Genomic DNA, 72,089 nt, shown 5'->3' with positions numbered 1-72,089 from the left:
CCCGCAGACCCTGACAACCAACTGCCAGGGTTGTCGGGAAGAGGCCCTTGTCCTCATCAACATGGGGACAAGGTGCTTTGGGGTGGGGGGGCCGTGCGACCTCCCCTTCCCCAAGGCACCCCCCATGTTGAGGGCACGCGGCCTGGTATGGCTCAGGAGGGGGGGGCGCTCACTCGTCCCCACCCCCTTTCCTGGCCGACCGGGTAGCGTGCTCGGATAAGGGTCTGATATGGACCTAGGGGGGACCCCCACGCCGATTTTTCGGCGTAGGGATTCCCCTTTAAGTCAATACCGGGTGACGGGGCCAGCGACGCATACCTCTGATCCCGGCTACCTGGAGACGCGCTCAAAATGAACGGACTTTCCTCCGCGTTTGTGGGCGAGTCCGTTCAGTTCAAGTACGGCGGATAGTCCGGCAGACTCAGTCCGTCGTATTAGTCCGCCGCAAAAGTACCGTGTGTGGGCAGGTAGCTCGTTTGGAAAGTCCGCCAGACTAAGTCCGCCGGATAGTCTGCTACGTGTGTACGTGGCATAAGTAGACTCCTTGATTGGAATAGGCATGTTGACTTCAAATTATGGGTTCGGATAGTGCAAGCACAAAGTTCTGTACCCCTCTGTAAAGCACCTTGGTGCTATGTCTCTCTGCCGAGGGAAGTGAAAAACCATCCCAATTGGCCAGACCGCAAAACTTTGTTCATCTTTGCTTATGCAAACTCCTCTCTCCTCCCCGAGTCATTATTCCCAATATTGAGTAATCCATTTTTTACCCTGGGATACCAGGATCCAACCTTTTGGGACTTGACTAGGTCTGGACATTCGCTAGCCTCTTACTACTTGATTGAGGGGCGCTGGGCGTCGATCTCGGCTCTCGCCAACCCAGCTGGTTGCTTTTGTTTGGGATTTTGGAAGGCTCTTCAACTCACTAATTTTCTCAGATCCCTCCCGCCCCTGAGTAACTTCAGTAGACCCCTCACAACTTTAGAGGAATACTACTCGGATTTGGGAGTGATGCCTCACACACTTTCAGCCAACTACAACCTACTGGTCACACCTCTAGGACCCCACTCCCTAAGCTGCCTGGGAGCAAGATTTTGGTAATTCATTCAGTCCACAACAAAGGCAACATATCCTCCGATTTGCGTACAAATCCTCCATCTGCACGAAGGTGCAAGAAACAAACTTTAAAATTTTAACCAGATGGTATGGAACACCAGTGAGGTTGCAAAAAATAAATGTCCTGCCACTTCTCATTGTTGCTGGAGATGCCAGCAAGAACAGAGCACCATTCTCCATGTTTTTTTTGGACTTTCCAAACTTAAACACTATTGGAAGGAGGTCAAACGCATTTCCCAAAAATTCTGTGCCTGATGCTGGACGATCCAGCCTTTTTCCTCCTCTAGTGCCCCTGGGAGAATCTGCAAAAAAATCAATCATTCGCTATCCCCTTGACACCGTCAAGGCATGCATTCCTCTTAAATGAAAATCCCCGCCATCGGGATGTGGCTTAAGAAAGTAGAGGAAATAAATGAGCTGGAAGTCCTCATCCTCTCGACATGCCACCAACAATATTTGGACGCTCTGGAACATGTTTGTCTTCTCTGATGAAGGTGGAACCCTCCTTGACTGTGACCCTGCCAACTAAATCTACCTTACTAGGACCCAGACTACACTTGGTATTTTAGAAATGCCAAACCTGAATCCCGTCTGCTGTCCATGCGACCCCCTTTTTATATTTCAACATTTATTTTTCATGGATCCATGGTTCTATGGCTCCATGTTACCTTTTTTTCAATAAAAAATTGAAAAAATGATTTGGGCTGGTTTTGTGGCCGCACCCTATTAGTACAATTTAGCGCTTTGGCTATGACTTGCCTTAACCATGCCTGGGCCCAAGGTTCTATCTTCCTTACATCTAGCCTGGCATATACAAGATACCTCGGGTAGTCAGTAGACATAATGTCATCCTAGGTTTACAACGATTTATCTTTTATAATGAATATCTGTTATGCTCTATTATATACCAAAACTGTTCATGTTGTTTTATGTGTCATTGAACCATGCCCTTTGACTAAAAAGATTTGAAAAAAAAAAACTTACTGAAACATATTTTACCTTTTAATGCAGAGAATACATTAAGGTGAAAAAATGTCTTGCCTTTAGAACCACTTTAACACTAGTACAACGTCTGTCATATTGCTTTGTCTTGCAGTGGGACTTTGCTGGGCAGCAATCCCATCACACCTGGAAAACTAGCCCTAAAAATGATTGTGTTCAAAGAGCTATCAGAACTAAGGATCTAAATATACACCGTTACACATTTTAATTTTCTTGAGTTGCTGGCTTGTTTGTTCTAATAACTTTTTTTTTTTTTATCTGTGCAAGAATGCATCCTGCAAGCTGCTAACTAATAACTGTATGGCTATATTTCTAGAATGTACTAAAAAAAAGGGATCAAGTGCAAGCAGAATATGAGGCTAAACAGGATGCTGCAGCCTTGAAAAGAGAAGAGAGAATTGGGGTGAGATTTTATATCTGATTTGTTTTTTCTTCTTTTTTTTTTTTTCTTTTTTTTTTATCTTTGAGATTTTAGTGACTGAATCTGAATAATCCATGATTGTATATTGAATTAGCAGCTGTATAACGGAGGTGAACTGGCTACATGACATTTCTGTAGTCAGTCGGGGCCATATTTTTGAAATCTGAATGGAGTGTAGTTATTTTGTAGTCTTGTACACACATGCTGTAGAGGTATGCCTCTTACAAAATACAACAAACAATATTATACAATGAGCTATTTAACACTGGTCAAGTTTTTTTTAATTTTTTTATTTTTTTTTATGCATATCAGCTATTTAGTGCTGTGTCACCACTAGAACGATTATTGCTCTCTACAGTATCTGCCCTGGTGATCAATATCACCGGGGAAGAAAGTGATGGCTAAATCCAAAATGTTTGAGTTGTCAATAGAACAGGAATAATCTTCCAAGGGAGACACTTGTAATGATACATGTCTCAATGGAGATTTTTCCCACCTTGGAGAGATCACCTTTCACATCCTATTGTGGCTACAGAAAGGAAGTGAAATCTCCCAAGTGGCACATGGTGGCAAAAATGGCAGGAACTTTAATTGTTACAAGCTTGTAAAGATGTACTTTAACCACTTGCCGCCCGCCCTATAGCAGAAACACGGCGGCAAAGTGGTTTCAAAATCCTGACCGGACGTCATATGACGTGATCAGGATTTTGAGTCGCTGCGCGCATCGCGGCGGTCGTTGTTGTGGGGTGTCAGTCTCACACCCTGCAACTACGATCTCGTTAAAGAGTCTTCGACAGAGACTCTTTACCATGTGATCAGCCATGTCCAATCAGAGTGTAAATAGGAAGAGCCAGTGATCAGCTTTTCCTCACTCGCATCTGTCAGATGCGAGTAGTGGAGAGCCGATCGGCTGCTCCTCTGATGGGGGGGTCTGTGCTGATCAATTATCAGCGCAGCCCCCCCCGAGGATGCCCACATTGGACCACCAGGGACGCCACCAGACCACCAGGAATGCCCAGCACCAGGGATGCCGGTCAGTGCCCACAATGGGCATCACTGTTTGGCATGCATTATTGTTTGACACTGGCATCCATCAGTTCAGTATAATACAGTGCCCATCCGTGCCGCCTATCAGTGCCCATCCGTGTTGCCCATCAGTGCCACATATCAGTGTCCATCAATGCCCCCTCATCAGTGCCACTTCATTGGTGCCACCTCATCGGTGCCTGTCAGTGCAGCCCCATCAGTGAAGGAGAAAACTTGCTTATTTACAAAGTTTTGAAACTGAAACAAAAAAAACTTTTTTTTTTTTTCAAAGTTTTCAGTCTTTTTTTTATTTGTTTAGCAAAAAATAAGAGGTGATCGAATGCCACCAAAAGAAAGCTCTATTTGTGGGAAAAAAATTATAAAAATTTCATTTGGGTACAGTGTAGCATGACTGCGCAATTGTCATTCAAAGTGCAACAGTGCTGAAAGCTCAAAATTGGTCTGGGCAGGAAGGTGTTTATGTGCCCGGTAATGAAGTGGTTAAAATGTACATTCTTGAACTGGGTTTAAGAAATGGAAAAATGGATGTTCTACTCTGCACTGCTGTTGTGAAAATTACATCTTCCTTCCATCGGTATATTAGAAGCTCCTGGTATATCCTATATCCAAATTTGGTTATCACCTTCCCCACTTTCAGATATCCATTTTAGACGTATGGAAATGAAGAGAAAAGGGTATATAGTGTAATGCTGCTAGTTTTATTCATAAAAATCCAAAATCATTACACTTGCATCAAAACTTTTAAATTTGTGGTGAAAAAATGCCGCCTTGTCGTGCAAACAACCGTCACTAGGTTTCCTCAGCCTGATGCGTTTCGCCCCTCCCACTGGGCGTCTTCAGAAGCTAGTGGCTCCTGTGACTGGTTGCCTTTTATGCATTAAGACCCGCCTACTACACCCGGTAACTCCTAATACTCTCACTAAGTGCGCAGTAATAATTATCAGCACCTGTTTCCGCCGGAACTGGATGCGCTGTTACCGCTATTTTAGTACTCCCACTACATGTGTGAGCAGTATGAGATCACTTCCTGTTTCCACCATGGTACTCATTTTGAGACATTACACCCACTGCTGTTACTTCCTTATATATGACCACTTCCTGTGTACACAGGAAATGTGAATACCATCATTCTAGTACTCAATGTTGTCCTTTAATTATGTACTGTATATGTTATCCTTAGTGTGGTATTTGCACAACAAACTACCTTCTCAATATATATGTCATCTGTTTTATCTACACATGTTGTCTAATCCAGTATGGGTGGTAATGTATGAAAAATGGGAATATGCAATGAATGAATACAATATCGTACTTTACATATTAATCTTCTTAATAATCCTTTTTTTTTCTAATGCCTACAAATTATTCTCAATAACAACAATTCTATTCTGATATAGATTAATAAGCATATACATATTAGTCAACATTCAAAAAATATATAATAAAAAAAATATAAGATTAAAAAAAACTGAAAATAAAATGAATTTTAATTAAAAATTGCTTATAAAACGATTGACATCTAAGTCCACGTTTAACCCTTTAGGTGTTAATGACTGTAATTGATATCCATTGGGTTTCATTTTGTGGGATAGCCTGTTTTAAACTGGTGTGGATTTATATAAGAGATTCATCATCTGTGATCCTTTTGAGGTGAGTGGCTGGGGCAGACTGCACATACGGATGGTGAAGCACTATTGAGGAATTCGTTATATGGGTCTGCACTTTGATTCCTGACACTTTGTATGAACTATTTTTGTGCACTAAAGACTGATTGCACCATGTACTTTATGGACTGTTGTCACAAGTTTTAATTTGCATTTAAAAAGTTTTTATTATGGAATATTATTGCACTATTATATTTGTACTATTATGATTGATTGAAGTGAACCAATAAACAAATAACTAATTCAAAAATGGCAAATAAATTGCTTAGTGCAAAATACTCCTCACTCAAGCAGTGAATATATAACCTTCACCATGAAAATACATGAATGTATTTTCACTGTGAAGGTTATATATTCACTGCTTGAGTGAGGAGTATTTTGCACATAGCACTTTTTGCCATTATTGAATCAGTTATTTGTTTATTGGTTCAGTTGATTTAATATATTAGCATAATTTATTCACTGAGAAAGTGCCACATTTATTTATTTTTATATATTTTTTAATAAATTGCCAAAGAGATCCCGAAGAATATTTACTTAAAAATAAATGCTAAAAACATTTTTGTATATAAAACTGTTCAAAAGTCAACTTCAAGTAAACAGCTGCATACCAAAACTTCAAAATTGGGTCTGGTCATGAAAGTTGTTTTTTATTTTTTTTTGCTGCTGAACATGAAATGGTAACTAAAGGGAAACTAAAAGAATTGCTAACTTAATTTTCTTAGAAAGTGCCAACTGAAGTGGAGAAGTGCCAGGACAAAGTAGAATGCTTCAATGCAGACTTGAAAGCGGACATGGATAGGTGGCAGAATAACAAGAGACAAGATTTTCGCCAGCTGCTCATGGGAATGGCTGACAAAAACATTCAATATTATGAAAAGGTAAAGAGAATAAATATTTTATAACTCGTGCATGCCATATTTTAATGTTGTGAGTTTTGTCTTTTGACTAGCGCCCTCATTTATAAATATCTATGTAACCCATTAAAGCCGTAGTAAACTGCAAAAAAAATTAAAAAATGGATACCCTGCAGGTTTATGCCATAATGTGGTAGTATGTACTGCATACTAGCACATTATGACATACTTCCCTTTCAAAGGAAGCCCTCCTCTGCTGCCAGGGCTTCCATCTTCACCTGGTATTCCTTCCTTGGCTGTTTTAAATGACATTTTATGGCATACTGTGTGTGCTGAATGCAGGGCATCACTGCGCATATGCAGGTGACATCATCGGCTATTGCTGATGTGAATTTCTCCTAAACAGAACACGTTTAGGAGGTACTCATTGTAAATACAGGTAAGTCTGATTGTAAGCTTAACTGTAGATGCAAGTAAAGGTAGAGACTTTACAACCACTAAATATCCTGGGCATGTTCTCTGTTTTGTTTTTTTCACTTTTACATTTATTATTAAAGAGAGCTTTGATTGCAAGGACACTGACAACAATAAAGTCACACGAATGACCTGAGGCTCTGCATGGTTTCTAAAATCTTATATCCATTTCCCATTCTGAAAAAAATATCTGATATCTGCTCAGTACTAGTTTTATTTGATAAACTATAATTGGATTGGGGAGAAACTTTTATCAGGTCAAGATGGTTGCATGATTCAATTTCTGCAACGGATCAATTTACATTCCCTCCTACTTGCTAAGTTTTTATTTAGTTGCTGTTATCCAACACTTTGGGGTGTGTCAGGTAGCATGTCCCCCACTTCACTTTGTGGTTCCACCTGCCAGACACTTTGTTACTACAAAGCACAGAGGTGACGCTGCGACCAGCGAGAGAAACCATAAACCCCAGTAGAGGACCAGGCAGCTGAAAAAGCATTCAACTTTCAAAAATATTCAACTTTTTAGCTTTTTTTACAAAGTTATTTACTCTCAAATTGTTACCAGTTGATGAGGAATAGCTGTTTTATAGTTACTGGTCTTACTGGGCAGCCGATTACCCATGAGTTATGTTTCTTGAAGGTTGGGACATTTCAGGCATACTGTAATGATATTTTTCAGATATGCAATGTGTAGGTGACTTGTGGAGACTGCCATCTGTTTAGATATAGATTAACTATGGTGAAAGATGTGGTTTATATTATGAGTGCAATCCTTTATGTATAAACCTTGTAAGAGGAAGGGGAGTGAGTTGCATAAATTTACATGCCAGCAGTAGATACTACTACGGAGGTTGTATTATAGCAAACCTGTTTGAGGCCCATATACGCAAGCCTTAATGCCTTTAGCTCACGGGAGAAAAGAAGACCTCTGACCTAGAGCTGTGTGATTAATCGTTAACCGCTTCCCTACCACAGTACGTCATATGATATCATTCTTTGCAGCCGGAGGCCCTGGCGCGACGTTATAACGTCAAGCCTGGGTTCCCGGAAGTAAACAAAGCCGCAATCGCGGCTGTCAGCATGAGATCTGTGAACTTTTTTTTTTTTTTTCTCGATCTCATGCTTTCAAGTCTGGAGGAGAGATGAAGGGTCTCATTGACACCGCATCTCTCCATATAGGGGACCTGTCACAATAGATTAGATGTTTACATTCCTTGTAATAGGAATAAAAGTGATCAAAAAAAATAAAAAATAAAAAAAAATTAAGTAGAATACATTTTTTTTTTTTTTTTAAATGCCCCTGTCCCCGGTAGTTCACACGCAGAAGTGAACACACATGCAAGTCCCGCCCACATATGTAAACGCCGCTCAAACTACACATGTGAGGTATCGTTGCGTGGGTTAGAATGTGTGCGACAATTCTAGCACCAGAACTCCTCTGCAACTCTAAACTGGTAGCCTGTAAAAAAAAATTGAAAGCGTCACATATGGTTATTTTTAAGTAGTGAAGTTTGGCACCATTCCATGTGTGTGCAGTTTTAAAGCGTGAGATGTTGGGTATCTAGTTACTCGGCGTAACATCTTTCACATTATACAAAAAAATTGGGCTAACTTTTCCCAAAAAAAGGGCGTTTGAAAAAATGATTGCGCAAATATCGTGCAAGATAAAAAGTCGCAATGACTGCCATTTTATTCCCTAGGGTGTCTGCTAAAACAAACTTGTATAATATTTAGGGGTTCTGAGTAATTTTCTAGAAAAAAAAATGATGATTTTTACATGCAAGAGAGAAGTGCCAGTATAGGCCCGGTATGGAAGTGGTTAAAGAATCGGAATCATGATTCTACCCCCCTTCCAATTTTTAAAACGGCATTTCCCGATTCTATGTAACAAGTGCAGAGTTCTCTGGTCACTTCTGACAGCTGGCAAAAATAAATAAATCCAGGCAGCCTGCCAAGTTTATCTCAACATCGGAGATAACTATAAAGAAAATAACATTTCCTTCTTAGATCAAAGGGATGAACTTCGTTCTGTAGATGAGGGCAGTTTAACCACTTATACCCCTTTCACATTGAAGGCGCTTTTCATGTTTTTAGCACTAAAAATAGCAACTGAAAAGGGCCTCTCAAGTCACCCCAGTGTGAAAGCCCAAGTGCTTTCACACTGGGGCAATGCGCTTGCAGGACGGTAAAAAAAAAAAAAGTCTTGCAAGAAGCGTTTTTGGGGTGGTGCGGGAGCAGTGTATACACCGCTCCTAAACCGCCCCAGCCATTGAAGTCAACGGGCAGAGCTCCCAAAGCAATTCGGCAGCGGCGTTTTTAGGGCACTTTTAACCCCTTATTTGGGGTTAAAAGCGCCCCGCTCCTGCCCGCACAGCACCGGTAAAGCGGCGCTTTACCGCTAACGTGGCCCTCTCCCAAGCGTGAAAGGGCTCTTAAAGACTAAACCTTTTTCTGACACTTGTTGCTTACAAGTTAAAATCAGTATTTTTTGCTAGAAAATTACTTAGAACCCCCAAATTTTATGTATATATTTTTTAGCAGAGACCCTAGAGAAAAAAATGGCGGTCGTTGCACTATTTTATATCGCACTATATTTGCGCAGCAGTCTTTTAAAGGCATTTTTTTGGGCGGGGGGATACACTTTAATGAATTTAATAAAATAAAAAAATGAAACCGTAAAGTTAGCCAATTTTTTTTTCGGTATAATGTGAAAGATGTTACACCACGAGAATTGTGCTTCTCATTTTAGCCAGAATCGTACAGCTCTACTCTGACCCCAAGAACACCATATGTATTACCTTTTCATTCCCAGCGGTCATTAATGCCTAGGCTAAATTTAGCAGCAACAGAATGTGTTGTTAAACTCCTATTTGTATACTGAAATCGTTTTTAAATATATTTTTAATAACATATAATGTATTTTATGGTATGCTTTTTTTAGTAAAAAAAAAAAAAATGCTGTGTTTTTAGTATAGGCTGATATATGCACAAATGATTATATATAATCGTGCATCTGATATAGACCGTAACACTATTAATAGATGGCATTATTGATGAACACCGTAGCCTGAAGGCTTTTCTTTATGTCAGTAAAGCCTGCAGCTTGCACGTGATCACTATGTCATATCTCACAGCCAGGACTGAGAGTGTGCAGCCACACAAAAATGTCAGCTGCCTTGCTGCCTAAGGGGAGGACGTTTATTGCCAATTCCTAAGCACTGTGCATTATGCTGGGGATCGGTAATCCAGATTGTGGGTGAAAATCCCTTAATGAATCCGTGCTATGCACCTTTATGAAGACTGGCATTTTAGAATTAAATTCTACTGTGAAGAACACTTTTTTACTCCCTTGGTGGCAAAGCCCATTTTTCCCATTTGCAACTCTCAGCCTCTTGTCCTCCACATGGCGCAGAACATGAAAATGGCTATGGAAGTTATGGTAAAAAATTAATTGGCTAAAAAAAAAAAACTACTTTCCAAAAATATTCACCATATTTTACAAGGATGTGAAAAAAATGGCAAACAATTAAGAGCCAGAAATTCTGTCCCTTACGCTTTTTTTTTTTTTTGTCTTTTCTATTAGTGCCTTACTGCATGGGAGTCCATTATACCGCTTTTGCAAGACAAACCAGAGCCTAAATGAAGACTGGCATTACGTTTTGAACCTGTTGCACAATTCTTCATACAGTGTGGCGTGTAGCTAACAGCCTGAAGGACCCTTCACTTGTGTTGTTACAAAGCAAATATACCAAACTTTAACTTTTCTTGACCCCCCCCCCCAAATTCCCCTTTTCTAAGTTTTATTATGTGTGTTTACTGCTCTTCTAGAAAATTCCTACATGAAAAGCTGCTTTCACTGAGCTAAGAGGCCTGGACACAATATGAAACTCACACCAACCACTTCAGCCTGGAGGAGCTTTTCACTTGTGTAACACTAAGCAGAAGAGGCTTTATCTATTACAACAGAGCCACTGAAGGCATTTAAAGTCCCACAGCAATGCAGCTTCCCATATTTTTTTTTTTTTCGTCAGAGTGTTTTCAGAAAAAATGTTTCTATGGTGATTACCTCTTTTTCTATATATCTTTCAGAGGACTGACATCACTGATTATTATTTTTTTGTATAGTCCTGTTGTACAGTTTCTTTTGCCTTCTTACCAAGAGTTCCTGATGTTCGCATGAACTGTGTTGGTGGCATGAAGTTACCCTTCAACGTGCTTTATTCTTTTTCCCCAAAAATTTAAAGCTGTAAAAACTGCAACATGTTGATATTTCATCCCATAGAGCCAAATTAGAGCGGGAGAGTTCTGTTTACACTGGGGCCTTATCTGAAGCAAATTAAAGGGAACAACTGGTCCAGAAGTTATTTTTTTTGTTAATGGTTTTGATTGTCCATGCAAAAAAAAGATACATTTAAAGTAAATATGTTTATGACTTTTTTAAATAATAAAACACACCTGAAAATGTGTTGTGCCTTTTATTGAAAGACCATATACCAGACACGCACCCTATGGACACAAGGGGGAATGGTAGCTGGTGATGAAGTGTTCAGGTGGATGGCCCATCCAAAATAAATCAAAGCAGTATTGGGCTTCACATGACTCCTTTTTATCACTTGTGTGTCCGTTAATATTAATGGATCAAATCAACTCAAACTGTTAGGCCACCAAAAATAATGATATCATTTTTCATAAACCGTTTTTTGGTAAAATGTTGATAGCGTTTATGGGTGGACTTCAGGAGTCCACTGGAGCACAAGACACTTAAAATGCTGACACAAAGCTTTGAGATCAGGTGATGCCATTTAAAATGCCGGTGGTATGTGAGGAGCAATCTTTCCCCCTCCAGTAATCCTATAGAAGATGACAATTTACTTCCTCCATTTGCTGACTCAGGTCAGTAAATTTCATAGCAAAATTGCATGAATGTGACAATCCCAATTTTAACTTGGGCACACACAGATAGTTGGCAAAGTCATTGGTATTTCTTTTCATTAATGTCACTTTTTTGTAACATTTTCGTTTTAGGATTTCAAGCTGGTGTTTTTTTTTTTTTTTTTTATGCCACCACAGATATGCTGTTCGTTATAACATTTATTTCTTTGACAGTAGAGATGTGAAAAAAAAAAAACACACACATAAAAGTGATCTTGCGGCAAATCTTATCTTATAGGCGGCTGGCTTTCTTATAAAAGTAATTTTCTTATAAAATCACTTTTACAAGAAACCCGGCCGCCTAACAAAAAGAAAAAAAAATACTGAGGTTTTGGCAGCTAGCTGCTGCCATAACCCGAGTGTTTAACATCAAAGTAATGCCATATATTTACAGTTAGGCGGTCATCAGGTGGCTAAGGTGCTAAAGTGCCATGTTTATATAATGTGAGTCTATACTGTAAAGTGCAAGTAGTCAATCAAATATAGTTTATAATATAAACTAAAAAATATATATTGCTGCGCTAAATATGAGTGCTATAAAACAATCCAAATTGGATTAATTATATCTCAGTGAATACACATGAATCAAATGAAAAGTCCATGTAACAAATCAAGTGCTAAAGTGAAACAAAATGATAGTCCCGTGTAATATAAATGTTTAAAAAGATACAAAAATACATATATTAGCCATAAAAGAATCCAAAAATAAGTGTTCAATCCTTTTTCTTTTGATTAAATCATGATGATACTCCCGGATCATAAACTGTTAAGGCTTGCAGATAACACAAGTATGGGTCTTTACCGAAACTGGTGGACTCCCAAGCGAGCGGAGTCAGTAGTGTGAGCAGAAATAACCCTCTGCGGGGATAAGCGACTCTTCCGCGGACACACGTTCCACCAATATCCTGTGAGATTAAGCCAGCAGCGCGCCCTCGTGTTCCGACGACATGAGTAGTCCCGAATTAAGCCAGAAACAACCGATCCAGCTCACTCGGTCACAGGCGGTACAGGGAAAAAAAACTCTCCGATGTGGAGCTGCGCTCGAAAGCTCTAAGGCCAATGAACCTGTGACGAAGACAAACACTTGGCCCACCCGGCCACGAGTGAAAGGGGGGGTAGACTAACTCCAATCGTGAATGTACCGTTTGAAAAAGGGGGCTATTTATTGTTAAAATAAGATAAGACCTGTGGTATTAACCACCATGGCCACAGTACAGAAAACTATTGCACAAAGATAATTAAAAAGACAGTTAAAATAAAAGCAAATATACACCCGTGTGTGGGGATTATATAAACGTGGTGGTATCAGCATAAACAGCTCGGCATGTTTCGTAATACCTTATGTCCTCCTGGGGCACAGGTGATATGCTGATCCATCACTTAAATATCATTAGGTCTGGACCAAGCCTCGACTTCATCTAGACGCCATTTTCTTGCCTGCCTAAAATTCATAAGGACCCGGTGCATCCGCCGGGCCGACCCATTATTAGTGGGATTGACTCATTAACATCACGGGCAGGGAAATATATTGATTGGTTTCTACAACCTCTAGTGAAACTCCTACCGGCCTATATCAAGGGCACTAGACATACAATTAACATTCTTAAAGATTGTGGATATAAGGAAGGCTTCTGGATGGTCACAGCTGATGTAACATCCCTGTATACTGTCATTCCACACGATTGGGGGTTAATATCGGTGAAGTATTTCTTGGATAAAAATTCTAGTCTAACAGACAAAAGGGATTCATCAAGGAGCTTCTGGAATATGCCACTAAGCATAATTTCTTTTGGCATGCTAATAAGTATTATCTCCAGAAGAGGGGTGTGGCTATGGGGGCTAAATTTGCCCCCAGTCTGGCCAACCTTTTTATGGGTAAATGGGAAGAGAACGTCATCTATTCAGATATGAGACCGGAGCTGGTTCTTTGGGCCAGATATATTGATGACGTCCTCCTATGGAATGGCTCCCAGGAATCCCTAGAGAGATTCATGACTGACCTCAATAGTAACGATAGAGGCATTGAGTTTCAATACGCTGCAAGTCAACATACCATCAATTTTCTAGACCTTACCATCTGGAATGAAGGAGATGTACTAGTGACGCCCACCTTCTTTAAAAATACAGATTGAAACGCATTTATCCTCTGGGACAGTTGCCATCATAACGCATGGCTTGTGTCGGTTCCTAAGAGCCAATTCATTCCGATGAGGCGCAACTGTCCCCGGGTGGAGGACTTTGATATACAGGCCGGAGTCCTTGTAGAGAGATTGGTTGCAAAGGGTTATGATGAGGTAACCTTAAGGGATAAATGCATGGAAGTACGTAAGATGGATTGTGATCTTCTACTTAAAGAAAAAAAGCAGGTTGACGGACAAGCTGATAAAGTCAACACCAATTTTCAATGTCCATTTATCACTAGATATTTCCAACAACATTTTTCTATCAAAAAAATAATTTAAAAACATTGGCACATGATCAAAAATGATCAAGTACTGGGATCTTCCCTGCGAAACCCCACTGAGTTTTTAGAGGGGTCCCCTTGATTAAAATAGGATAGCACCTAATGACTGCAACCCACCAACGATAAAACCTATGTTCTTTCAAAACTTAATAGGGTTTTACAAATGTAACAACTGTGTTGTGTGCTCTATTAATAATATAAAAGAAAGGAAAACTACTGAATTTTGTTTGTTAAATGGCAAAAGAATTTTTTCCTATAAAATCTTTTATAACTTGTTCGACAGCGGGGGTGGTGTATCTTTTAACCTGCCCCTGCGGGCTCCATTTCGTGGGTCGTGTCGTACTGTACACCCACTCCAAGTGAGACTGGGAGAACATTTGGGGAACATCAGAAGGGGGTTTAAAGGCCATCCTGTTTCAAAACACTATTTATAAACGCACAATCAAAACCCCAAGGGGATGTCCCTTATAGGAATAGATAAATTACAACTTCCTTGGAGAGGGGAGCAATCACGAAATTAGTTGGATATACAAAATAAAAAGTCTTAAACCTTTTGGACTTAATGTAGACATTGAAATAAATGCCTTCATAGACCATGCATGATGGTTGGCTTGATACGTAGAGTACTCATCAATGTATAGGATTGGGGAGTGAGGTAACAGTATCCCAGAACTCTGTACATTGTTAGGTTCAGAATAGTGAGTTGTTATATGATATTTGGGATTTTAGGTGCTACATGTCATTTGAGATTTCATATATTGATTGTTTTTTCTTAAAGAAATCTGTTTATATTGTAATGTTTATGTCAGATGCGTATAGGAATGAACCTGATCCCAGCGGGGGTTTTTAACCCCCCCCCCCCCCCCCCCCACATTTTTATACGTCATATTTTAATATTATTTAAATTTTTAGTTTGCCATTTATATTACTATACGAATAGGGTTACATAGATATGGGGTTTGGAGGAGTAGATTAAGAATCTGCTATTTTGATTGTGTCTTTGTAGTACCATCCATGTACCCTGGGTTAGTGCAGGGAGGATGGGTGGTGCATATTTATGTAACTAACGTGGTCCAAGCTGCCACCTTGGAACTGATATGATAAGGAGATCTGGTTCATTCCTGGTCTTCAAGAAAATGGTGTCCAGATGAAGTCGAGGCTTGGTCCAGACCTAATGATATTTAAGTGATGGATCAGCATATCACCTGTGCCACAGGAGGACATAAGGTATTACGAAACGTGTCGCGCTGTTTATGTTGATACCATGGGCGTCCGCAAAACTTTTTTCAAGGGAGGGCATAATTTTAGGGTCACCCATGCGCCGCCCCTTTTCGACAATGTCATTATCAGATTATCATGGTCAGAGACTGCAGACTTAGTACAATCCCTAGGATAGGTAATGGATAATGGCCAACAGGCCCTCTTATCAGACCCAGCGAAACAACACCAGTGATCCCTCCGGCTGGAAGATCGCTCACGCGCCACGGGGGCGACTCTAGTCAGTAGTGTAGCATGTATGTACCCTGGCAGTGACTCAGTCTTTCTCTCTCTGGTGGTGCTGGACAGCATGGCTCTCTCTGGTGGCATGGGGCAGTGTAGTTCTCTCTCTGGTGTTGCTGGGCAGCATGGCTCTCTCTCTCTGGCTTCTGCCCAGCACAATCCTTGTTCTTTTTCCTGTAGCACCCTCTCCCTCAGCTTTTTTCCCAGGCTACAGTCTCTCAATCTCTCGATCAAGCTGTATCCTCCTCCCTGTGGAAAATGGGGCCACCAATCTTTGGGACTACATGTCCTATTATTCTCTCCTCTCCTAGTCTCTTTTGATTGGCCCTCAGTTATGGCCAATAGGGAAGGAACAGAGCGGGCAGGAACAGTTTTGGCCAATAGGGAAGGAACAGAGCGGGCAGGAAGCTGGGCGAGGAACCTGGTGAGAGCCGTCGTCTCTTCTCCCTGACAGGAGAAAGGAGGGTGTAACCAGGGTAAACCTGATTGCACCGCTGCCGAGTTGGACTGAGCACGGAAAAGAGCCCGCAGTCACTGATAGGGGGGCTTGGCAGAACCTTGATGGTGTCACCCCACTGGCGGGTTGCACATGGGTGTGGGCTGCCCGCACCCCGATAGGGATGGAACTGTGTTGAATTTAAGATCTCATCCCTGATTCCAAGGGGGGGCACTTGACCCCCCTTGCCCCTACCTGCGGACGCCCATGGCTGATACCACCACGTTTAAATAATCCCCACGCACAGGTGTATATTTGCTTTTATTTTAACCGTTAAATTATCTTTGTGCAATCATTTTCTGTACTATGGCCATGGTGGTTAATACCACAGGTCTTATCTTATTTTAATAATAAATAGCCCCTTTTTTCAAACGGTACAATCACGATTGGAGTTTGTCTGTCTCTCCCCCCCCCCCCCCTTCACTCGTGGCCGGGCGGCCCGAGTGTTTGTCTTTGTCACAGGTTCATTGGCTGGAGAGCTTTCGAGCGCAGCTCCATATCAGAGAGTTTTTCTGGAGGAGACACTGAAATCTGGCAGGGATTGGCTGGTTGGCCTGTCCATCTTCCCTGTACTGCCTGTGACCGAGTGAGCTGGATCGGTTGTTTCCAGAAATCATCGGCTTAATTCGGGACTACTCGTGTCGTCGGAACACGAGGACGCTCTGCTAGCTTAATCTCACAGGATATCGGTGGAACGTGTGTCCACGGAAGAGTTGCTTATCCCCGCAGAGGGTTATTTCTGCTCACGCTACTGACTCCGCTCGCTTGGGAGTCCACCAGTTTCGGTAAGGACCCATACTTGTGTTATCGGCAAGCCTTAACGGTTTAAGATACAGGAGTATCATCATGATTTAACCAAAAGAAAAGGATTGAACGCTTATTTTTGGATTCTTTTACAGCTAATATATGTATTTTTTAATCTCTTTTTGAACATTTATACAAATGGGACTATCATTTTGTTTCACTTTAGCACTTGATTTGTTATATGGACTTTTCATATGATTCATGTGTATTCACTTTGAGTTATAATTAATCTAATTTAAATTGTTTTATAGCACTCATATATTTAGCGCCGAAGTATATATATTTTTTATTTTTTTTTACTTTCCATAGTGATATTTGATGGTGTTTTGTTGCAGCTTTTTCTTTCTTTTATTTAAAATTTCCCTAGCGTGGTATTTTTTTTATTTATATTGTTTATAATATAAATTGTGATTATTCCACAGGTATTCATTCTAGATGGCACACCAATGCACCTTTTAGAAAATACCTACCCCACAGTGCACTAAAGCGCACCACCACACGTTTGTTGCCACGAATAAAAAAATAGAGCAGCACTTTGCATTGCGCTTGATGTGTTACAGTAATGTCTGTGTTTTACCACACATTACTGCAATACAGTGCCCATGTTCTAAAAAAAGGGGGGAAAAAAGCCATATCTAACTACATCCAGGTAACCCAATGGGTTTAATTTTGTCTATATAGTACAGTGCCGTGCAAAAGAATTCACCGCCCTTGGCATTTTTCGTGTTTTGTTGCCTCACAACCTGGAATTAACATGGATTGTTTGAGGATTTGCATCATTTAATTTACAGAACATGCCCACAACTTTTTGAAGATTTTTTTTTTTTATTCTTATTATTATTGTGAAGCAAACAACAAATAGGACAAAATAACAGAAAAGGTCAATGTGTATAACTATTCAACCCCCTAAAGTCAATACTTTGTAGAGCCACCTTTTGCGGCTATCACAGCTCCAAGTCGCTTTGGATAAGTCTATATGAGTGTGCCACATCTTACCACTGGGATTTTTGCCATTTACTCCTTGCAAAACTGTGCCAGCTGCTTCAGATTGGATGGTTTGCTCTTGTGAACAGCGATCTTTAAGTCTGACCACAGATTTTCTATTGGATTGAGGTTTGGGCTTTGACTAGGCATTTCCAACACATATACATGTTTCCCCTTAAACCACTCAAGTGTTGCTTTAGCAATGTGTTTGGAGTCATTGTCCTGCTGGAAGGTGAAACACTTAGCCTTAAATCACACACAGAGTGGTATAGATTTTGCTCAATAATATCCCTGTATTTGTAACCATCCATCTTTCCCTCAACTCTGACCAGTCTCGACTGCTGAAAAACATGGTGTTCTTTGGCTGAGGTGATGTGGTGGGTTTGCGCCAGACATAACGTTTTCTTTGATGACCAAAAAGTTCAGTTTTAGTCTCATCAGACCAGAGCACCTTCCTACATACATTTTGGGAGTCTCCCACATGCCTTTTCGCGAAAATAAAAACGTGCCATTTTGTTTTTTGCTGAAAGTAATGGCTTTCTTATGGCCACTCTGCCATAAAGCCCAACTCTATGGGGCATACAGCTTATTGTCGTCCTATGTACAGATACTCCAGTCTCTGCTGTGGAACTCTGCAGCTCTTCCAGGGTTACCTTAGGGCTCTGTGTTGCCTCTCTGATTAATGCCCTCCTTGCCCAGTCCACGAGTTTTGGTGCGTGGCCATCTCTTGGCAGGTATGCTGTTGTGCCATGCTCTTTCCATTTGGTTATGATAGATTTGATGGTACTCCTAGGGATCCTCAAAGATTTGGATATTTTTAAAAACCTAACCCAAACTTGTACTTCTCAACAACATTGTCCCTTGTTTGGAGAGTTCATTGGTCTTCATGGCAGTGTTTGGTTAGGGGTGCCTCTTGATTAGGTGTTGCAGCCTCTGGGGCCTTTCAAAAAGGTGCGTATATGTAATGACAGATCATGTGACACTTAGATTGCACACAGGTGGACATCATTTCACTAATCGTAACTTTTGAAGGTAGTTGGTTGCAGAGCTTTTTATGGGCTTCATAACAAAGGGGGTGAAGACATATGCACATGCCAATTTATCATTTTTTTATTTCTGAAAAAGTTTTATGTATATATTTTTCTAATTTAACTTCACCAACTTAGACTATTGTGTTGTGTTCCGTCGCATATGATTCAGATAAAATAAAAAAATTAAATTGAACTAAAGGCTGTAATGTAACAAAATATGTAAAAGCCAAGGGGGTGAATACTTTTGCAAGGCACTGTACATGTATGCACCATTTAAATGCCATGTTTTTATATTTGTATAGGCTAATGGGCAAAGTATTTATTTGTGCCAAATAATGCTTAAATGTAGGATCTGAGTTTTAGGAATACGATGTCCTGCAGCTTATAATTGCTCACTTGTGGCAATGGGGGTATTGACAAAATTACAACATTGTGGAGGTTTCTATTGTACCGGGTTGCAATGCTTGCTTAAACAAAATGAATGACAGTAAGAGCATAAAGTGCCTTTTATTGATGTTTTTTTCCCCTGAACATGGAGCACTTCACTGGGAGAATTTATAATCTTTACTCACTTGAGAGTCAAAGATTGCATGAAGAGCTTTTTGTCTACACTTAGTTCAACCTTTTAGACTATTGCCAAATCAACTTGCGTCACATGCTCAGAATGAGACAGCTAAAAAGGTGAAAGAAAGTGGGCCGGTAACAATAAACTTTAAGAGTTTAAACTCAATAAGATTTAAAAGTTTAATAAAGGTTTATTATGAACTTTTTTTTTTGCAATTTTCAGTAATTCAGGTGTGCCAGCTGTTTTTGCATGTTGCCCTATGTAGAGCTCAAACAACTAATCGATTAATCGACAAGCAATCGATTATGCAATTAATCGATTACTATTTTCATAATTGATTAATCAGCCAGTAACATAATGGGGTTAGAAAGAAAAACTAAAAAGATCCCTTTATAGTACAAAAAGAGCAAATAATCGCTACTGTAAATATTAACCCCATTATGTTACTAAATGTCTTAGACCTGGTTCACATCTATATGTTTATTGGTGCTTTTTTCAGAAACGCACTACAGTTCATTTACAAATTTTCCCATCACTGTGTTTGAAAATTAACGTCAATTTGCGCCACTTTTTTTTTTTAATGTCATTAACCGATTAATCAAAACGATAATCAGCCAACTAATCGATTATGAAAATAATCGTTAGTTGCAGCCCTAGCCCTATGTAACACAGAGGGGTAGCAAACTAATGTTATACTCTATATACTAGCATCAGATTTAAATTTTTATACTGCACGTGGCTGGACTCCCCCGTGCAGCTGTGTAATTGAACAATAGATCATTATTGCTGCTGCAGGGAAATTCTGAGCCTCCATGATGACTAGAAGTGCCATGATGCTACTACACTTCCAATGTAAACGAAGCACTATTCAGAAAACTTTCAATACTTCTAGAAACTTTGGTTTCTAGAAGCCAGAAATGCTAAACATCCTCTTTTCCCCCTGACCCTGTTCAGGAATCGGAGACAAACCCTCCTTTTCTTGAAGATAATGTGGAGAAAAGCATTGAGGACCCTGATTTTCAAGCAGAAACCGCAAAGGATTTTACTTCCTTTGCCTTTTTTGAATTGCAAGCTACAGCTTTGCTCAAAATGCTTTTTACTGTGGACACATTAGTCTTTACCTAGCAGCACCTGACTCTCCAGAGCCAAAACAAGCCCTATGGGCACTAAGAAGCTGACCAGGTCACAAACATGCAGACTGATTGTGAATTTTATGAAGAATATGTATTCACGTCTTTCAGGATTTCTGATAAAATGTGTCCTATGAAAAACATTTTTAAGAAGAAATGGGATGTTCTGATAATAGATCCTGCCATTTTAGTTCTCAATAAGCACCTTAAAAGTTCCTATTAGGGATAATGCCTCTTTTAAGGATCCTGTTGTGCGTCCACTCTGAGTGGGGGGGGCGACATCTGTTGGCGTTTGCCTGTATGGGCCCATGAGCTCCCAGAGCGATTGGTCCATTCTGTCAAAATAAAGTCATTTAAAGCCTAACGGCAGGTTTTACTAAAGTTAAATTGTTTGGACCACGCTAGTCCAAACAATCAATTTCGTTCACTAAACATGCAGCAGCTACATATATTATAAAGTGCTGTGTTCTGACAGAAGGACAGGGACTTCTGGTTTCATTTGTGGACTAAAATTAAGTGGGGCTTAATGGCTGAACACTGTTCAGCCATTGAAGCAAAGCTTTTTATTTTTTGAATGAATACATAGCTTCCTCTGTTTGGCTGAGGGGGTATTGTGACATCATCCACCGGCCTCTCCACCTCAGCCAATCAGAGGAACTCGATCCTAAAATACAGAGTTCCTACGAATGGCTGAGCCGCACTTAGCCCGACCATCCATTTTGTTCTGGAAGCAGGACAGAAAGTCCCTGTCCTGCTGCTGGAAGTTGGAACAGAGTGCTAAGGCTACATACATTTCATATAGCTCTGACAGCCACTGTCAAAACACCCCAGACTTACTGGTCCAAGCGTCTGCAGTCCCTCCTGCTTCCCAGTTGCTGCATTTAACGGACGCTCTTATTCCCACTTTACTTACAGCAGCAAAATCCAACTTCTGCAAGATTTACCATTGCGCGTTGAAGGCTTACTTTGCATGCAAAGACAGATGGATGAACACTAGGGAATACTCTTTCAGGTGTCTTGACATTTCTTCAGTCTGGTTTTGACCTCGAGGAACAGGTTTCTGCTTTTACATAGTCCGGTTGAAAGAAGACACAAGTCCATCCAGTTCAACCACAAACTTTTATCCATTTTCTTGCAGAAACCTATTGCCTCACAATCTCTAATCAACACTTTTGGTCAGGGAGTTGCTCAATTTGATCTCCTATGTGGATTTCAATCTTGTGCTCTCTGTTCTTCAAAGACAACCCTTTGAGCCTATTAGTGACATTCCCTTGGAAGACCTCACCTTCCTAGTAACAATTATGTCCAGTTTAGGCTTGTATCAGAGTTAGCAGCTCTTTATTGTTAAGAGTGTTTTTTTTTTTTTGCACAGGGACAAGATGGTCTTGAGACCAAAACCTTCAATTTTAACTAAAGTGGTTTCTTCTTCCCATCTGTGTTGCCTCAAAACATGACAAGAAAATGGCCCTACACTACCTGACATGGTTGGGGTCTACCTAGCAGACTAATGCTGGCCATACACATGTAGATTTTCATTTTAGGAATGCTCATTCGATTTTTCTAATCTTTAGTGGGGTCAAATTTGATGTTAGTTTTCAACTACAGTCAGGAGGACATTCAAAGAATGTGGTTTTTGTTTGGGAATTACACTTTATAGTCAAATTAAATGCAAATGATTTTTTATTTATTTTTTTCCAATCATTTTTATTAGGGATGCACCGAATGGGTTTTTTGGTGCCGAAACCGATACCGAAAATGAAAAATACACTAGGCCGAAAACCGAAACCGATACCGAAACAGCACCGATACCGAAAATGACTGTTTTAAAAAAATATTTTTATACAGGAGGTGGTCAGAGACTGGGGACATGGTTCAGGAGGTGGTCAGAGACTGGGGACATGGTTCAGGAGGTGTCCAGAGACTGGAGACATGGTTCAGGAGGTGGCCAGAGACTGGCGACATGGTTTAGGAGGTGGCCAGAGACTGGCGACATGGTTCAGGAGGTGGTCAGAGACTGGAGACATGGTTCAGGAGGTGGTCAGAGACTGGGGACATGGTTCAGGAGGTGGCCAGAGACTGGAGACATGGTTCAGGAGGTGGTCAGAGACTGGGGACATGGTTCAGGAGGTGGTCAGAGACTGGGGACATGGTTCAGGAGGTGGTCAGAGACTGGGGACATGGTTCAGGAGGTGGCCAGAGACTGGAGACATGGTTCAGGAGGTAGTCAGAGACTGGAGACATGGTTCAGGAGGTGGTCAGAGACTGGGGACATGGTTCAGGAGGTGGCCAGAGACTGGAGACATGGTTCAGGAGGTGGTCAGAGACTGGGGACATGGTTCAGGAGGTGGTCAGAGACTGGGGACATGGTTCAGGAGGTGGTCAGAGACTGGGGACATGGTTCAGGAGGTGGCCAGAGACTGGCGACATGGTTCAGGAGGTGGCCAGAGACTGGCGACATTGTTCAGGAGGTGGTCAGAGACTGGAGACATGGTTCAGGAGGTGGTCAGAGACTGGGGACATGGTTCAGGAGGTGGTCAGAGACTGGGGACATGGTTCAGGAGGTGGCCAGAGACTGGCGACATGGTTCAGGAGGTGGCCAGAGACTGGCGACATGGTTCAGGAGGTGGCCAGAGACTGGCGACATGGTTCAGGAGGTGGCCAGAGACTGGCGACATGGTTCAGGAGGTGGCCAGAGACTGGTGACATGGTTCAGGAGGTGGCCAGAGACTGGAGACATGGTTCAGGAGGTGGCCGTGCAGCCAGTAGTGTTTGTGTCCCCTCGTGCAGCCAGTAGTGTTTGTGTCCCCTCGTGCAGCCAGTAGGGTTTGTGTCCCCTCGTGCAGCCAGTAGTGTTTGTGTCCCCTCGTGCAGCCAGTGTTTGTGTCCCCCCTCGTGCAGCCAGTGTTTGTGTCCCCCTCGTGCAGCCAGTGTTTGTGTCCCCCTCGTGCAGCCAGTGTTTGTGTCCCCTGTGTAGTCAGTGATGCAGAAAGAGAGGAAAGCCGCCTCTGCCGTCTGGATCAATAGAGCGCCGGGAACATCACAGCTTTAATTTTAATAGCTGTGTGTTCCCCCGTCGCGCGCCGCCGCATATAGCCCCTCCCCCTTGTCCGGGGAACTGTGATAGACAGATCCCCCGTCCAATCTGGACGGGTGATCTGTCTATCAGTTCCCCGAACGAGGGGGAGGGGCTGTAGGCGACGGCGCACGACGGGGGAACACACAGCTATTAAAATTAAAGCTGTGATGTTCCCGGCGCTCTATTGATCCAGACGGCGGAGGCGGCTTTCCTGCGATATACACCTCCCGTGATGGGCGGCACCAGGGGCGGGGGCGGAGCTCCGCCCCGCCCAGGCCACGCCCCATTTTCGGCTCAATTATCGGCCGTTTTTTCCTTTCGGCAAATTGCCGAAAGGGCCATTTTCGGCCGATATGTTTCGGCGGCCGAAATTTCGGTGCATCCCTAATTTTTATTAAGGTTACAACCATACACTACAATAAAGAAAAATACTGGTACATGATAGCATTAGTGACATACACCATTGATCGCAGGGGAACTGGTATAATGTATGTTTGGGCTGTGACTATATTTCCTAATAACAAAGAATACATCCTTCTAGGGCACTAAGAGGCTTGCCTCAATTGGATGAGTCTGTCACCGTCAGGTAGGTTATTCAGGGGTCCCATGCTTTTTTCAAATCGAGGAAGCTTATACTGCAGAATGGCAGAGAGGTGTTTGTTTAACATTAGCCAGGACAGTTTGTTCTTTAAGAGGTCAAAATATAGCACAGGGGATTTGCAATATCTTGCGACTGTTATTCTAGCTGCTATAAAAATGAAAGTTATTGGGCACTGGATGGGTCTCAGGGCTCCCACCAACAGGGTGTCCGGGAAATGTGTGTTGCAGGGACTTAGTCAAATTAGTCCCCATGAGGGAATAGATAAAATTGTAGGAATTGATAAAATTGTAGGTGTAGATCCAGAATCTACAAACTTTTGGGCACATCTTCCATACATGATACATCATTCTTTCTTGCCCACACCCCCGAAAACACAGGAGGGAGGTTTCCGGCATCCATTGGGCAATGCTAGCAGGTCATTAGTACTTTGTAGTTGGCCACTATTAGTGATTTTGCAGCTCTTGTGCCAGTCTATGCCACTCCACAGGGTCTAAGACCCCTCCTGTTTTCATGTTTCCATATAAGGAAATTTGTCATTTGTGGAGGTCAGAATGCTGTAAACCTTTGATATGTACCCCATACTGATATCAACAGACTTCTGAAGTCTCCCGCATTTGACGGCGGGCTCACGGACACCCACGAATGCGGCACAATCTCCCGGCTGTCAGCCGCAGCAGCCGAGCCGTCCCCTCCTCCCAGCCAAGGGAGGCAGTGCCATTGCTTTGGGGATCGATTATGCCAAGGTAGGTGCAGCACGGGATTTCCTATGTTTCCCAGACTGTTACTCTGCCCTCCTCTTGCAGCTTCCCCAATCACTGAGCTCCCCGCCCTCTGCCAGTCCACCTTAGAGAGAGTTAGGAAGCCGGGACAGCCAATGGGAGGGGTGAGTCCAGGAACGAGTGAGAGTCTGGAGATGGTGCGTGTGAGAATGGCATTCATTATTGTTATACACTGCAATGTCTTCTCTGGCAGCACTCCATTCCTGGCTGGCTCTCTATGTACTTCCACACAAAGCCTGGTGACCGTGCAGGCAGCCCCTTAGTGGTGTACACACATGGTGGGAGCTATAGAGGAGTGCTGGTACCTGGGAGGAAGGTGAAATCATTTGGTGGGAAATCTGGACTGGTCAAATATTCTCCCAGGTAACCTTGTCTGGGGGCAGGGGGACACTGTTCAAAAGGGGGAGTTTAAATTTCATGTGATTTCCCCATTTCTCTGTATGTGTCCAGATCACACTGACCCTTCTCAATGTCTGTTGGCAGGTTGGCTGAGCCCATTTATTGTTTCAGCTGCCCAGATGTAAAGGGGAACTCTTCAGACTATGATGATGGGAGTGGGGGGGGGGGGCGGTTGTGCAAAACGTCGCCTGGCGTCACCTCCCTGAAATGAGTTTTTGCAGGTTGGGATGTCTGTATCAATGTGTTTGCATAGATATTCTTTTGGGAATTAAATCTATGTGCTGCGCTACAAATCCTTTGCCAATAATAGGACTACACAGCCTTATTATGTGTGTGCAAAAAAAAGTCATGAGACCCTGTGACGTAGGGCAAGGGCAACAGGACAGTACGATGCCTAGAACTTTTTGTGAAGAGAGAGACCCTTTGCGGCTAGTGCGGTATCACGGATATATAGTGGTGCACTGGTAGCACCTGAAAAATGTGAGTACCTTTCTTCTTACTTTTAATAAAGACAGATTGTTTTAAAAGTATAAGCACTATTGGCGTTTTTCCTTTTTTAGATATGCAATTTGAAATGACTAATTTGGTGCAAGGCAGCATCAAAGGGAGGAGGACTAAGGAGACGCAGATTACGTCAATCTAGCCCGGAAGAAGCTAAAAGCTTTGACCAAACTAAAATGTAAGGTCACACCCAGCAAGATGAGAGCATATCCATAAGGGAGGGAGCACGAGTATGGTGATATATTACTAAGATCAAAGGGGCATTACACGCAGAATAAGGATTTGTGGTGGATGGCATTATACCATTGAAAATCTTCACTGGATTGAATATAAGGACTGCACTACTTATATGTTATACACTTACAGCAGGTATATGCAATTAGGGGACCTCCAGCTGTTGCAGAACTACAAGTCCCATGAGGCATAGCAAGACCCTGACAGCCACAAGCATGACACCCAGGGGCATAATGGGACTTGTAGTTTGGCAATAACATAGCACAAGTGAAATTTTAAAATGGCAATCATCCATTCATTGAATGTACAAAGTATTCTCATACAAATACTCTCGTCTTAAAACCTACTAGTGTATGGCCAGCATACGTCCCTCTCTGTTCTGCCTGTAGGTCCCTGTAGAGAACATCCTACTTCCAAATCCACAATTGCCAGATGGATTAGACAACCTATTTTCAGCTCCTACGCCCTTAACTCCTTGGAGCCAGTGCCTGCCAGCCCTTTAAGGGGTTTATAATATCTGGAGGCAGGGCTTATGGTCATGTGATCACCGTTATGGGCCAGTAAATATGCTGGAAGTGTGCAAGGCATGCTCTCTCGACACAGCTGTATTTGCACAATTGCCTGCAAATATGCAGCCACTCAGTGCGGAGAGGCTGCATGTTTGCGTGCTTTCTGCCCCAAGAGGTTAAGGCTAGGGCCTCTCCATCACAGCTCATTCCACTAGGGCTGTTGGTATTGCTGGCTTCAACATCAAGCAACTGTATTCCAGATTTGGAAGGCCTCCACCTTGTCCTTTGTGCACATGTTCTCCAACTTCTCCCAGGTGAATGTTCAGGCTTTAGCTGATATGCACTTAGGTTGCCTCAAGATGTTATATGAGTGTTAACCCTTGTGCTTTTTTGTTTTTCTGTTGGCATTTCTATTTTGCCATGTTGCCCACACATCAATTTATCACTAATAGTAAAGGGACTGTGACCTTTTTAGCCTTAATATAGAACAATTTTTTGGTGGCAGAAATGATTTGACATTTTGGAAAATCTCGGTCAGCAATTATAAAAATGTTTGTGTTCATTATCACTGAAACAAAGAAGCAGCGCTCTATGGGTCTAGCATAAAGATTTGCAAACATATAGCCAAGTGAAAAATTTATTTATTTGATGCACTCTTGAGACAATAACTGTCAATGATTAAAAATTTGTAGGGAATTACAGAGGCAATCATAAAAACAAATAGTCATTGTAAATATAATGTGAAAAAAATAAGCACAGTACCACTATAATGGAAAGGGATTAACATCAACGGAATCACTTAAGCTATCAGTCAGTGGTCAAAACGAAAGGGATCTCTACGATGAACAACCTAGATGGGGAGTCCAAAATCACAGCTATCAGCACGGTACCTGGACGTGGGTGTCAAACCTGCTGTGCCGCGGGAGGTGTGTTATAATATCCACCGCTGGGGAATAGAGCCAGAGAAGCCGTCCACACTGGCTGGGGCCAGGCGCCCAGGAGGACGTGGATTTCGCACCGGAAGAGTAAGTGACCAATATGTCTCTTGTCAGGGTGGACCTCAAACTCTAGGTTGCCGTGACGACCGCGGCTTACATGTTTTGCGCGCCTGTGCCTTATCAAAATCCTTATTCATTTTACATATAAGAGGTGTAGCAGCTCATGTTTCCTACCCTCTGACTAATTAGTACACAGTTTTTCTACTATAGTCTGGCAATACACATACGTGTACCTACAGCTTGTAAAGCAAAACTTAAAGAAGAGTTCCAGGCGCCTTCAGCTACAAATACTGTAGTTGCTCACTTTTATTAGTTCACATACCTGTCCAGGAATCCAGCGGTGTCCTCAACCAAGATAACTTTTCAATCAGCTATCATGTGCTGCCGCCAGCATCTCCATTGCAGCTACTTTCACACCGGGACCACCTGAGGTTTAGCGCTAAACACATTGCTTGTTCTAGCGGCGCTTTAGCGTTGTTTAAGTGGCAGTTTTCACAAAGATGCTGCTTGCGGGACTTTTTCTAATGTCTTGCAAGAGCACTGCCCCAGTTTGGAAGCACTCAGGCTTTCAAATTCTGGCAGCATGGGAAGAAATTTTCAGCCGCTTTACAGGTGCTATTTCTAGCGCTAAAACGCCTAAAAGCTGTCTCAGTGTGAAAGGAGTCTAAGTGATACTGGCAGTGAAGCCTTGCAGCTTCACAGATGGTTCCCTACTGTACAAACACAAAGTGTGCTGCCCTTTTTGAACGGGCCGGCTGTGGAGGAAGGAGGGGGCCAAACTAAGCCGGAAGTTGGAGTGGGTACTTGTCAAAACCAGGTACCCGCTCCCCCCAAAAAAGGTGCCAAATGTGGCAGCGGAGGGGGGTATGCGAGGCAGATAAGCGGAACCTCACCTTCTGGGTGGAGCTCCACTTTAAAGAAGATCTTCAGCCTCAAGCACAACATGCCTCCTCTCCACCCATCCTTCCTTCCCTGTTCATGCAGAGTGCACTTTTTTCTTATTATGTGTTTTGTTTTTTTCCCCAGGAGAAAATTTCGGGCCTGCCTCCACATTATTGCCCTACCTCTCCACCTCGTCCAGTCAGAAAATGATTCGCATTCATTAGAGAAATGATAGGCATTCTCTGAATGGCGTCTTTGCCGAGTGGACAATGGGATCCTAAAGACAGCGAGGATCACTGCATTACTGGTGGCTACCACAGTGATTCTGCACTTCCACAGGGACTGTCCAAGCATGGAATATGTATACTTGTATTGGTCCAAGCTGGACTAATGTAACTATGCAAAAATAAATAAATATTTATAATTCAGCGTTAAAAAATACTTAAAAAGTACCACCCATATCACTGAAGCACAAAAATCAATCCTTCTGAGGAATAGTCCTTTATTTTGCATTTCACATTTCCAGCCCAAATTACATAAGTCTACTAAAGTGCCTGGTAGTCTTACTAGGTCAAAGACCTAGTGGAATTCGAATCAGACCTGGAGGTGAAGAATTCCCTTTTCACTAATAATGATTACTCTACTAGTCACAGTATATGTTTACATTATCGGGTCCTGGTAAGAGGAATACCAGAGCTCAGCTTTCTTCAGGAACTTGACTTGAATTCCCTGTGATTCTGGTAGTCCTTTGATCCGTATCTGAACACCTACTGCAGGCTGCAATTCTAAAAAAAAAAGAGAAAAATTATATTTAATATATAACTAACAAATACATCCACGATTCCCTACAAAGTCAAAATGTAGACTATGTTGTTTAAGATCCAAAATGTAGTACTCTGACATGAAAATTCAATAAAATACAGGCCCAGATGTGTGGAAGGGCCCCTTGACCTCCAGCACTACTGTAGAAACAAAAGTGAGGATTGGGATCTTGTTCTTCCTAGATGTTCATCTTTGTAGTGGTAACACAATTCAAGACTGAATGTAGCCTGGGGAATAACATGCAAGCATATTAATCGGTGATTGTGACTTTCACCAAACATTCACTTGTCATTTGTTGCCCTGTATGTACAGCCTATAGTAGGCATGTGGCACTGCACAAATTAAAGTAAGACCTCTGTCTGTAGTCTAAGAACTGACAATTTCTGTGAACAATTGACATATCCTATAATCCCTGGGTCTCTCAGTTTAGTGCTCATCAAGTGACAACAAATTAAATAGATCTGAAAAAAGACACAAGCAGGCTGAGCAAATAACAGAGCTCACTATGCAGGTTTTTTTTCATTTACATTTTTTTAACAGAGCTCCCATATTTGTGATGCAACATAAAATAAATTGTGAGGCATGGATAGTGACCTGGAACAAAAAGAAAAAAAAAATCCCTTTAGGTAATAGGGACAAGCTAGGTGAATGATAACAAGGACATAGGAGGATTGATCAGCCATGACACTAAAAAACTGCAGCCTCAACATGTGAGGCGATCATTACAAGGTACAGCAAGTTGCACAGGGATTGGAACTACTCTAATATCTAGTTAAAAACTACAAAAAACATTTGAAAGTATACCATACCTCTTGTGACGGGAGTTACTTTGGGCAGGGGGCTTGTGGAACCCAGCTTACTTTGGAGAGCACTGGATGACCAAGAACCCCAGTCTGATCTGTACTAGTCAGACACGCTGTACAACCACACTGGAATATTTTGTGCGTGTATGTATATATATATATATATATATATATATATATATATATATATATATATATATATAGTCTCATACTGTTGTGGACTGTTTTCTGGGTCGTTTGGGGTGTGGCTGTATTCGATTGTTGTTTGTGTCTGCCTTGTGAGAAATGTATTATGGGATGGATATTTGTGTTCCTAGCATGTAAACCGGGGGCAAAGCAGAGAGAGGAGGGAAGAATTCCTCCAACAGCCCTCCCTGACTATAAAATGTTCAAATGTTTGAATACCTGTGTGTTCCTTATTGCTGATTGGACGGTTTACCCCGCCCTGAATCCAAGGGAGGGGACATTGTCCCTGAGTGGATATCTGTTGTTACATGTGTTTCAATAAACAGTTCATGTCCCAGCTTTGTAACTGAGCTAGTTTCGTCTGGTTCTTGGTTACAATATTCAAAATCTGATATATGAAGGTCCAGATTGGAGGAAGCAGTGTACTGACAGAAACACTCAAGCTCAGTGCAACGGGGATCCACACCTCCAAAACAAATGAACCTAGAAGATTCCCTGCAGTGAATGCTTGGTGATAATCAAATTGACTTTTTTTTAGAAATATGCCCCATGAGATCTGCACTTTGCATTTTTACACTGCTTACTGTGGTATTTGTAATGGAAATTTGTAGGTTCTGTATATAATTGTATTCTATTTTATATGTATTGCACAATGCCCTAACTGTGCACGGCACTAATAATGTTTTCAGTACATGTTTTGCATTCTTTTGAGTCCTGATTATAATTAGCCTACCTATGTAACGCCCCTTGTTACCATAAACATACAATTGTAATATTATTGTGATACCTACGTAATCATGTGTATAAAAACCTTCAAATGCGTCATAATAAAGGAGAACGGTTATTTGGAAAGATGCTGAGCGTATCATTTGTGTCTGTTCCCTACTGCAGTAGTTATTATTCATTTGGAACCACTAATTAATATGAGGATAGGAGTTGCCTATATATAAAATATCCATTTCATATTCATACAGCGGTAATAAACACAAAAACAAAAATATATTGCAACGTAGTAGCTCTTAGATGTGGTGGCCAAATCGTTTTTTTTTTACATTTTTCTACCTGGTGATCTGACCAGTAAGTCTGTTATATTCAACTTCCTCTAACAGAACAAGCTGTCCAGCAGAAATTGCAGTTAGAGGGTTGAGACAAACCACTGACAGGGCTTCTTACAATGGTCAGATTGTATATAATAGCTGTAATGTATTACATTTTTGTTTATGGGTTTAACGCCATTTTAACATTGAAGATTTCAGTTCACATCTTACATTTAGTTTCCCACAATCACCACCTTACTTGCCTGAATAATTTTGCACATGATTCACAAAAAAATATTAAGATTTTTGACAGCAATGCTTACTTCTCCATGTAAGTACTACCTGAGTTAATCCGTGGATATGGATTGCAGTAGCCCCTGCACAAAGAAATAAAATGCATTCCCTTTTTAAGAATTCTTATTGTGCATTGTATTTGCACGTCGTCATCTTATTACATAGTCAGGAAAGTGGATTAAGGACACTGGTTCACCCAGTTCAACGTGTGTGTGTGTTTGTGTCTGTGTCTACCATTTTCAATATCCCTGTACATTGATTTTGCTCAGAAACACATCTAAAAGGTTTTTTTTCCCCACACCAACTGTGGAAGGGAGTTCCACAACCTTACTGCTCTAACATGCAGTTTAAGATTGAACCGCTTCTCATCCAACTCCATTGTGTGGCCACGTGTCTTCTTGAGAGACCTTGGATTACAATTTTTTTTCTCCCAATGATACAATCACTATTTAAAAACTTTGATATTCTGATTGTTTACTCTGTCAGGACCTGGACTTGAACCTGGGACCTCGGCTATGAGTCTTCTCACTGAGCTATCTGAGATGCTGGACAGTGCCTTTTCAGATCGTTTGGACAACCCTGCCTTGATTTCTGCTAAACCTTGAACTCTTTGCTCCTCCCACAAACTTCCTGATATAAGCCATATCTCTGCACTATCGCCAGCCAGTATCCCGCTCCTGTCTTCCCTGCTGTTGTCCACATTTGCTACCGCTTGCTATCGTGACTTGTTCCACGATTATGCTTCTGCCTGATCCCAACCTGCAACTACTTGTTACCGACCTTTTGGCTTGTTTACTGACCACGCTTCTGTTTGATCCTTACCTGCTTCTCCTCTACTGGACCCTGGCTTGCTCACCTCCTGGTGAGGCGATCCTGAGGACTGCGACCTGGTACTAACACACAGCAAAATCCATCTCCACCATCAGGAGCTCTGGTGAACACCCGTTAGAGCTTAGGCTCTGCACTGTAGGTAAGCCTATGTCATCTGCCAGGGTGACTACCTGTGTACTTATCCTGCTGGTCAGTGGTAGTCCTGCAACTGCTATAGCAACTGGTCTTTGAGCCTAACCCCTGATCGTGACCTACCCTTTTAAATAACTCTTCTGAAAAAGTTAAATTTTTGTAGTTATTTCTCATAATGGAGGTCCTCCAGCACCCTTACTAGCTTTTTTTCCCCCTTCTCTGAACTTTTTCCATTTTAAGAACGTATTTCCTGAAAATACCCTTTTTAATGTATGAGAATAGTCTGCTGGCCTTACTTTCTGCAGCCTGGCTTTGCATGCCTTTGCCAAGTCTGATCTACCAGCAACCCTAGATCCTTTTCCATCCCTGATTCCCCCAGAGAGTTCACCCCTAGCAAATAAATTGCATTCATATTGTTAGCTTCCAAGTGCATTACTTTACATTTTTCAATATTAAACCTCAACTGCCATATAGTTGCCCACACCTCTATTTTCCCTAGGTCTTATTACTATATTGGTTTGTGATGTTATTGCCCTGCTTAGTTTTGTTTTATCAACAAACACTGAGATTAAGCTATATATTCCAACCTCCATATTGTTTATGAACAAGTTAAACAGAATTTGTTCCAGAACAGAGCCCTGGGGTACCCCACTCTCGACAATTAAAAGAATATGCCACTAATCACTACCTTATGGACATGCTTCTGCAACCAGTTTTCTATCCAGGTACATAAAATATCTCCAATACCAAAATAATTTAACTTGTAAATTAAGCATTTGTGGGGGTTCTGTGCCAAATGCCTTGGTAAAATCTCATAATGCTGTATCCACAGATCTTCCTCTATCCAAATTACAGATCACTTCCTCATAAAATGTTATAAGGTTGGTCTGGCAAGAATCCAGGTTGGTTACTACTAATGATACTATTTTCATCAGCAAATTCTTGGATATGGTCCCTTATCATTCCTTCTAATAGTTTACATATCATTCATGTTAGGCTGACTGGTCTGTAGTTTCCGGGTATATATTTTGGTCCTTTATCGATATTGGTACCTCATTTGCTTTTTACCAATTTGCTGGTACCATTCAGTCTGTAAAATTAAGAGTAATGGTCTGACTATGACATGGCTACATTTTTTTTTAGAAATCTTAGGTTTTTCTAGTCTATATTTAACATGGGTTTCTGTCAGCCAGAAAGGATACATTCAATATATTGTCATTATCATTACTGTCTTATTTAGTATACCCCTTCTTTTTGTTGTTGTGAAAGGTCCTTCCAAAATGTGTGGTCAAGAATCCACCAGATGTCTGCAACAAGTTGTACCTGCAATTATAGTCGCCCATTTTGCCTCCACCATTTGCTACTTCTTACAATTGCTGCTCAACACTTTAAACGTTAAAACTTTAAACATTTTTAAAATGGTTCTCAAAAATATCTAAATGTCTCACCCAATTGGAATAATGCTGAGAAATCCCAGGGTGCCAAATACAATAAAACAGAATCCACTGTACCAATCTAGTGTAGCTTGATAAAGTTTGTTGAATCCAGCTGAAGTGCTCACCGCCACAATTTCTATTGTGAGCTGAAGTGTCACAAACACTTTGCCTAAAATAAATGTCAAAACAAGTTCCAGTTATCAATTTTTTATTTGAATGTCAAAATGAAGTCAGTTTTATACAGTGAAGATTCTGAAAATAGCATGGGGTAAATTTGTACAAATACTACATTTTATTATTAATAAAGAATGTGGTGACAGTAAACAATATCCTTATTCTCAAAAAAAAAAAAAAATTTACATTTACATCCACTACATCCAATTTACATTTACATCCAATGGCCCAGTAATCTGTAGTTAAAACAATTCTTACTGTGTTTTTACGCCTTCATGTAATGTCCTCTGTGAGCCACCAAGCCTCTCCTTTTTCCCCTCACTTCTATTTGTTTGGAATGAGCAGAGTATTTTAGCTGCAGTCATGTGCACTGTTCTATGTGTACTACAAATTACATAGTTCATAGACCATCTCAGGAACAAGCAAGAGAGAGTGGCTATTTTGCAATATACATTGTGAACATGGAGAGCAAATGTAGCCACCCTCTAACCAAAATCTGGATTAGAGCAGTAGAGCTGATGAGGCTGGGAGCAATAGAAGGTACTTTGAGTTAAAAGTGAATTTAAAGCTTTCCATTTTTTTTTTAACATGTCTTACCTGCTCTGTGCAATGGTTTTGGCACAGGGCAGCCCCTTATCTGCCTTGCTTAGAGTCCACCTCTGGCACTCCTCGTTATACCTCCCCACCAAGTACCCCATAGCAAGCCACTTCCTATGTAGGCAGTTGTGCATGCTCGATGCCAAACAGGGCTGTTTGTGTCTATTTGTCTATTCAGACACGCAGACTGTTTCGGCCATGCCTACCATTCTCTGCTCACAGGGGTTTTTACTGACAACAGCAGGAGTCAATGGCCAAGCCTGTGAGACAGGGGAGAAGAGCTGCTGTAGACCTGCACAGCGATGGATTGAGATCGGGCTCAGGGGGAGCAGGGAGGGAAACTACTGTTAAAAGTTTTTTTTACTTTCATGCCAAAAATGGAGAATTTTTTTTTACCTTTACCATTTTAAGAATTCATACTTGAATAGATTTTATTTTTATTTTTTTTAAACACCAGATGTTAGTGTGACTAAGAAACCCTGAGGGAGTGATTAACAGAGTGGTGCTAGCATAATGCATAGAACATACATGCATGCACCTAATTAACAAAAGCGGCGCAAGGCCCATTGTTAATTATGAGTGATCAGTTCTCCCTTCTAATTGCAGAAACAGCACAGAGAACAGAAGAGCTGGAGCTTGCATGCTCTGATCTTGCTTCCCATACCCCCCACCACCACTCAGAGCGGGAGGGAGGAGCATGGTTATTAACTTTGCAGGCTCTGCTCCAGTAGTGTGTTCACTGCGTGGGGCAGAGAGGAATGAGAGTTGTTTTCCTGACAGCTCACATCCCATATATGGCAGTTCTGAGCTAGGGGGGATCTGCTGCAGTTTTCTATATAGCAAACTGCCACATTTCCTCTGTTAATTAGAAATAGCAACTAGCACAATCATGAAACAGATCATTCTGCTTAATTAATATGGCATACGCCACTCCTATTATATTGCCACAGGAAGTATAGTTAAAAGGGTTGTAAAGGTTAGTTTTTTTCACCTTAATGCATCCTATGAAAAAACACCTGTCCGTGACTGGCCCCCCAGCCCCCCCCCCCCCCCCCCCCCCGTTTTACTTACCTGAACCCTCAAACTTGTCCCATGGGACACTCTGTCTCTGCAGGAGGTTCTCGGCTCTTGATTGGAAAGATTGATAGCAGCTCAACTATTGGCTTCTGCTGCTGTCAATCAAATCCAATGACTCGTGGGGTGCGGCCAAGTCCTGTATTCGGCCTCTATGGACGCCAAATGCTAGACTCGGGAGCGCGCCCCTAAGGTAGCCTCCCGGGAGAGCGCTTCTCCCAGGGGATTATCTGATACAGGGAGGAGCTGCCGAGGGACCCCCGAAGACCAGATTCTGGGCCACTCTGTGCAAAATGAGCTGCACAGTAGAGGTAAGTATGACATGTTTGTTATTTAAAAAAAAATGAACCTTTAGTGTCACTTTAATGCCCTGAACTGTGCCATATATCCATTTTAGGGCTTTGCTATATGCCATTATGTGAAACTAACACAGCTCTGCTCTGTCGTGACTGATCATGGGCTTTGAAAAGCATGCAGTGCTACATTCTGTAATTATTGTGAGTCCTTAGGATAAATACAGCATGGGAATCCTGTTTTTTTTTTTAAAGGCCATTATCAGTCACAGGAAAGATTAGGCAATTTCTGATTGTAGCTTTATTTCATTCTTACCCATCTGTAATGGTTAGCCTTATAGCAGACCTTCCCATTACTACATACCATAATTCTAACCCTCACTCCTACCTGTTACACATTTGCAAGTTTCTTTTTTGAGAGGAGGAATCAAGTACCTTTTTCAGGTACTCACTCACACTTCCTCCCATTTCCTCATCAAGATGAGGATTTTGAAGCCCTCTGTCTACCTTCCCCGCCTGCAGCGTACTGGGATATATGTCAGACATCCCAGGAGGTTTCAGGACAATTTCTCCCAGTTGGCGGATCTCGCACATGTGCAGCGGGGACAGGAGGTGGCTGTTAGTCATCAGGAAGTGACCCTCTGCTTTAGGTCACACTTCCGTTAGTCAGTGGATCTCACACATGTGCAGCAGGGACAGGAGCTGGCTGTTAGTCATCAGGAAGTGACCGTCTGCTTCAGGTCACACTTACCTTAGTCAGTGGATCTCACACATGCGCAGTGAGAAGCCGCTTGTGGATCATTAGAAAGTGCTAGTCAGCTCCCAAATCTGACTTACAGCACTCTGCATCCTATTACTTAACATTTTCTGTTTGCATTTCAAATTAAATATTACATCTCACCATATGATGATCCTTGAATGTGTTTAGATATCACTGATCTGATGGTTGGTGTAGGTATTTGTGAGAACATCATTACACTTCGAGCTTAAAAAAACAAAATATATGATTATTCACAGATGCAGGATGAAAAGTTTATATTAAAATATATGTTAGTGCCCCTATGTATCTGTAGGGACAACCTGCAGGCAGCAGGTGAAATGTGTAGTCACAGCTTTTTGGTAAAGGCAACATTCAAATGTAGTGAAGGCCACACTGCGTGCATAAACAGCGTAGCGGCAGGCTGAAATATTCAATCTAGTCTACTTAGCTATCAGCATTCCTGGGAAATTTGTAAAACAGTGGGCCTGAGTATGAGGGTGGATATGGGTGCACAGCCAATAGTGGCACCTGAAGCTTGCCTAGCCAAAACATATGGAATGGTTGTTGCTTTTTCCAAACTGGTTCCAATGGTTGTGGCACACCATAGTGGTGCACTATTGTCCTGCAGTAAAATAGGAGTTTTAAGTGGAGAAAGAAGAAATACCCCTGCTTCAGTGGTGTGACTGGGAGGAAAAAATTTGGCTGCATTGGCGTCAGTGGGAAAAAAAACATCACTGCGTTGATGTGAGTGGGAGGAAAAAAATGCAAATGTGAAACTGGTGTCAATCTGAGGAGAGCTACTTTAGTGTATCTGTCAGTGGGATGAAGGAGGGGCTGGCAGGCTGATTGAAGCTCTCTGGGGTGCACTGAACCAAGGGACCCTGGGTGGCTCTAGGGGAAGGAGTATGGCTGAAAGACACTGAAGGAAGTAGGGTGGCTATGAGGCTCTAATGGGCTCTAATGGGCTTTAAGGGGAAGAGGGGAGTTCTGGGGCTGAATTGCTCCCCCTACGCTCTGTGTGCCCACAGTTCAGAGCACACGGGGCAGCTTCTCCTTCTCATTTCTGGTTATGCGATATGTCACATGACAGGAGAAGATAGTAAGAAAGGCAGTCCGCCCTCACCTGCCCATACTGGGAAGAAAGTCTGATCTTAGCAGATGCCCGTTCTCACTGCTGTCTTCAACCCATAGTAGGCTGTCACTGGAGGGAGAAGAGAGCAAAAAATTCTCTCCTGCAGACAGTAACCTTATTTGCTGTTTGCTGCTGGGGCAATGAGAGGGAATGGAAGAACAGGACGGAAGGGCGTAGGAAAGAAAAAAAAGGAAGGAAATAAGGAAAGGATAAGAAAAGCAAAGGAAGGAAGGAACAAAGGAAGAAAAATGAACCAGGGAAAACTGTTTATATAGGCATATTTATCCTTTAAGTGGAATGTTTTAAAGTACTTCATTTAGCAAATATTTGAATATTACTGACTATATCAAGAATGCATTCTACTTACCAATATAGTACATAAAGGTCCAGCGCACAAAGACCAATATTAGAAGTCCAGAGCTGAATGAGATTATTCCAATGACAATCATTGCCAGGTCTCCCATACATTGGCTCAAAATAAAAACTCCTAGAAAGCTGGTGATGTATGTCATGTAAGCTGCAGCATTACCATAGCCAACATCAACAGGACCCCAACTCAGTGGTGCTTTCAGTACAAAAACATTGATCACATCATCAGCAGCAGTGAAAGAAATATTAAAGAGGACTGCACTAGTAAACATAGTTATAAATATAAGTTTGGATGGAGACACATCTAAAGATTCCTCCACTGACTGCCCCTGTATCGTAGTATTATCAGTGTCGTCGATCAACGATGCTCTGCTCTCAGAGCAATGATCTTCCTCAGGTGTCCGCAGAATAAACATACTATATAGAAAACATAAGGCATAGCAGCCAGTGCTGCAACACACAAGGATAGTCCCTTCACGGTTTGCAATATTTAAATGAACAAATATGTGTCCAGAAACCAAACTTCCCACAAATCCAGCCAAGCCATACACCATTTCAATGATGATGAGTCGATGAGAACGTCTCCTCTCCGAAGAACATAGGGAGGCCCAGGCCATAACCCCAGCCCAGTAGGTTGTGAACCAGCCAGTTAAACCATTTAGAGCAGCAGAGCCAAACATGACTTCTATTGGCCATTCCCAAAGAATGATGAACAGCAAAAACATCCTTGATAGAAGATAGCCTAGCAATGGTACACATATAGTCACTTTCCTGCTGGTTTTGTCTCCAATTTTGGCCAACATATAAGCAGACAGTAAAGGAGTTAGTCCCATAATAACATTGTAAATGATGTAAAAGTTTGAGATGGCTTTCTGCAGCACATCATCAATACTAGAGTTGGTAGAAACCGGTTGATTGTTGATGGTCTTGTTATAGTGATTTCTTACAACCATAAGAAGAGCAGTGTCATAAAAAGAGCTGCCAATCTGTGTTCCAGCAACCACAGGCTCAATCCAAGTCCTTGCTGTGTCCATTGTACCGGTAAAAAATTGTATATAGCAAATAATCACTATGAAGTATTCTTGTGTGTCAGTATGAAGGTTGCCACTGAGCCTATTGAGCTGTAAAGAATATTTGTGTTATTTATGACATTTTTTAAATTATCATTGAAACGAAAAGATATTTTCCAAAAAGTCATAATGGAGAATTCAGTAACGCTATAATAACCATTTTCTGGCAGTATTTTCCCCAAGAATTACCTGCACCATATTTAATCAAGCATTTGTGCAAGTTTTGCTAAATTTAGGCAGTTTTAAATACTGCACCTCTAGGAACATATCACTATGGCAGCAACATATTTCTGAAGTGGAAAGCAAGTCAAACCCAAGCTTAAATCTACTCCAAACCAGATTCAAAGCCTATTCTAATTACTCTGTAAAGGAAAGACACCTATACTTAACTTATTCTGAAGTTACTCCGGTCAATGAGGGGGGATAACGACAACCAACAAAGGATGTCCCATAGTAAGCTTTTGAGTGATGACATCGTCCAGGGCAGGCTCTACAACAGTTGTTGATATCTCCTCTACACTGAAGCCAGCGATAGAGATATCATGGCCTGACTAAAGCAACTTCAGAATAGGCAAGTATACGGAGTCTACAGTCTGCGTATGACAAAGTTTGAAACACAAAATCATAAATTATAATATAATAAATAACTAGCTGGTCTAAAACCGATTTTGAGGTAAAGGGACACTTTTTGGTTGCCATGGACAATATCAAGTTTCCAGGCAGAAAGAACAGTCTATATAATATAAAAGTGCATGCAGGGCATTGGACAAAGCACTAGGGACAAAAGGGAGGTGAAATGATTTGATACCGTAATGTAATCTGTAAGATGACAGTTTACTGTATGTGTTATGTTTTTTGCACTTTTTGAATTTGCAGCCGGGCTTCGCCCCCATGCGTCGCAACGCTCGCAGGGAACGGAGCCTAGCATACAGAGGCATCAGGCGGAGGACACAGCCTGCAGACACAGCGGGGGGGGGGGGGGGGGGACATCGCAGGATGCTGGGGGCAACATAAGTAAGTAACCTGGACCAGGATCCTGAGATGCAATCCTGAGTGTGGCTCGGGGTTACCACTAATGGTATTGAAATTTAACCCCGAGCCACACTCGGGAATACTGCCAGGGAGGTTAAAGAATTACCACCAGTTCTCAGATTAGGAAACTGGCGGTAATTAGGACCAACTCTGAACTGGAATGCGACATATCTACTCCGGGAAGCTGCTGTGTTTAACAGCTACCAACACAATATTGAATGCCTGGCCTCATTCAGATGTCGTCCAAGAGAATCCCCGGTGGAAAGATCAATGTAAACAAAAGATTTGGGGATACAGGTGATGTTATTACCAAAATATGGCAAAGACCACTGGGTAGGCCGAGCCTGAGGGGGAACTGAGAGACTAGTTCCCCATCATGTCCACTTTTCATTTGACTGACAGCACACATAGTATGCAGATTAAAAAGCTGCTATTGCATTAATAGAGGTAAGGGATCTGTCCACTGCTTTTTTGCTGTGAAACATAAGTAAAATCGACCTGATGGGGAACTAGTCCCTGAGGTCCCCAACAGGTTCGGCCCACCCCTAGTACAAAACTCCTCAGTCATGCACTTTTCAGTATCATGGGCGCAGTGGCCTATGAAGGAGGAAAGAGTATACACATATGAGTGTGCAGCCAGAGAAATAAAAGTCCACAAACATCAAGTAAAAACATAATTTACTGTATGTGCAAATCTTCTAAAAAACAGTAAAGTCCAGGAACAAGTGAAAATATTCAACTATCCACAGAATGTATGAAGAGATGACCAATACACTTGTGCCCTTCACCACAAGTAAGGTCGGCTTCTTATCAAATATGAAAAATCCCCACCACAGAGAACAGCCAGGCATGTGATTAACAGACCTCCAGACATTCATCAATAGCAATAAGACACCAACTTAACGTTTCAGTGATTTCAAGGATCAGCATGTCAGATCAGGCTGCATCCGCACTCATGGAGGCAAACCAAGGCCACACATAGTGTAAAACCGCCAAACAATTTATTTAAGACAATAGACAGGTACTTAGAGGTGAGGCTGGGTTCAAGTAGGGGTCCAGTGGGTGCCTATTATCCACTTCAGGGATGAACCAGGCCTGAATTTTTTCCTGAATTTGGACTGAAACGGAGCCAAAGATGCACAGGACCCCCGTGAATCTCGCTCCACAGCCATCTCAGAGCAGTGTGAATCGGCTCCAATGAGAGCCGGTCACAATCACCTGTTATGTGAATTGGATACGGTGAAACCCCCATCCAATTCGCACTAGTGTGAATTACAAAATACAGTATACAGAAAATACAGCACGTCACAACATGTACTGATGCCTCGCCACCGGCAACATAGTGAGCGTGCTGACGTCACATGCTATGTCCCTCCCAACCTGTTTTGCCGTCAAACAGTGCCATCAGGAACTGAGGTAACATGCTGGTCCTTGAAGTCACTGAAAATGGAAGTTGAATGTCTGGAGGTTTGTTAATCACATGCCTGGCTGATCTCTGTTGTGGGGATCTTTCATATTTGGTAAGAGGCCAACCTTATTTGTGGTGAAAGACACGAGTCTCTTGGTCATCTCTTCATACATTCACAGAGTCCCCGGATAGGTGAATATTTTCACTTGTTCCTGGACTTTACCTTTTTTTTTTTTTCAAAGATTTGCACATCACTGATGTTTTCACTTGATATTTGTGGCCTTTTATTTGTGTGTGTGTAGAGTCTGACATCCAATATTTAGATGTTTAATGGGTGCTGCTCTTTATAAACTTTTTCACACTAAGCGCAAAATAGTATTTTTGTAATGAGGAATGAGTGTCTAGTATGGACACTTTGACTCCAGTATGGGCACCGACAGATTCATCTACTTGTCACCGACAGAAATACGAGTCAGGCACAAGCGCTGATACTTTTGGCGCTATGCCCCAACAGAATTCTAAAGGATGTCTACGAAAATGTTCATGAATTCCCCTGACCTCAGTGCAGGTAACAGATTCATGTACGGTACCTCCTTTCCAAGGGTAAAAACGCTGCTTCTCCATAGATACAGTCAGTCACTGTGTAAGCCTTGTCACCCTGGGATAGTAAGTATGTGGCAGTAGAACCAAATTAGTTACGCCTGCAAAAAAATAAAATAAAACAAATGCAGTCACCACATCGCAGGACTAGAAGCACTTTCCTAATGCCGCGTACACACGAGAGGGATTAAGTCTGACAGACTTCCAACGGAGTTCTGCCGGAGTTCCGACGGAGTTCCGACAGAGTTCTGGCGGACTTTTCGACCGAGCGGACTTGGCCACACACAATCACACTAAACTCCGACGGAGTCGAACGTGATGACGTACGACTGGATTCGACTAAGGAAGTTCATAGCCAGTAGCCAATAGCTGCCCTAGCGTCGGTTTTAGTCCGTCGGAGTAGCACACACACGAGCTAATTTTTCGAAGGGACCGGGTCCGGCGGAGTTCCGTGGGGAAAATTTGAAGCATGCTTCATTTCTAAAGTCCGTCAGACTTTAGCGAAGCTAAAGTCCGTTGCAGCCCACACACGATCGAATAGTCTGACGGACTCAGTCCCTCGGACTTTGGATGTTGAAAAGTCCGCTCGTGTGTACGGGGCTTAACAGGCACTTTCACCTCCTTCCTGCTCAGGCCAAATTTTAGCCTTCAGTGCAGTCGCATTTTGAATGACAATTGCATCACTGTACCCATCTGAAATTGTTTATATTTTTTTAGAGACAGATAGAGCCTTCTTTTGGTGGTTTAATCACCACTGGGCTTCGTATTTTTTGCTAAACAAATGAAAAACGAATGAAAGTTTTGAAAAACAAAACAAAAAACTTTCTTTGTTTCTGTTTTAATTTTGCAAATAGGCCATTTTTCTTCATCACTGATGTGTGCTGCTTAGGCTGCACTGATGGGCACTGATGAGGTGGCAATGATGGGCACTGATGATCAGCGCACTGATGATCAGTGTCCTGATTATCAGTGTAAGACATTGACAGTGAGGAGGAAAGGAAATGCTGATAGCTGGCATTTGTTTACATGTGATGACTGTGATTAGATGTGGGGGCAGTGGGGTTCTGAGAGGACATCAATAGACACCCGGCCAGAACTGGATGACCGCGCTGTAGCCATCATTTGGCTATAGCATGGTCATAAAGGGGTTAATGTGCATGCTTTACAATGTAGCTATAAGAATGCAGAATTAGAACAACCTGTACAGGAGATGTTAGGAAATATTACTCTAAACTTAGATTATTTCAGAAAAAATGTTTTATTTGGATAGACCAGAGAAGGGTTAGAGACGTCTACAATCACAATAAGTATAGTGGGAAATCTCTCTAAGGGCTCAAGACAACAGGCGTTCTTGCAAAGAAAACACTGTGTTTTAACTGCTTTTCTTGCATATATATGTTTTTATATATTTTCATTATTACCGGACCCGTCAATTCTGTCCACTTTAATGCTATATAGTAAACACTTCATTAGCATTTCCCTACCTATACATATTGATATGATGTTATGTACGCCCCCGTAGTGACCATGTTTGTTCCCCTTTTTGCTTCTCTCGTGCTGCTTGAGCCTGGCCTCATAATGGTTCTTTAGCTGTGACACCTTACCTTGTTTGTTAGATTCTTTTGTTGTATATTAATTTGTACTATTTTGTTCACTTTTTGCTAGCCACAATATTCCATTCTCCTGAAGAAGCGTGTATACACGCGCAACATGTTGAGCCTACATGAATTTTGAACAACAATACTTTACCGTCTGTCTGTCTTTCAGTCATACTCTCGGACTCATGTTATTATGGAATGACGCTTACATCTTCCAAGCTTTCCGGTAGTTGTATGGATCTGTACAGCAGCGGTTGCACTGAGTATATGTGTCTATAGATCTATTGTGGTTTTTATGAAATTGTATATTTTTTATATGTTTCCTCAATAAAAAAATTTGTATTCATTTTTGTGTTACTGTGCCTAAAAAGTAAAAAATTATTTTCCCCTAACTATACAATTGCCTGCAATTAAACTTCACCTCAATAGGACATGCTGCATCCAAAGAAGTCCAAAGCAGGTCAAACACAACCTCTGAATCACAATGGGGGTTATTTACGAAGGTAAATCCACTTTGCACTGAAAGTGCACTTGGAAGTAAAGTCGCTGTAAATCCGAGGGGGACATGCAAGGAAAATAAAAAACAGCATTTTAGCTTGCACATGATTGGATGATAAAATCAGCAGAGCTTCCCCTCAATTCAGATCTACCCTTCAGATTTACAGCGACTGCACTTCCAAGTGCAGTGCAAAGTAGATTTGCCTTTTCGTAAATAAACCCCAATGTGTACTACTGCTGACATTTGACAAGTGTTCCAAATGCACATCAGACACTTGAAAACATTGCCTGTCAGTATGAGCCCTGACAGGAGCAAAAAACAAAGTATATTTTTAGCAGAACAGGAAAGGTTTAAAAGTCTTACAATATTTTTTATTGCTTTCTGCAATTTCTTGTACCTGTGACAATTGCTACTGCATTTTTTAATACAGGTTTACAAGGATGAGTATTGTGGGGAAAATCTCCCCAATAGGGTCATAGATTTAGGAAAAAACTTGCAAAAAGAACAGAAAAAATAAATTGCCTGGAGTTAGGCTTATACGCTTTATTATAAAATAGTAGGGTTATAATGTGTCTGAGAAAGTAACCTAAAAAAGGTCCTGAAAGTTTGCATCTTTAATATGTTTACATTTTAAAATGTAGCCAATAAAAATGATCAAGGGGACAGAACAACATTGTGGAATTGGCTGAGAATTTTCAACTTGGCTGATCAAAAACTGGGTAAACCATATAAGGGCTGAGCCTCTTTTTCAGATTTGTTGTTTAGAAGTTAAAAACATTTTTTGCTAGAAAATGACTTAGAACCCCCAAACATTATACATTTTTTTTCTAACACCCTAGAGAATAAAATGGCGGTCGTTGCAATATTTTCTGTCACACGGTATTTGCGCAGCTGTCTCACTAGTGCACTTTTTTTTTAGGAAAGGGGGTGGGGATGAGCGAGCGCCCCCCTCCCTCCTGAACCGTACCAGGCTGCATACCCTCAACATGGGGGGGGGCACCTTGTACCCATGTTGACGAGGACAAGGGCCTCTTCCCGACAACCCTGGCCGTTGGGGGGGGGGGGCTCTTCCCCAGACCCCGACAACCAAGTCAGAAGAGACCCCCACAGCTGCCTAATAAATTAAAAACCAGTCTAGTGTGTTTTTTTTACATTTTTTCCCCCCAGGTGAATGGGTAGGGGTACCCCATACTCATTCACATAGGGCGGGGGCCCCCTTATCAAAGGGGGCTCCCGGATTCCGAGCAGACCCCGACAACCAATAGCCAGAGTTGTCAGGAAGAGGCCCTTGTCCTCATCAACATGGGGACAAGGTGCTTTGGGGTGGGGGGGCACAGTGCGCCCCCCTGCCCCAAAGCACCCACCCCCCATGTTGAGGGCATGCGGCCTGGTACGGTTCAGGAGGGAGGGGGGGCACTCGCTCGTCCCCACCCTGTTCCTGACCAGCCAGGCTGCATGCTCGGATAAGGGTCTGGTATGGATTTTGGGGGGACCCTCACGCAGTTTTTATGGTGTAGGGGGTTCCCCTTAAAATCCATATCAGACTGAAGGGCCTGGTATGCCCTTGGAGGGGGAACCCATGCCAGTTTTTTATTTAAAATTTGCCGTGGAGTTCCCCCTTAAGATCATCAGAGCACAAGTTGCATGCCAAAGTCGGAACAGGCAAGACGGCGATCCGACTTTGATCCGACATCAATGATATTCAGTGGGCTGAAGTAGGTTCAAAGTCGGACAAAAGTAGTACAGGGAGCATTTTCAAAGTCATTTCGGGTTTAAAGGGATGAGGTGGCAACTCTACATGCGATTCAGTGAGAAGCAATGTCAGCCCATTCATTTTGAATGGGCTCAAATCACACCCAAAATGTGCATGCAGCAATTTTGGAAACAAACTGCAACCGGATCGCATGGTTGTTTTGTACCATGCGATCCAGTGCCAGCCAACACACTGCATTTGCGACCTGCGTTTGGGGTGTTGTTAAGATTGCACTGACCCCAGCTGTAGATCGCAAGGGCAGTGTGATTTCAACATGGCGCAGGAAATGCGCATGGATCATGCACTGCATTAGTGTGAACCTGGCCTTAAGGTAACCTTTTTGTATTCAATCATACTGCATACACTACAAATTAACTTTCAAGCATGTTAAAGTTCTGCACGTCATGTAATGATTATCTAGAGTCAATTTTAGTTAAACATCTGATCTGCCATTTGGTGTCAAAGTCATATCACCTAATAACGAAAAAACACATACAGTCATGCCAAAACATTTCCCATAAATGTCATACATATATCTAAAACCTGATTTAGACATCTAAATGCAGTATTGACCTTAAAATGTTACTAAACCCACAACAGTAAAATCACTCTGTATATGCAGTAAAGCATGCTTGTTATACCCACTATGGAACCTAAGGGGTTTACTCTATATTGTCTAAAAAGGCTGTTTAATCCTGTATGCACAGATCCTCCTCTTCTTCCACTGACTCCAAAATGTGTCCGGATAAGACAGTCACTCTGCACATGCTCAGTTTGGTGTGTATTGCCAGAGAGTTTTGTTTTTTGTTTTTTCTTGGGCGAATGGTCCTGTGCTGATCACATGCAATCAGCACTGTCCAGCCAGAGGGTCAGGGGTCCTGCATCCTGATAGAACAGCTAGTGCAGTATGAAAACTCCTCCTACAAGCTTTAACCAGACACTGATCAAAGTCTCTGCTATATACTGCTGATTAGAAAAGGTATTTAGCAGTTTATGTTTACGAAAATAATTGCATTTCCATGTTCTGTGTACTGTTGGAGACCAGATATAGCGAATGCAGGCCCTGGGTTTAGGAACACTTTAGGAAATAAGCAAAGTATAAGTGCCACATCTGATATAATCACTCAGCTGCAGGGAATACAAAGGGTTTATACTCACTTTTATGTGCTTAGGAAACAGCCCAGTACACAGGCACACACTGCTCTGCACTAGTTCTGAAATGCCATTCTTTGGGATTTGAAAGTGCTGATTGCAACAGACTCTGCTCTGTTTTACTTCCCGACTTCTGGTTTAAAAAATAAATAAAAATCAAGCTGGATTCAAAGGAAATCCCTCCTCCTGGTGTCATCTACGCAGAAGATTTTTTTTAAAGGCATAGAAGGCTGGGAAACTTTCATTTTCTTGTTGCTTCCCATCCATAACCCCTAAAGTACTCCTTGCTGTATTTCATTCCCTGGGATTAATTAGCAGCAGAGCTATTAGGTCTAGTACTTATTTATTTGTGGAAAATGCTGAAAAATTTTAGGTGGACATCAGTAATATATACAAATTGTGTAAAAGTTTTTCATGGTCATTCACTTTTTACAGAGATGGCCAGTTTATGAAGGTGAGAGCTGAAGATCTTACTGGCCATCTCTGTACTATATCTCCGTCCAAGCTTCTCCAGCCCAGAGGTGGAGAATCTGGGAGAAAAGCTGCTTTCTTCCTATATCAGCACCAGAGTGATATAGAGATCTAGATAGATGGATAAAAAATAGGCAGCGCACTTTTGGGTGCTATTCATGGTTAATGGCATCCCAAATGCAGTTAGCAGATATGCATTTTGCCACACATTTTGTCATTTGACAATTGCACTACAAACAAGCCAAAACACTCATTTATAAAAAAAAAAAAAAAAAATCACAATGCTCCATACTCCAAAGTTTCCATTTGGCACTTTAGTGCTTTTTTTATACACATTTTGGTACAGTCTTCTTTAACCACTTCAGCTCCGGACCAATAAACACCTTAAGGACCAGAGGTCTTTTTGCAATTTCGCACTGCGCTGCTTTAACTGGTAATTGCGCGGTCATGCAATATTGCACCCAAACGAAATTTGCGTCCTTTTCTTCCCACAAATAGAGCTTTCTTTTGATGGTATTTGATTGCCTCTGCGATTTTTTTTTTTGCGATATAAATGGAAAAAGAGCGAAAATTTTGAAAAAAAAAGATATTTTCTTCTTTTTGTTATAAGAAAAATCGAATAAACTAAATTTTAGTCATACATTGAGGGCAAAATTTATTCAGCCACATGTCTTTAGTAAAAAAAAATGTCAATAAGCGTATATTTTTTGGTTTGCGCAAAAGTTATAGCGTCTACAAACTAGAGTACATTTTCTGGAATTTACACAGCTTTTAATTTATGACTGCCGATCTCATTTCTTGAGGTGCTAAAATGGCAGGGCAGTACAAATCCCCCCCAAATGACCCCATTTTGGAAAGTAGACACCCCAAGGAAATTGCTGATGGGTATGTTGAGCCCATTGAATATTTATTTTTTTTGTCCTAAGGGATTGAATAATGACAAAAAAAAAAAATTTTTTTACAAAAAGTTGTCACTAAATGATATATTGCTCACACATGCCATGGTTATATGTGGAATTGCACCCCAAAATATATTCCGCTACTTCTCCCGAGTATGGGAATACCACATGTGTGGGACTTTTTGGGAGTCTAGTCGCGCACGGCACCCCGAAAACCAATCACCACCTTCAGGATTTCTAAGGGTGCAAATTTTTGATTTAACTCCTCACTACCTATCACAGTTTCGAAGGCCATAAAATGCCAAAATAGCACAAAACCCCCCCCCAAATGACCCCATTTTGGAAAGTAGACACCCCAAGCTATTTACTGAGAGGCATGTTGAGTCCATGGAATATTTTATATTTTGCCAAAAGTTGCGGGCATATTACAAACTTTTTTTTTTTTTGCACAAAGTTGTCACTAAATGATATATTGCTCACACATGCTATGGGCAGAAGTCAAATTACACCCCAGGGGGGGGGGGTTTGTGTGCCTGTGTGTACCTACATGTCAGTGTAGTGTTGGTGCACATTTACTATTAGTCTTCTCCTCGTAGTCCGGTCAAAAAGACCGCCCGAGGAGAATGACATCACTTCCTCCTTCCTGTGTAAACAATACACAGGGGAGGAAGCTTCTCATTGGCCAGGAGCGATCCAGAGGGGGTGGCCGAAAACCAACGGCCATCCCCTCATCACGGAGCGCTCCTGGACCGAATCGGACCGCCGTAAACAGTGGGAGGGGGTCCGATCGGACCCTCCACCCGCTGGAAGGCAATCACGTAAATCTACGTGATTGTGCCTGCCTGTGCCATTGTGTTGACGTACAATGGCAATACGGCGGTCCTGAAGTGGTTAAAGTGGTTGTAAACCCTTACAAACCACTTTGACCTACAGGTAAGCCTAGATTAAGGCTTACCTGTAGGTCCAAGGAATATCTCCTAAACCTATATGGTTTAGGAGATATTTGCCCGAAAACGGGCACCGCTGTCTACGGCGCATGTGCCGTAGACAACGGCGTGCAGGCGCACTGAGCGCGGCATTTCCAAGAATGGAGCTGCCGCGTGTGTCGACTCCCGTGCGCATGCGCGGGAGTGACGTCATCGCGGGTTCGCCGAATGACAGCGGCGGAGCTGCGAGACGCCACCAGGAAGATGGATACGGCGGACTACAGGGGACAGCGGCGACTTCGCTGGCTCCTGTGTCAGGTAAGTGACACATAATGGGATACTATGTGATGCATAGTAGTCCATTATGCTTTGCCTTTGCAGGGAATGAAAGAGGAAGTAAACCCATCAGGGTTTACTTCCTCTTTAATGCACATTTTGCATGTTTTTAAAGTGCATATTAGATCATTTTTATGTGCATTGTGGTGCTTTTTTAATATATATTTTCGCTCATTTTCTTAACGCATGTTTTTGTGTGCATTCTGAAAAGAAAAAGGTTAGAAAAAGCGCCAAACCGTGCGTTAAAAAAAGTCCCAAAACTCATGCTAAAAAAGCGCCGTAATGCATGTAAAAATGCGCAATACAAAAAAGACCAAAATACACATTTAAAGAACTCACCAAAATGTGCTTTAAATGTATTTTTTTTAAGAGGAAAAACATCTCCTCCGTCATGCCTCCGAGAACAAATGTTCTCGGCTTCATAAACAGGGTGTCAGAGGAAAGAAAAAAGAACATCAATTTTTTGGGTACAGTGTTGCATGACCATGCAATTGTCAGTTAAAGTGTAAGACCACCCTAAAACTAAAATCCCTGTATCTACAGACATCCACGATCTAACACTAACCTATCTAGCACTGTAAAGAAGAAGTCGCTATACAAACATTTTTTGAAGCCGATCCGATCTCCAGCGGTGGAAGTTATGCAGAGGACATGGCCAACAACGGCTGTGAAATAAATGGGGAGTGAGGTCACCCATAGACTTACAATGGGGCTTCCCTTGTCGGCTGTGTCCTCTGCACTCGCCACTTTAGCAAAGCCCCAGCTGACAGCTCAGCGTGAGATCGGATCGGCTTAAAAAAAAAAAAAGGGTACAGTATGTATACTGATTTCTTCTTTACTTGTCTATATATAAGTTAGTGTTAGATCGTGGATGTCTGTAGATGCAGAGATTTTAGTGTTAGGGTGGATTTCTACTTTAATGTAACACAGTGCTGTATTGGAAAAATGGCCTGGTAAGGAAGAGGGGTAAATCTTCCAGAGGTCAAGTGGTTAATAAATGTACACCAATGTCCCAAACTCTGCCTATAGCAGTTTCTATCTGGATTCAGCTTACCCAGACACAGTCCTGGGTTTTGGGCTGCTAAACAGACTGGAAGCCCCTTCAGATGATCTTTTGGGACACTGCAATGTTTCCTCACTTGGAACAAAATCTGCTTACATGAGAAGTGTCTTTAAGGCAGACATGGGACTAAGTCACACGTGCAAGTCACAAGCAAGTCTCAAGTCTTAACCTTCAAGTCTCAAGCAAGTCCCAAGTCACTGTGGCGAAAAGCAAGCAAGTCAAGTCAAGTCCCTGCTAGAAGTCAAGCAAGTCAAGTCAAGTCATTTTTTTTGGTCAAGTCACAAATCAAGTCAAAATACTGTGATCTACCCCATGTCCACCTTTAAATTAGTTAAAAGTCAGTGTTCAGGAAAGATTTTGTTTTATTTTCAACATTAACAAAACTGCTTTGTGCTTTTTTTTGGGCATATTAAAGAAACACTTTGAATGCCCAAACAGCAGACAAGGAGCAGAACACTCAGCAATTAAATGGCCAACAAGCCTGAAAAAATGTAGTCCTTGCTGAGGGGGAAAATAACTAAGTTCAAAGTTTGAACTTCAAACTAATAACAAAGTATTTTAACATCTAAATCAGTGGACACAATGCCAACATCTGGACACTTGAATGGTGATGAGAATAGCCACTTAAAATGCCAGATATGGGGGTGTGCAATGGATCAGTTTTAGGGTTTTAACCACTTTCAGACCGGACCATTTTGCAGACCAATGACCAGACCACTTCTTGCCATTTGGCACTGTGTCGCTTTAACTGACAATTGCGCGGCCGTGCGACGTGGCTCCCAAACAAAATTGACATCCTTTTTTTCCCACAAATAGAGATTTCTTTTGGTGGTATTTGATCACCCCTGCAGTTTTTATTTTTTGCGCTATAAACAAAAAAAGAGCGACAATTTTGAAAAAACATAATTTTTTACTTTTTGCTATAATATATATCCCCCAAAAATATATAAAAAAACATTTTTTTCCTCAGTTTAGGCCGATACGTATTCTTCTACATATTTTTGGTAAAAAAATCGTAATAAGCGATTATTGATTGGTTTGCGCAAAATTTATAGCGTTTACAAAATAGGAGATAGTTTTATGGCATTTTTATTAATAATTTTTATTTTTTACTATTAATGGCGGCGATCAGCGATTTTTATTGTGACTGTGACATTATGGCGAACACATCGGACATTTTTGACACATTTTTGGGACCATTGTCATTTATACAGCAATCAGTGCTATACAAATGCACTGATTCCTGTGTAAATGACACTGGCAGTGAAGGGGTTAACCAGGGGGTGGCAGTGTAGGAGTTAAGTGTGTCCTAGGGGTGTGTTACTAATTGTGGAAGGCTGGGCTGTGTGTTAGTGAACACTGATCTCTACTCCAATCACAGGAAGCAGAGATCAGTGTCACTTGTTGCTAGGCAGAACGGGGAGATGCTTTTTACAATGGCATCTCCCCGTTCTCCTTCCCCATGAGATGATCGCGGGTATCCCCGCAGCGATAGAGTCCACGGGACTTGCGACAGGACTCACGGGGGTCCCGGCCGGCACACGCGCTCCGCTGGAGGTGTGCACGCGATGGCAGGGCGGCAAATTCAACTGGACGTACCTGTACGCCAGTTTGCCTGCCCGTGCCATTCTGCCTATGTACATCGTTGTGCACCAGTCGGGAACTGGTTAATAAACTTTGTAAATAGCACCCTATACATTTATAGTCAGTGGTAGTTGTATCCTCTGCATTATGCACTAGAAATATGGGGGAAAATGTGCCTGCGTCTTATGATGCGAATATACGATAGGCACCACCCCCCGCTGCGATCCAGGGGGCTCCGCGGCCTCGGATGTGAAATGTCAAATGACGGAGCGATCACTTGTAAACAAACCAGCGCCATGATGACGCTGGTTCCTCTCTCCCCTCTGTGTACAGATCTGTACAGTTGCGGGGAGAGATCGGATGGCAGCAGTGCTGTGGGCTGCATCTGTAGTGTCCACAGCGCTCCTCTGTGACAAGTGCAGTCACAGCCATCCCTCTATACCCTGCCAATACTCTGCAATACTCTGCCATACCCTGACAATACTCTGCGATACCCTGACAATACTCTGCAATATCCTGCCAATACTCTGAAATACCCTAATACTTTCTATGGTAATGGTCACTCTGCATTTTCTATGGTAATGGTCACTCTGCATTTCATGGGCACTGGAAAATATTTTAGTACACCATTGGGTTCAGAATATTTTGTTATCTTGTTTTCAACCTCTAAAACCTGGGTGCATCTTATGGTGAGGTGCGTCTTATGGAGTGAAAAATACGGTAATTACAGTGCAGGTCAGTGTATCAGCTAGCACTTATGTACAAGTTTCATATAAAAACACAATTAACAGATGTAAAACAAGTGACCTAATGGACAATTCTAAGTGAGATTCTTTTTGAAGCAAAGATGTGGTGCATTGTACTACAGCAAAATTAAAAAACATACTATATAAAAATATACTATGCATATACAATATACTAAACCTAGTATTGACAAGATATCTTCTCTATTAAAGAAGAGGATATGTAGAGGTGGTTGTCCATATAAAAATGGCATGGATGAGGAACAAGGAAATTACTTCTCACTAGTATATATATTACTTATTTATATATTAAATTACTTCACACACACACATTATATATATATATATATATATATATATATATATATATATATATATATATATATATACACACATACATACATACATATACACACACATACACAGTGCCTTGCGAAAGTATTCGGCCCCCTTGAACTTTTCAACCTTTTGCCACATTTCAGGCTTCAAACATAAAGATATCAAATTTTAATTTTTTGTGAAGAATCACCAAGTGGGACACAATTGTGAAGTGGAACTAAACTTTTTTAGCAAATAAAAAACTGAAAAGTGGTGCATGCTAAATTATTCGGCCCCTTTACTTTCAGTGCAGCAAACTCACTCCAGAGGTTCAGCGAGGATCTCTGAATGATCCAATGTTGTCCTAAATGACTGATGGTGATAAATAGAATCCACCTGTGTGTAATCAAGTCTCTGTATAAATGCACCTGCTCTGTGATAGTCTCAGGGTTCTGTTGAAAGCGCAGAGAGCATCATGAAGACCAAGGAACACACCAGGCAGGTCCGTAATACTGTTGTGGAGAAGTTTAAAGCTGGATTTGGATACAAAAAGATTTCCCAAGCTTTAAACATCCCAAGGAGCACTGTGCAAGCGATCATTTTGAAATGGAAGGAGTATCAGACCACTGAAAATCTACCAAGACCTGGCCGTCCCTCTAAACTTTCAGCTCAGACAAGGAGAAGACTGATCAGAGATGCAGCCAAGAGGCCCATGATCACTCTGGATGAACTGCAGAGAACTACAGCTGAGGTGGGAGAGTCTGTCCATAGGACAACAATCAGTCGTACACTGCACAAATCTGGCCTTTATGGAAGAGTGACAAGAAGAGAGCCATTTCTCAAAGATATCCATAAAAAGTCTTGTCTAAAGTTTGCCACAAGCCACCTGGGAGACACACCAAACATGTGGAAGAAGGTGCTCTGGTCAGATGAAACCAAAATTGAATTTTTTGCCCACAATGCAAAACGATATGCTTGGCGTAAAAGCAACACAGCTCATCCCCACTGTCCAACATGGTGGTGGCAGCATCATGGTTTGGGCCTGCTTTTCTTCAGCAGGGACAGGGAAGATGGTTAAAATTGAGGGGAAGATGGATGCAGCCAAATACAGGGCCATTCTGGATGAAAACCTGTTGGAGTCTGCAAAAGACCTGAAACTGAGACGGAGATTTATCTTCCAACAAGACAATGATCCCAAACATACAGCAAAATCTACAAAGGAATGGTTCACAACTAAACGTATCCAGGTGTTAGAATGGCCATGTCAAAGTCCAGACCTGCATCCAATCGAGAATCTGTGAAAAGAGCTGAAAACTGCTGTTCACAAACGCTCTCCATCCAACCTCACTGAGCTCGAGCTGTTTTGCAAGGAAGAATGGGCAAGAATTTCAGTCTCTCGATGTGCAAAACTGATAGAGACATACCCCAAGCGACTTGCAGCTGTAATCGCAGCAAAAGGTGGCTCTACAAAGTATTAACGCAAGGGGGCCGAATAATTTTGCACACCCCACTTTTCATTAGTTAAAAAAGTTTCAAAAATCCAATAGATTTCGTTCCACTTCACAATTGTGTCCCACTTGTTGGTGATTCTTCACAAAAAATAAAAATGTTATATCTTTATGTTTGAAGCCTGAAATGTGGCAAAAGGTTGAAAAGTTCAAGGGGGCTGAATACTTTCGCAAGGCACTGTTATATAAAATTACTTTATATTAAATTATACAGTATATTATATTATAAACTTCATGGTCAGGCAGCCGTGTATCTGAACGGTGGCATCCCGGCAGGCGGCGGCCATTCCAGTATTCAAAAGCCAAGCCTCCTCCTCGTCTGTGATAGGCGGAACACTCAATTTCCCAGCATTCAGTATTCCGCCTATCATGGACATCCGCTCATCCTCATTCACAGACGAGGATGAGAGGATGTCCGTGATAGGCTGAACACTGCCTGCTGTGAAATCACAGACAAGGAGGCGCGGCTTTTGAACACTGCATTGTCCGCCGTCTGTCTGCATGACACGCTGATCAGGTAGGCAGACGGCGGCTTGCGGTTAGTGTGTTAGTGGTGGTTACGGTTAGGGGTAGTGTTAGTTAGTGGTGGTAGTATTATGGTGCCAACTTGCCAAGTCATTGCAAGTCATATAGCCCAAGTCAAAGTCAAGTCGCAAATCAGTAGCGACAAGTCAAAGTCAAGTCGAGTCATTTATTGAATTCAGTCAAGCAAGTCGTAAGTTCTCAAACAGGTGACTCAAGTCTGACTTAAGTCAAGTCATGTGGCTCAAGTCCCCCACCTCTGCTTCAAGGTCTCAGGGCATGGGGTGGCCAGATTTCCCAAGCTATCTAGCTTTCCTTCTGATTTCACACACGTGAGCTTGTGCTCAGTAGTACTTAAACTCTTTCCCTCCAGTCCTGGTGTATAATACAGTGCCTTGCAAAAGTATTCACCCCCTTGGCATTTTTTGTGTTTTGTTGCCTCACAACCTGGAATTAACATGGATTGTTTGAGGATTTGCATCATTTAATTTACAGAACATGCCCACTACTTTGAAGATTTTTTTTTTTATTGTGAAGCAAACAACAAATAGGACAAAAATCAATGTGCATAACTATTCACCCCCTAAAGTCAATACTTTGTAGAGCCACCTTTTGCGGCTATCACAGCTTCTAGTCACTTTGGATACGTTTCTATGAGCTTGCTGCATCTTACCACTGGGATTTTTGCCCATTCCGCCTTGCAAAATTGCTCTGGCTCCTTCAAGTTGGATGGTTTACGCTTGTGAACAGCAATCTTTAAGTCTGACCCCAGATTTTCTATTGGATTGAAGTCTGGGCTTTGACTAGGCCATTCCATTCCACATTTACATGTTTCCCCTTAAACCACTCAAGTTTTGCTTTAGCAGTGTGTTTGGGGTCATTGTCCTGGTGGAAGGTGAACCTCTGTCCTAGCCTCAAATCACACACAGAGTGGTACAGATTTTGCTCAGGAATATCCCTGTATTTAGTACCATCCATCTTTCCCTCAACTCTGACCAGTCTCCCAGTCCCGACTGCTAAAAAACATCCCCACAGCATGATGCTGCCACCACCATGTTTCACTGTGGGTATGGTGTTCTTTGGGTGATGTGATGTGTTGGGTTTGCGCCAGACATAACGTTTTCTTTGATGGACAAAAAGTTAAATTTTAGTCCCATCAGACCAGAGCACCTTCCTCCATACATTTTGGGAGTCTCCCACATGCCTTTTCGCAAACTCAAAACATGGCATTTTGTTTTTTGCTGAAAGTAATGGCTTTCTTCTGGCCACTCTGCCATAAAGCCCAACTCTATGGAGCATACGGCTTATTGTCGTCCTATATACAGATACTCCAGTTTCTGCTGTGGAACTCTGCAGCTCCTCCAGGGTTACCTTGGGTCTCCATGCTGCCTCTCTGATTAATGCCTTCCTTGTTCGGTCCGTGAGTTTTGGTATGTGACTCTTGGTTAGGTGTTGCAGCCCTGGGACCTTTCAAAAAGGTGTATATATGTAATGACAGACCATGTGACACTTAGGTTGCACATCATTTCACTAATTATGTGACTTCTGAAGGTAATTGGTCGCACCAGAGCTTTTTATGGGCTTCATAACAAAGGGGGTGAATACATACGCACATGCCAATTATCAGTTTTGTATTTCTGAAAAATAGTTTTATGTATACATTTTTCTAATATTTCTTCACCGACTTAGACTATTGTGTTCTGATCCATCACATATAATTCAGATTAAAAAAACATTGCTGGCTGTAATGTAATAAAATAGGTAAAAAGCCAGGGGGTGAATACTTTTGCAAGGCACTGTATACTGCATTTGCTGATAGTAAGCTGTTTTTCTGCATTTCCTCTTTACTTTTTCCCCTTGACGCTGTGTGTATCCTAGCATTGCCGCTGCCCTCTGGGGCACACGCATGCACCTGGCTGGTCCTTTCTGGCCAGTGGAGGGGTGTTGGCACGCTGCTTGCCAATGCGTGCACAGGCGATGCAGGAGCCATCTTGGATAAGGGAAGATGTCTCCTTAATCCGTGGTTGCTGTTTGGGTCTAGGAATTATTTTTTTCTCCATGCTGAACAGTTGCTGCTGCTGGTTTCTGTCTGTCTTGCTGGTCCAGGTAACTTTGTACTTGGTGCAACAAAAGTAGTGTGCACACTGCACAATAAACACAGCGTGCCTCACAGTACTTGCAAATGTCCACAAGCCTGTGGTGAAGCAATGTCAGAGATACATGGGAGGGATGGATGAGCCATAGGCTCCTGCAGCTCCCATGGTGGACCTGGGAAGAAGCCCTTCATGCAGCATGAAGAGAAGTAGAAAAACTGGGTACTAGGGTTAATAGCATGAAAACCTTTTATTAAAAGCAGCACTCTTGCATGTGTAGCATCCTTGTCTTAAACCGAGGCTAACAGAAAATTTAGCTGTGCTAGGTTGTAGTTAGCCTGGCTGATTTATAGTCTTTATGACCATTTGGGTTTTCTCCTAAACCTGGTTTAGCTGTGGGTCCTCCCTTCTGTCAGTAGGTCGCAATTTTATCTTTGGCATTAGTTTGATGAGCTGCAGTGAAGCTGAGTTATGAATATGCATACTTTTCTCAGCCAATCAGTAGGAGTTTCTCTGGCCAATGAGCATGCTGGGAAATAGTATAAATATTTGGGGAGGTCAAATGATCAGGGTCCCCACACACAGTCTGGAGTGGATGTGTGAAGAACAGCTGTTCTAGGTTAGGCCTGGAGATGTGCTTGAGGTTCTGCCAGAGAGAGCCGGCTTGTTGTCTGGAGGTATGAAGGAAAGGATGGAGACCTGAGATGAAGTACAAGAAGTTACTCTGCCATGGACTAGGGGAACCCTGGAGAGAGAATTCCTGCCCCCTTTTTGTGAATTATTTTCAGTTATAGAAGACAGCTGTTGATACAAAAGTACAAATTGCTGGTTAACAGCTTATGTGCCAGTTCACAACAGAGTGGCTTTGAAGCCGAGTTCAACAGAAGTTAATGCAAGTCATGATGAAGTTACCCCAAAGTAGTGCAGGAACCTTTTTTTAAGTCGAAGCGGTTTAAGTCACACTGATTAGAATGGTTCCATTGTCCAGGTCGCGGCAGTGGGAACCGGGGCTAAAGGCTCTTTTCCTGTACTGCTGTCTACCTTTCTACTTTTTTTCTAAGGAGTCTGCTTGTCTGCTGTTTTGTTAAGGGTGTCCTGTGCTCTATCCTTCTTTCCCTGAGCTGTTTGTTATTGTAAGCAATAAGCTCACCTTTGTTCAGCATAAAAGTGACTGGCGCCCATCTTTTTTTCAACTGTCTATGTTGTGTTACACAATGTGAATTATTATGCTCTGTGTCTTTAAGATTTGTTTCCTCAGTCTTTCTGAACCCTCTCCCACCGTAGTACTGTATATTCTCCTCCCCTTCCTCTCTCTCAGTCATTGTGCTCAGAATACCTCATGCTGTAACATCTTTACATGTGGCAACGTTTTTCTACCTATGGGTATCATCATTAAATGGAACATTCGAGAGGATTCATCGTCTGTCTTTGCATACAGCGAGTTATCCATTGAGTTAAACTGTAAGCCCTATACGAAGCTGAAGATAAAGTTATTGCCTTGTAGTTGAGTCAGAACAGTAGAAAAACTTCCACAGCCTAATTACAAGATTTCTTCATGAAAGTACTGATACAGACAAGATTTATTGCCCTCATTGTGAGAAAGAATGAGACAGCAGCACATGGAAACTTCATAACTAGTCCAGGCTGTATGGTGTCATATTACAGCACACCGATCCTGCCTGCTTATCACTCAGCCATTGTCTGCCTGTGTCAGCTTGAGTCACCACAGCTCTGAATGTGAATACACAGCTACTCCAGCACAAGACACTGAGCCAACTGATTTACCCAAATGCTTAGTCAAACCCACCTGGAAAGTGATGGATAATTATGAAGCCTTAAGGACTGAATTGTTTAATAACCTGAAACAATTTTGAGAGAAAATCGCTTCTGATTCGAATGCAGTGTCTGTTGAACGTGAACTACCGACACTAGAGGGCGCCATTAAACAACTTTTTGCCTCATATGAACTCTATCAGCTTACCAGTGACAAGTTAATTAATGTCTTACAAAATATGAACACAGTACTTTCAGTGGAATTAAAAAGTTTTAAGGCTCTTAATCTGGAAAGAGACAGTTTTATCCAGCAAACCAAATTAAAGGCAGAAGCAAAGTTAGAGCTGCTACAGGACACTGCATCTCACAGATCTGTTTCCACCAGACATTCTAAAAGGTCTTTTAGAAGTCATAGTTCAAGATACTCAACACTCAGTGAGCGACTTATTAGTGCCCACGTTGAAGTGGAAGCCAGCAAGGTACAGGTACATATGCAGAAAAGAGAGCAGAGTTGGAAGCTCAGACCGTACGTCAAAAAGCAGAGTTTGAAGCTCAGACCGCACTTCAAAAAGCAACAATATAAATCTTAAACAAACAGTGTAAACATGACGCAGCTATGGCAAAGTTAAGGGTCCTAAAGAAAGCTATCAGTGCAGACAAAGGTGCAAGTGAGAAAGACAGAATCAACCTCAACATAGCAGAAATGGAAGATCCCCTCAAAAGCACTAAAGACTATGGGGGTTTATTTACGAAGGGCAAATCCACTTTGCACTGCAAGTGCACTCGGAAGTGCAGTCGCTCTAAATCCAAGGGGTAGATCTGAAATGAGTGGAAGCTCTGCTGATTTTATAATCCAATCATGTGCAAGCTAAAATGCTGTTTTTTATTTTTCTTGCATGTCCCCCTCTGATCTACAGCGACTTTACTTCCAAGTGCACTTGCAGTGCAAAGCGGATTTTCCTTTAGTAAATAACCCCCTATGTCCTAAGCCACTGCAGTGTACACTCCATTGTCTCCAATGCTCCTGACAACATAGAGACTCCTTCATAGCTTCAAGTTAAAGAGGTTCCAGCAACTTCCTGCACGCAAAATCACTCCAGTGCATTGCCTACCTGCCTACCTAACCTTCCTTCTTACGTCACAGAGCATCAGAGCAAGCTGCAAGCAAGTCATCAATTTCCTGTCATTGGTACAGCGTTGAATCAAAGTACCATTGGAACAACCGACTTCAAGCAAGCAACTCACCTGAACGCATCTGCTGCACCATATTTTCTTGTGTCCTTTAACAGCAATGTCAAAGATGGCACATTCAGCACCATTCAGCCAACAACACCTTGCATAAAGGCAGAGACAACTGAGACAGCAGAGTTTGTGAGGTACATACTTCGCAGAGAGCTCACAAAGACTAGTCTTACAAGTTTTGATGACAAACCTGAGAACTACAGAATCTGGAAATGTGCTTTCAGAACCGCAATCAGTGATCTTGGCATTAGAGCTGCTGCAGAATTGGATCTGCTGATCAGATGGCTTGGTCCTCGTCTGCCGCCTGTGTTAAGCCAGATTAAGATTAAGATTGGTTTTCATGGACAATCCTACAGCAGCCCTCATAGCTGCATGGGAGCGACTAGAGCAAAGTTATAGCAGTTCGGAAGCTATAGAAAATGCCTTGTTCATGCATCTGGAAACTTTCCCAAAGATATCTGGTAAGGACAACAAGGACTTCCAGAGACTGAGTGACCATCTCCTTGAGCTTCAGCTAGCCAAGGCAGACCCAAAACGACCAGGACTCAGTTGCCCTGACACTGCAAGAGGGGTAAACTCAATTGTCTCCAAGCTTTAGTATGGTTTACAAGAGAAATGGTCTGCACTAGGGTCATCATACAAAAAAAGAGAACAAGGGCTCCTTCCCTCCATCCTCTTTCTTCTGCAAATTCATCAGGAAAATTGCAGAGACCAAGAATGATCCAAGTTTTTTCTACAGTGAGTACAGTCTCTTCTCACCATTTCCTAAGAGTACCAGTCTACAGGGCAACTATAGAAGCCATAGAGGCCCAGTATCCGTGAAAAAGACTGACATCCTTCCCACTCCTACCACAGTTGTGGCCACGGACAGACAGGGTAGGCAGTTTGAAAATCCTAACAGAGAGTGTCCTATTCACAAGAAGCCACACTCCCTCAAAAAATGTATCGGCTTTAGGAAAGAGCCTCTTGAAGAGGAGCTTTTAAATACATTTAGGATATGTTTCAGGTGCTGTGCTTCTACAGAACATTTTTCAAGGGACTGCAATGTTTCCATCAAGTGCATAGAGTGTGGCTCTGAAGAACATGTGTAAGCACTTCATCCATTTGAGCCCAGCTCTGCACAACCTGCTAATTTTCCTCCCCTTGGTCTGTATTCTCCCCGCCATTAACGCATGGTGGGGAGAAAACAGACCAAGTGCCGAATTCTACCATAATTTCTTCATCCTGCTTTGAAGTTTGTGGAGAAGACCGCTGTGATAAGCCCTGTGATAAAATATGCTTGGTGAACATATACCACAAGGACCAACCAGAAAAGACTCTAAAGGTATATGCTATCTGAGGCGATCAGAGCAATAGATTGCTTGCAAAATCAGAATTGTTTACTCTATTAGAAATAAAAGGTGAAGCTTATCCTTACACCTTGGGCACCTGTAGTGGAACTACAGAGGTTTCTGGAAGAAGGGTTCATGGACTCATGGTATCGTCTCTCAAAGGTAACTTGCAACTACCCCTATTCTACACTTGTTGAATGCAATCAGATACCTTCTAACAGGGAAGAAATCCCTACACCGGGAGCTGCTTTCCATCACCCTCACCTGAAGGTAATAGCAAATGAGATACCGTCTATTGACAAACATGCTCAGATCCTTCTTCTGTTAGGAAGAGACATTCTAAGAGTTCACAAGGTACACAGACAAGTCAGTGGACCCCCAAATGCCCCATTTGCCTAGCGCATGGATCTAGGGCGGGTCATCATAGACAATGTCTGTATAGACAAAATGAAGAGACCTACCAACATTTCGTCATTCAAGACAAATGTTCTGCGAAATGGCCAAAACACTTACTTTGAGCCATGCCCACATCACTACTGGGTGAAAGAGAAGATAGCCAGCCACGTATGGCAACATGGTATCTCAGGTAGCACAAGCCCTTTCTCCTGCCACGATGACGACTTCGGGTCTACAGTGTTTAATGCAACCAGTGAAGATGACATACTGGCTCCTTCAATGGAAGACAAAGAATTCATCAAGGTAATGGACAATGATTTCTTTCAAGAGGACTCCAATAACTGGGTAGCATCCCTTTTTGTCTCCCAAGAGAGAGATTGCCCAACAACTTACAGCAGGCCATCAGTAGATTATTCTCCTTAAAGCGAACCTTAAGCAGGAAATCAGAGATGCGAAGACACTTTGTGGGCTTTATGCAAAATATATTTGACAGAGATCATGCAGAGCCTGCACCCCCACTAAAGGAGGGAGAAGAATGCTGGTACCTTTCATCCTTTGGCGTGTATCACCCACGCAAACCAGACCAAATCAGAGTTGTCTTTGATTCCAGTGCTCAGCACGAAGGTGTTTCTCTCAACAATGTGCTCCCTACAGGGCCCAACTTGGATAATAGCTTAATAGGAGTCTTGATTCGCTTCAGACAAGAGCCTGTAGCAGTAATGGCAGACATTCAACAGATGTTTCACTGCTTCATTGTCAGAGAAGACAACAGAAACTACTGCAGGTTTCTATGGCACAAAGACAATGACATCAGCAAGGAAGTTATGGAAAATCAAATGAAGGTATATGTCTTCGGCAACAGTCCTTCCCCTGCAGTGGCAACTTACGGGCTAAGGAGAACAGCACAGACTGGAGAAGAAGAATATGGATCTGATGCTCGTCAATTTGTTGAAAGAAACTTCTACGTTGACAATGCACTCAAGCCTTTTCCAACCGCTAAAGAAGCGATAGATCTCCTCACCAGAACAAAGGAGATGCTGGCTACAGCAAACTTTAGACTGCACAAGATTATATCCAACATCCAGGAACTTATGACTGCTTTTCACTCTGAGGACTATGCCACCAGTCTAAAAAACCTTGATTTAGGTACAGATGTGCCTCCTGTACAGCGAAGTCTGGGTTTGTTGTGGAACATCAAACAAGACACATTCACCTTCCAAGTGTCAACTTGTGACAAACCCTTCACTAAGAGAGGAGTCCTGTCGGTGATGAATAGCATCTATGACCCACTGAGTTTCCTTGCTCCAGTTACCATTCAAGGTAAGATTCTGCTAAGACAGTTATCTACTGAGAACATAGACTGGGATACTCCCTTACCTAGTGAGACATTCTTTGAAGTCACTAGAAAACCTTCAGATCCCCTGTTGCTATGTTCCAGGTTCCATTTCAACTGTTAACTGGAAAGACATTCATATATTCTCTGATGCATCAGTTGAAGCTATTGCTACAGTTGCCTATTTGAAGACCTCTGAAATGAATGGAGAATCACATTGTAGTTTTGTCCTAGGCAAGGCCAAACTCACTCCCAAACCTGCACATACCATACCAAGACTTGAACTTTGTGCAGCCGTGCTAGCAGTGGAAATTGCCAAAGTCATACAAAGTGAAATGGACACTAGAATTGATTCTTTCCCCTTCTATACAGACAGTAAGGCAGTACTTGGTAACATATACAACCAATAAAATCAGTGTTATGTGTAGGTCAGCAACAGGGTTGAACGTATTAAGAGATTCTCCCTAGTCAATGGCATTATGTTCCCACTGAACTCAACCCAGGTGACTGTGGGACCAGAGCCATGTCATCTGCTGTTCTTCAGCAAAGCTTATGGCTGTCACCTCCAAGTCTTTTGTGTGAGGAGTCCTACTCACCCCCTATTGACTCCATGTTGCAGACTCACAAATCTTTACCACTCACCCATGATACTTTGTCTACCTTCCTTGCTGAAGTGTGTGCCATAGTGAACGCAAGACTTTTAGTGCTGGTATCTTCAGATCCTGATGCTCCAGTGAGCCTTACCCCAGCTTTGCTTCTTACTCCTTACTTCTTACTTGGGACTGCTGTAATATCTTCAAGTGAAATTGAACCCAAGGATATCTACAGGCATCAATGGAAGCAGGTGCAGCATCTAGCCAATGTGTTTTGGCATCGCCGGAGGAAGGAATATCTTCATCACATTCAAGGTTGTAACAAATGGCGAACATCTAAGCCTAATCTTAAGGTTGGAGATGTCATCCTTCTAAAGGACAAGGAAGTTTGTCAGAATGAGTGGCCTATGGGCCTTATTACTAAAGTTAAGCCCAGTAACGATAACAAAGTCCGGAAGGTAGAAGTCAAAGTAACCAAGGGAGGATTAACACGTACCTTTACTCGACAAGTTACAGAGTTAGTACTCCTTTTGCCAGATGAGTGACTTATACAAGGACTAGCCATGCTGTTGACGCGGCAGGGAGTACATTGCTGCTATCTTCTGGCTCTACTCTGAACTTTTGAATTCTTTGAAGACGTCGTACGTCAGACTATATGTTCTTCAATCCTGTTGGACTTATGTTTATTCTTGCTTGTTGCATGTTTTTCATTACAGGTTCCAGGACATTTAACAGTATTGGACTTATTGGTTATATACATTAGTTTATGGTTTTGAAATCTAAAGATTTCAGACGGGGAGTGTTGTGTTACACAATGTGAATTATTATGCTCCGTGTCTTTAAGATTTGTTTCCTCTGTCTTTCTGAACTCTCTCTCCCACCGTAGTTCTGTATATTCTCCAGCCCTTCCTCTCTCTCAGTCACTGTGCTCAGAATACCTCATGCTGTAACATCTTTACATGTTGCTTACAACTGCAACATTTTTCTACTTATGGGTATCATTATTAAACAGAACATTCGAGAGAATTTGCCTGTCTTTCAATACAGTGAGTTATCCAATGAGTTAAACTGTCTGAATTGATGCAAGGGATAAATAGATCACCAGGTCGTGTAAGCCTATACAAAGCTGCAGATAAAGTTATTGTCTTGTAGTTGAGTCAGAACAGTCTACACCCACCATGCCTAAGAACCAGCACCCTGAGGTGAGATTATCAACCCACTGTGTCTCTGGGAGTCACAACCATGCCTCTGGAGGTCAGGGAGGTGCTACATATGTATGGTTCTGTAAAATCCACATAGTCAGTGAGGGGCAAGCACCACAGGATGAAACCTCAACAGCAGTGACATCAACAACATCAGGCAAGCAGCACAGTGTTGGACATCCTGTCAGGAACCATAAAACAGACAGAGACAGAAGTACAATCAAATCACACTTGTTTATTAATTAAAATAAAAATGTAAATAGGAAAAAGCGTAGTCAAGTAAGCCAGAGTCCAGTAGCCAGATCGGGTAGTCAGCCAGTCCAAAGTTCATAAACCAGATCAGGTAATCAGCCAGTCCAGACGTCAGGGATACAAGGGGAGCAACTGCAAGCAGGATGGAAGCCAGGAGGGATGTCTGCATGCCAGTCTTGAAACAACAGCAGGAGATGGTTCCTAGTGATGTGACCAACGCGAAGGCAAATGAAAGAGTGAGCAGGAAGGCTTTAAATAGGCAGATCAGACGAGCATCATCGGGAACAGCTGCTAACTGTGGAAAGAGAAGAGAGCTGGCAATTAACCGACAGCTGAGCGGCCAGCCCAGAGGAGGAAGGGCTAAGCCAGCCCTGACACATCCACAGGTAGCTGAAGATGCAGCAGTGAGGTGTACCCAAGGTGCCAAGCAAGCCCGCTGAAGAGAGGGACGCCATGGCATGGACAGCTGCACACTAAACCACCAGCTGTCAGAATGCAGAGATGAGGTTGGGAGTAAGCAGGCAGAAGTGGGTGGGCACTTTATCAAGTAACCTGAGGGAAAGGAAAGGCTGGCTTTAAAGCAGACCTGGCTAACGTGAGAAGGGTAAAGCACCAAATTAAAATAATCGGCTGCTGTATCAAAAGCTAGAGGAACTACAAGTCCCACCTTGCCTAGGGGACATAAAGCAAAGTATGATATAACAATGAGTAAAGAAATTAATTAGAAAATAAAAAAAGGGCAAAAATAATTGAACAGATAACAGTCCAGCAGTTTGTTTTGTTATTTTATTGAGGGCAAATCTCTAGTGGAATCGATCTTGCTTGAGTGGGTGCACCCTAAAAGACGACCATTTTTTTCAGGCAGTCTTTAACACAGATATCCCTTGGAAAAGGATGTGGCCCATCCTTGGAAAAAGATCCCAAAGTTGGATGCATCGCTGAAGAAGGTCTTCAAAAAGACTGATTTCGCCTTTGACGACCTGGGATCCCTAAAGGACCCCATGGATAAAAGGGGTGACGTGCTACTAAGAAGATACAAAACTGTTTTAACAGCGCCACAGGTAAATCACATCAATCAGGGAATAATCAAACAATAGACTGCAGCTTTCTCAGTAATGACATAAGTCAAAAATGGAAGGATAAAATTGAGAGCAACATTAGCGCAGGTTCACAATATTCTGAAGAATAGACTGTAGTCCTCAATATAATATTAAATCTATTGACTATGCCTGTAATCATACATTATTATGTGCAAATAATATGTGTAATTTTATACACTGTGCAAACATGCAGTGGAAGGGATTTTAATATGTGAATAAATTAATAATATTTAATGAATAAATAATTATATGAGTGGTATATATTATCACCAATGTAAAGTACAATGTGTATGTGCATTGAAAGAATTTTGTTGTTGTAAGTAATACATATATTATCACGAATGTAAAGTGCAATGTGTATGTGCAAATCTACCTATATACAGTATCTCATAAAAGTGAGTACACCCCTCACATTTTTGTAAATATTTTATTATATCTTTTCATGTGACAACATTGAAGAAATTACACTTTGCTACAATGTAAAGTAGTGAGTGTACAGCTTGTATAACAGTGTAAATTTGCTGTCCCCTTAAATTAACTCAACACACAGCCATTAATGTCTAAACTGCTGGGCACAAAAGTAAGTACACCCAATGTCCAAATTGGGCCCAAAGTGGCAATATTTTGTGTGGCCGACATTATTTTCCAGCACTGCCTTAACCCTCTTAGGCATGGAGTTCACCAGAGCTTTTACAGGTTGCCACTGGAGTCCTCTTCCAGGAAGACATCACAGAGCTGGTGGATGATAGAGACCTTGCGCATCTCCACCTTCCATTTGAAGATGCCCCACAGATGCTCAATAGGGTTTAGGTCTGGAGACATGCTTGGCCAGTCCATCACCTTTACCGTCAACTTTTTTAGCAAGGCAGTGGTCATCTTGGAGGTGTGTTTGGGGTTGTTATCATGTTAGATTACTGCCCTGTGGCCCAGTCTCCAAAGGGAGGGGATCATTCTCTGCTTCAGTATGTCACAGTACATGTCGGCATTCATGGTTCCTTCAATGAACTGTAGCTCCCCAGTGCCGGCAGCACTCATACAGCCCCAGACCATGACACTCACACCACCATGCTTGACTGTAGGAAAGACACACTTGTCTTTGTACTCCTCACCTGGTTGCCTCCACACACGCTTGACACTGTCTGAACCAAATAAGTTTATCTTGGTCTCATCAGACCACGGGACATGGTTGCAGTAATCCATGCCCTTAGTCTGCTTGTTTTCAGCAAACTGAATGCGAGCCTTCTTGTGCATCATCTTTAGAAGAGGCTTCCTTCTGGGATGACAGCCATACAGACCAATTTGATGCAGCGTGCAGCGCATGGTCACTGACAAGCTGACTCCCCCCCCACCCCATCAAACTCTGCTGGCAGCACTCATACGTTTATTTCCCAAACACAACCTCTGGTTATGATGCTGAGCACGTGCACTCAACTTCTTTGGTCGACCATTGTGAGGCCTGTTCTGAGTAGAACCTGTCCTGTTAAACTGCTGTATGGTCTTGGCTACCGTGCTGCAGCTCATTTTCAGGGTGTTGCCAATCTTCTTATAGCCTTGACCACCTTTATGTAGAGCAACAATTATTTTTTTCAGATTCTCAGAGAGTTATTTGCTATGAGGTGCCATGTTGAACTTCTAGTGACCAGTATGAGAGAGTCAGAGCAATAACACCAAATTTAACACACCTACTCCCCATTCACACCTGGGACCTTATAACACTAACAAGTTACATGACACAGGGGAGGGAAAATGGCTAATTGGGCCCAATTTGGACATTTTCACTTAGGGGTGTACGCGCTGTCATTCGACGAAGCCGCGATGACGTCACTCCCGCGCATGCGCACGGGAGCCGAGATGCGCGGCATCTTCGTTATCGAGAATGCCACGCTCAGTGCGCTTAGTGACATGCGCCGTAGACAGCGGTGCCCGTCTTCGGGCAAATATCTCCTAAACCGTATAGGTTTGGGAGATATTTCTTGGACCTACAGGTAAGCCTTAATCTAGGCTTACCTGTAGGTCAAAGTGGTTTGTAAGGGTTTACAACCACTTTAAGAACAAAACTAAAAGAATTTTACTGTTTTATTGGAAGGTCAAATTTTATTCATCAATTTTGAGAATATTTGGTGTCATAATTTATATAGGTAGATTTGCACATACACATTGCACTTTAGATGGTGATAATATATATTACTTACAACAACAAAAAAATGTCAATGCACATACACATTGCATTTATATTGGTGATAATATACACCACTCGTATAATTATTTATTAATGAAATGTTATTGATTTATTCGCATATAAAATCAGTTCCACTACATGTTTTCACAGTGTATAATGTTACACATATTAATTTGCATATTTGCACATAATGTATGACATTGTAATAATGACATAATCAACAGATTTAATATTATATTGAGGACTACATTCTATGCTTCAGTATATTGTGGACCTGCGCTAATCTTGCTCTCATTTTTGGGCTACTAAGAAGAGCTTGGGATACTTCTTCTATTGGGCTTAAGCCAGCCCTTGCATCTACTTGCGTTGCCAGAAACGTAGAATGCTGGTTAATTGGTTAATGCAGTTGCAATCCCACATTTCTGCCGGCACGGAGGGCCGTATGGTTAAAGGCTTGGACAGGTGATGCGGCGTCAAAGCTCAAGCTTTGCGGTTTGCCTTTTTCAGGTTATCGCCTCTTTGGACCTAGGCTACAGGAGGCACTAGAGCGTTCCCAGGACAAGAAAAAAGCGTTCCCAGAAAAGAATAAAAAGCCAGAGGGCAAACGTTTTTTTTGAGGTTACAGGCAGCAGACCAAACAGGGGAGAGAGGGACATCCCCCTTAAGGATTTATACGAAGGTCCTGGCAGAAGCCTTAGCCCCGCTGCGCATAAGGGCCATTACAGTGATCCCCTACTTGGACGATGTTCTGTTTGTCGCTTAATCTTATCAACAGCTGGAAGAGAACTTACAGGATTTCCTGCGCTCCCTTGGTTAGCTGATCAATTGGGACAAGTCCCAGCTGATCCCAACCCAGGAAGTACAGTACCTCGATTACAGGATATCTTCAACAAAGAAGAAAGTCTTTCTCCCGTTGGAGAAGATAGAGAAAGTGGGTCTAGCGGTGGAGCAGTTTCAGAGCAATCAGGAAGTCCATATCAGAGATGTCATGAGTGATAGGTTTAATGACATTCTGTTTCCCAGCAGTCCCCTGGGCAAGGTTTCACCAGTGCCCATTACAGGCTCTCCTACTACACTGCTGGAATGCCAGCCAGCAGAGCTTGAATCAGCCCATGTCCATATCGGCCAAAGTCAAAAGGACGCTGTGGTAGTGGCGAACCAGTCACAATTTAGACAGGGGTCTGTTGTGGTCCAGACCAACAGACCTTGTGGTGACAACAGACGCCAGTTCTTTCGGCTGGGGAGCCCAACTGTAAAAGGAGTTGGCTCAAAGAACTTGGTCTCTGGTGGAAGCCAGGTGGACCTCGAATCAGAGGGAGCTACTAGCAGTTTAGAGGGCTTTAGAGTCCTTCCAGCAAAAGATAAGAGGGTAGCACCTTCAGGTAAGGATGGACATGAGGCAGTAGTCGCATACATAAACAAGCAGGGGGGGAGGGAGCCCTGCCTTACAGTTGATAGCAGCCAAAATTTTCGGCTAGGTCAAATTAAACCTTGCTTCATCGATGACCGGCCACTTAAAAGAGACTCAGAACTCTCTGGCAGACTTTCTCAGCCACCAGAGAGCAAGACAAGACAAATGGTCACTTAACCAGAAAGTGTTCGAGCAGATTGTGAGGAGTTGGGGCCGGCCGGAGATGGATCTTTTCACCTCAGAAAGCAACAAGAAGGTTGTCCAGTTCTTCTCCCTGCATCCGCTGGATCGAGCCAGGGGGATGGATGCCTTCACCAATAGATGGAACTTCAGCCTTTGCTATGCCTTTCCCCCAGTAAGACTAGTCGCGGTTCTCCAGAAGTTTTTAGAGCGAGAAGACTGATCCCATTTTGATAGCTTAATTTTAGCCAAGGAGGGCCTGGTTTGCCGCCCTAAAGAGGCTGGCCATATATCCACCGATTTCTCTCCCGGTGAGGGGGGATCTGGTCACACAGGGACCTATTCGGCACACTTCGGGTAGAAACCCTCAGACTTACAGCGTGGTATCTGAGGAACAGCTGTTAAGGGCTCAGGGGTTCTCAGAGAGAGTCATCAAGACCCTTTTAGAATGCCATAAGCCAGTAACCAAGGCCATTTACACCAAAATCTAGAGAAGGTTCAATTCCTGATTAGCAGAACAAGGGCAGGAAGAACCGGGAATTCCAGCGGTATTGGACTTTTTTCAGGCACCCTATTAGCACCCTAAAGGTGCAGCCCACTGCCTTGAGTGTGTTTCTTCAGGTCTCCCTGTAGCAAGATCAATCTGTAAGGAATTTCAAGGTCCTCTCAAGGTCCAGACCAGTAAGGGCCCTGGCCTGTCCTGCTTGGGATCTATCCTTTGACCTCAGGGTGCTTACAGGGAGTCCCTTTGAACCCCTGGAGAAATCTGAAATGAAGTGGGTGGTTCTAAAAGTAGTTTTTTAGATTGTAATCATTTCAGCCAGAAGAGTGAGTGAGTTGCAGACGCTCATGATCAGAGAGCCATTTTTGTTAATTTTGGAGGATAGGGTTGTGCTCAAAACAGATCCTAGTTTCCTCCTCAAAGTATCCTCTACGTTTCACAGAACGCAGGACATTATCCTACCAACATTTTATTTCTCCTCAGAGGTTGATGAGGAAGGAAGGTTTAGTTTAGTAGATGTCAGGCGAAGCCTTTTAGTTTATCTAGATATCAGCAGAGACTTCAGGAAGTAAGAATCTTTAACTTTGCAGGAGCACGCAAGGGATATAAAGCTACAC

The 72,089-nt window shown here is 42.3% G+C and overlaps 2 protein-coding genes across 8 annotated transcripts in view; one reads left to right on the top strand and one right to left on the bottom strand.

The window, feature by feature from the left end:
- The window catches only part of SNX30 (sorting nexin family member 30), a 93,441-nt gene extending 82,398 nt beyond the window's left edge, over positions 1 to 11,043 (top strand). For all 5 annotated transcript variants that reach the window (XM_077475324.1, XM_077475326.1, XM_077475328.1 and 2 more), the window contains 3 exons: positions 2,432 to 2,518; positions 5,973 to 6,128; positions 10,162 to 11,043. In XM_077475324.1, the coding sequence (XP_077331450.1) occupies positions 2,432 to 2,518; positions 5,973 to 6,128; positions 10,162 to 10,221 (303 nt within the window). In that variant the 3' untranslated portion in view covers positions 10,222 to 11,043. The remainder of the gene's footprint in view (positions 1 to 2,431; positions 2,519 to 5,972; positions 6,129 to 10,161) is intronic.
- Positions 11,044 to 28,948: 17,905 nt separating this feature from the next.
- On the bottom strand, positions 28,949 to 47,680 carry LOC143974186 (solute carrier family 46 member 2-like). 3 transcript variants are annotated; one of them, XM_077475321.1, is made up of 6 exons: positions 47,522 to 47,680; positions 42,472 to 42,614; positions 38,402 to 39,524; positions 37,044 to 37,127; positions 34,017 to 34,173; positions 28,949 to 29,248 (listed from the first exon to the last, which is right to left on the bottom strand). In XM_077475321.1, the coding sequence occupies exons 2-6, from the start codon at positions 42,535 to 42,537 to the stop codon at positions 29,161 to 29,163; spliced, it is 1,518 nt and encodes a 505-aa protein (XP_077331447.1). In that variant the 5' UTR covers positions 42,538 to 42,614; positions 47,522 to 47,680; the 3' UTR covers positions 28,949 to 29,160. The 3 variants fall into 3 exon arrangements, with proteins under 3 accessions (XP_077331447.1, XP_077331448.1, XP_077331449.1); XM_077475322.1 differs by having other exon boundaries at positions 42,504 to 42,614; positions 47,522 to 47,677; XM_077475323.1 differs by lacking the exon at positions 42,472 to 42,614 and having other exon boundaries at positions 47,522 to 47,678.
- Between the last annotated feature and the right edge of the window lie 24,409 nt (positions 47,681 to 72,089).

This window comes from Lithobates pipiens, unplaced genomic scaffold, assembly GCF_037356315.1.
Source record: "Lithobates pipiens isolate NorthernLeopardFrog02 unplaced genomic scaffold, aLitPip1_a1.2 Scaffold_13, whole genome shotgun sequence".
NCBI lineage: Eukaryota > Metazoa > Chordata > Amphibia > Anura > Ranidae > Lithobates > Lithobates pipiens.
The sequence above is the reverse complement of the archived record's forward strand: the minus strand, read 5'-3'. Positions and strand labels throughout refer to the sequence as shown.

What these genes read in the sequence shown, in the direction of transcription:
- LOC143974186 (XM_077475321.1), bottom strand. Translation starts at nt 42,537, where the DNA reads ATGGAGAAGCAGCGTTTTTACCCTTGGAAAGGAGGTACCGTACATGAA. An exon ending in CATTCAAGGATCATCATATG is followed by an intron (nt 34,174 to 37,043) that starts GTGAGATGTAAT and finishes CATTTATTTTAG; the next exon opens with GCAAAGTGTTTGTGACACTT. An exon ending in CTCAGCATTATTCCAATTGG is followed by an intron (nt 29,249 to 34,016) that starts GTGAGACATTTA and finishes TTTTTTTTTTAG; the next exon opens with AATTGCAGCCTGCAGTAGGT.